This window comes from Rosa chinensis, chromosome 6 (genome assembly GCF_002994745.2).
Source record: "Rosa chinensis cultivar Old Blush chromosome 6, RchiOBHm-V2, whole genome shotgun sequence".
In the NCBI taxonomy this organism is placed as follows: Eukaryota; Viridiplantae; Streptophyta; class Magnoliopsida; order Rosales; family Rosaceae; genus Rosa; species Rosa chinensis.
This window is the reverse complement of record NC_037093.1, coordinates 43,048,878-43,120,966: the sequence shown is the minus strand read 5'-3', so window position 1 is coordinate 43,120,966 and position 72,089 is coordinate 43,048,878. Positions and strand designations below refer to the sequence as shown.

Sequence of the window (72,089 nt, the reverse complement as noted above, 5' to 3'; positions counted from 1 at the left end):
ACAACACCATTATCAGGCGCTACCATGATATCTGTTTATGGAAAGGAGCTGCATCAAGCACATCTTTGTGTCTTACAAAATACGGAGGATGCGATGCCCTATTTCACGTAAGTCATTTCTTGTTTCAGTGTATCTTTTTTTTTTTATTATTATTATGAACATTTCCTTCATTATTTGTTTTCAATCTTGCTTACTATTTTGAATTTCCATCATCTTAGTGAACACTTGGAGTTATTGAAGTTGTTGTTTCCTAAGTTCTCGAAAAACCGAAAGTGGCTGAAGGATAAACAGAACCAAACATTTACTGAGTGGTTAAAGGAGAGGATAAGTTCTAGATTATTGATGTTTTTGGAGGTGTCCAATATATATGGTTTTACATAAGCATAATGTGTAACTGCTTATTTTGTTTTCTAGGTATCAAATGAACTCATGTTCGCCAACAATAAGGTTTCAGAAACAATGAGGTGGCTGGCAGGTGGACCAAAGAATGAAGTGCCGACATTTAGTGGATACCAGGTTAATGGAGTTGATTTCAACACCAAGGAGCGGGATAATGTTCGTTCAGTTCAAAACAGTGGAGTGTTTTTGCAAGCTGATGCAATGCAAGTTTCTAGTGCAAGGGATAAAAACCCCAGAACTGATGATATGGACTTTTACGGTGTGATTAGACAAATCTGGGAGTTGGACTACTATAAGTTTAGGGTTCCGATATTCAAATGTGATTGGGTTGAGAATGTTAGGGGCATCAAAGTAGACGAACTTGGGTTTACTTTGGTAAATCTAAATAGAAAAGGGCACTTGAAGGATGCTTTTGTCTTGAGTACACATGTAAAGCAAATTTTTTACATACAAGACCCTCTTGATGCTCAATGGTCAGTAGTCGTACGGTGCCCAGATAGAGACTACCAAGGGGCTGCTGAAGATGAGGAGCTAGAGGATATTGAAATGGAGCAGCAGCCATTTAATGCCACAATGCCATCCATTGAGACTTTTGATAACATTGTTGGTGATGAACCTAGCAGTTATATGCGACCTGGAGATGAAGGAATATGGATTGAGAAGGAAAACGGTTCACATGGCTAATAGGCTATAAGGAAATAGGCTAAAGCTATTTGGGTTAAGACATGTTTGTTCGTTTGAGTTTTGTGTCTTTGTACTGTTTTGTTTGATGAAAATATATGAATCTTTGACTTGCATAGCACTTTTCTTACATTTATCATTAAATATTTGTCACTATATTCTATACTTGTGTAATTGCTGCTACAATGTGTGGTTTACGTTATAAATATCTTCAATCATCTTGCTAACTGTTTTCTTGTTCTTTTTATTTTATTTTTTTTCCTTTTTTCAGCTGATGGCTCCGTCTAAAACTACAGCGAAAGCTAAAGCTATAGCATTGAGAATGAAGGCAGTGCAAATGAAGAGATGTAGTGGAGTGTCGAAACCAGTTGATGAAGACACTGCACCAAAACAACCTGCCAAGTCCAAGAAGCCAATTTTGGGCAAAACAAAGGTTATGAAGTCACCTAGTAAAGCTGCAAACCCCAAGAAAGGTACAGCAACATCGACAAATACTAAGGATAGATCTAACTCTAACCAATCTGTCTCTAAGAGAAGTATAGGGTCTAAGTCCAAGAAGGTTGTGGTAAACTTTAAGTCAGCCTCCGGTAGCAAGCATGGAAGGAGCAAAAACCCTGATGATGATGACGAGAACGTAACCGGTGGGCTGAAGTTGCTTAAAAGGGGTATGGTGACGATGAATCGCATTACCAAGCGACTTATTCGTGGAAGAAGGATGAAAGTGGAGTGTAACGCTCAAGGGGAACCTATTGGGAAGGTAGCTAAAGAGATGCAATCCTACATTGGGGTGTTAGCAAGGACAAAGATCCCAATATCTATCTCAGATTGGAGAGAGGTGGATGTTGATGAGAAAGACAAGATTTGGGAAAGTATTCAGGTAAAAGATATTTGGAATTTAACCTTCTTTTTGCAGCTATTTTAAATATGTGTATTATTTAGGGAGTATTAAACATGTTAGCATTTATGTAGGATGCATTTGTGGTGCCCAAAGAGTGGAAGAAACTGGTTATTACATCAGCTGCAAATAAATTGAGAGAGTTCAAAAGCAAATTAACGAAGTTGTACATCATACCATATTTGGAAACTCCTGAACTCTTGCAGTTCCCTCCAGATGACTATCGATCCATTGACCAGGAAGATTGGGATATCTTTGTTGCTGATAGGACTTCACATGCATTTCAGGTATATGAAATTCTCGTAGCTAGCTTATTCAAATTAAGTTGATAATGTTAAGAAGCATTACTGGTTCTTTTTCTGAAATACATAAGCTACATATGCTTTGTAGGAACTTCGCCATGCCCAAATATTAAAGAGGAAGGAGAATAAGTACCCTCATCGCATGGCTAGAAAAGGGTATGCTAATCTACAAGAAGAACTGGTTAGTATTTCTATGAATTAATACTATCCCATATATTCAAAAGCATTGGGTTTAGCAAAAAGTAACAATGATTTTCTTTTTCTTTTCATGTTAGTCCGAAAGCACACCTATTGAAGAACTTGATCGTGCTACAATGTGGATAAAGGCACGGCAAGACAAGACCGGCAGTTTCAATGGGCCAGTGATAGAGAAAGCAGCAGAAAAAATTGTAAGTCCTACCACTGGATTTGATTATTTGATTTAAATTTTACTGAATTTTCAAATAACAATCTTGTATCCAATGCTGTATATCTATATCTATATCAGGAAATCTTAGAAAAGAGTATCCGATGGTGAGATTACAACTTCTGGATCAGATGATGTTCTTACTTTGGCTTTAGGGAGCCCCGAGTATCCTGGCAGGGTATGAGGTGTTGGTGGCTTTGTCAAGCCACATTCATACCTCAATCTACCAAAACGCCGAAAGCAAAGTGTAGAAGAATCTGTGAGGATAAGTGTTAAGAAGATATTGGCAGAGGAGAGACAAAGTATCATTGCAGAGGAGAAAGCTAAGTGGGACTTTGAGAGGGAACAACAAATTGAGAGGGAAAGAGCCATGTGGGAGGAGAGGTTGAGGAAGTTAGAATCAAAGGTTGAGGGGAAAGAGGTGCTGGTTGAATCACCGAAACCAGTGACAGTAGTGAATGAACTTGGTTCTGCAACTGGCAGCTGTTCCCGACAAATGGAGCAGGCATTAAAGGTTTCTGAAACTGAGGCCACTAAAATTGTGAAGAAGAAGTTGAATTTGACTGAAGAGGCTGAAAAGCTATCTAAAGACAATGCTATTATTGACAGCAATGCGAGCAAGAAACTGACGTCAATTAATATGGATAAGGTTAGGACTGTACCGCCTTTCATCGACGATTGTCAATTTTGGGAAAAAATTCCGGTAAACAGCTTATTGTACCCTTCTTTACTTGATGATGTCGTTACACTTACCTTTGAGTCATTCATATATATTAATGAAGTCTCAACCTGAAATGTGATTGATTAAAAATGGTTTTTGGTGAATTAGGTACAGTCAACAAATGTCAAGTCAGAGTTTAAACTCGCAGTAGGTTCTGTGGACAACATGGTTGCTTTTGGAACAATTGTTGAAGTTGATGTTGAGGCCACACAGCAGACTATCCATGGTATACCATTGGGAGAGGAAAATATACGTGTTTCAGTTACCAAAGTGGTTGTTGCTAATGCTTTGCTGCCATTTCCTATCAAAGATGAGATTGTGAGAGTTGCCGATGCGATTGGTACATGTGTTGCTTGGCCTAGAAGCTTGGTTATACCCCCTGAAGTTGTTGAGAAGGTAGTATCTTTTGCTTATTATTTACAATAATTTAGACTTTGTGTTTTAAAGTTGATGATCATGATGACCTTCACAACATGCCATGTTATTGTTTACAAAACTAGGAGCAAGAAAATCGTAAAATTGTGAAAAAGAAAAGGAGGGATATGTACGATGATGATTTTGATCATGATGACCTTGACATCCTGCCCCCTAAACTGCCATTACCACTAAAGAAGTTGTGCCAATGGGCCAATACATTCTTGAAGAATGGGGTCACCATCCACACCAATTTGAGCGAGGAAATTTTTGGCCGCCCAAGAAAGGTAGCTATCTTTAGAAGAGATGTGTATGCCATGGCGCACATGAAGGAGATATCTAACAACATCATTGTGATGTATATGAGGTTTGTAAATAAAATGAATATGTTAATTTTATGAGGTTATATACTTTCATATTCAATATTCTTGTAAAGGATTTGAATATTTTTGTCTTATCTTTTTGTAGCTGCCTTTACCAAAAGTTGCAGAAATTTAAGATGCTGCACATGATTTCCTTCATAGACCCTGCTCAGACAGGTGCGCTTGGGTGTGGGAATCCAACAAAAAGGGCTCGTTCTCTATCAGCTTGTTATGCAAAAGGGAAGTCGGGTCAGATTTTTTTGGTGCCCTATAACTCAGGGTATGAAATCTTCATGTTGTACCTTTATGTTTATATGTGTGTGTGTGTGTGTGTGTGTGTGTGTGTGTGTGTGTGTGTGATATATGTTGCATACAGTAGTTTGTTATGGTACTAAGTATATCAGTTTGATGTTAGTTGTCATTGGATGTTAACGGTTGTGAACCCCGCTGAAGAAGTTGTGCATTTCATGGATCCATTGAAGAGACGACTAATCACCGGTGAATGGAAAACTATTGTGGACAAGTAAGTAATATTTACCTTCAGTTTCGTAACAGGTCTAAAATCGTTCTTTTACTAACATTTTCACTGGAAATGTCAAGTGCTTTGATATTTTTTAAGTTCCTCTATTTTCTGAAACTTTATTGTTATCATCATGAATTTGCAGCTCAATCAAAATATACAATGCACAAAAAACTAAGGCAGAAAAATAGTTACATGGAAAAATTGTGCGGTATGTTATGAATTTTACTAAATGCATGTGCAATTCCATTTAACTTAGAAATTGCTTAGTGGTCATTCCACAATTTTTTGGCTGGGTACTTGACATTTTTAAATGTTGTAGGGCATTCCGGAGCAGCAAGGTCATAAAACTTGTGGGTTTTGGATTATGCATTACATGAAGAACATAATGGAGGACAAGAACCAAGAGTGGAGTGCTAAGGTGATATATGTCAATGTATTTCAGTACTTCAAAATGGCTTACATTCTAACTAATATTAACTTTCACATTTTCTATTGTGTAGTGGGACAGAAAAGGAAGCAACATGTACACACAAGATGATATTGATGAGGTTCGGGCCGAGTGGGCACAATATGTTGCCCAATTTCAAGAAAGCTAGTGCCTAACTCTTATATATATATATATATATATATATATATATATATATCTGCTTTTGGACATGCATCTATAACCCAAATTAGAAAGCTATAGGTACTAGTTTTTTGCCTTACATGCTCGATATTGTGATACTTGTTGGGTTGCCTTTATCGATCATGTCTTTTGTTTCATGGATGGGTTGTATTGAACTGATGCATAGCAGGTTGTGTAATATACTGAATGATTTGCCAGTTTGATGAAATTGCATTTTTTGGATTTCTAGATTACCTAATGAACAGTACAGAATGTTTTTTCATATTTGATTTGATTCATTTCAGTACTTTCTAGATTACCAAATGAACAGTAATTGTGTTGTCTCAACTACCATCCAACAACTCATTCAAAGCCAAAATTCTGTTGTTGGATCAAACGGAAAACAATAGAAATGTGCAACTTCTATTGTTGTTCACCAACTTAGACGACAGAAAGTTGTAGTTTCAATATCACCAAGTAGACAGATATATGAGAAATTATGTTGTCCATTCAATTAAACAACAACGAGACTGGCACAATTTCTGTGATCTTAGTAGCCTAATATCAACACAATCATATAGTTCTAATTGATATCACACGACAAATAATTGTTGTTCAAAGGTACATACAACCACAAATAATATGGTACTAATTGATATCAGTGATATCAGACGACAAATACTTGTCGTTCAAAGATACATACAACGACAAATAATATGGTTCTAATTGATATCAGACAACAAATAATTGTCATTCAAATAAACATAGAACCACAAATGACTATATACTTATAATGTTAATACAACAGACAAATGTAATCTTAAATGAACAACGACTTCAAGTATCTGTTATTTTTAATAGACACAGACAACAGAATAGTTGTATTATTTATTGTTTGATACTCATTCAGACAACATAAAAGTGAATCATAAATGTAGTTACAACAACAATTAACTGATGTTTCTTATATTTTCATACCGCAGTTATATGTAATTGAAACGTACTTAATACCACAATTATCTGTAGTTGATAACCATTATAGACAACAAATAAGTTGTCAACTCAGTTCATTCATACCACATAAGTACCATGATTACTATCTTTGAAATGGCTATTAAACAATAGAAGATAAAGATTGTTGATGTCTGTTTATATATAAGGTAACACATTTCTGTCGTCTGAAATCTTCATAACACACACCTATACATGTGAGGAATCAATCAGACAATAGAAGACCAAAAACATGTCTGTCGTCTGAGTGCAATCAGACGACAGAGTTTATCTGTCGTCTGATTGCACAAGAGACGGCAGCGCCTCAGACGATAGAAAATCATGCAATCAGACGACAGAGATTATCTATCGTCTGATTAACTTTTTGGCATAGTGACATGTGTGCGAATTTTTGGGGAAAAAATGACAGAAAATGCGGGTACCAATTAAGAGTGAAAGATTTTTCACACTTCATATTTGAAAATTCCTATGTACCCTTAAGACTGCAGTTTCTTTCTTGACTAAACCTCCTTGACATGTATATGGCAGAAGAGCCAAGGAAGAGGGATGCACCATCGCAGTGATTTCACCATCGCAGTGATTTCACCATCGCATTGTAATTAGTAGTAACTTAAAGTCTTAAAGTAGCTAGATGACAAGCTTCATACGTCAATTAGTCAGATGGATGCACCTTCTGGATGTAAGTAGTAACGTAAAGTAACTAGATTTCAAACTTAATAGGTAGCTTCATCTCTCCATTGATTGCAAAACTAACATATCAATTACACAAGCAATTGCAAGGAAGAATGCTATTGCTGATGCAAGATTCAGAAGAGAACAAAACCTATACAGACACGCATGGGAAAGACACTATAGACCAAAAGGAATATTTATTACCTCTTCCAAGAAACTAATGAGCAAATAAGGTGTCAATCCCACTCGTGCATCGCTTAGTTTATCAAATTAATGAGCATTATCTTAAGGTTAAGAAGGTATACCATTTTCTATGTGAAAATAATAGGTAAGAGTTGATATGTCAATCATGGGAGTCAAACAGAACAAAGACAAAGAGAAAGTTTGGGAATTTCTGATGTATTGATCTTCTCCAAAGATGGAGTACATATACAATTTACAAAGTATACACATTCCTAATAGGAAACTAATTACACCTTGATATTCTCCCCTTAACTATATGATATCCTCCTTAACTATACAATCCTAATTATACTACAATTGCTACAATAATGGAGAGTGACTCACGCCAACACTCCCCCTCAAGTTGGAGCATACAGATCACGAATGCTCAACTTGTCAAGTGAGTCACAAAACGCCTTGCTAGAAACTGCCTTTGTAAGAATGTCCGCCAACTGCTTCTCAGTAGGTACGAAAGGAAAAGAGATGATTTGTTGATCCAGCTTCTCTTTGATGAAGTGTCTATCAACCTCCACATGTTTTGTGCAATCATGTTGGACAGGATTATGAGCAATTTCAACTGCAGCTTTGTTATCACAGAATAAGGGCATGGCTTTCTTCTGCTTGAACCCCAAATCCCTCAACAAGTGCCTTAACCACAACATCTCACAAACTCCACGAGCCATTCCTCTATATTCTGCTTCAGTACTAGAACGAGCCACCACCTTCTGTTTCGTACTCTTCCAAGTAACTAAATTCCTACCTAAAAACGTAAAGTATCCGGAAGTGGACCGTCGATCAGTTATACAACCTGCCCAGTCTGCATCTATATATCCCAAAACATCCAAATGTCTATGCTTAGAAAACACCAACCCCTTTCTAGGAGCAGACTTCAAGTACCTCAAGATCCGAACTACAGCTTCCATATGAGCCTTACTAGGATTATGCATGAATTGACTCACAACACTACCTGCATAAGCTAAGTCTGGTCTAGTGTGTGACAAATAAATTAATCTTCCAACTAACCTCTGATATCTTGCCTTATTCGTGGGTACTTGATCTGGATACTCAGCTAATCGATGGTTTTGTTCAATGGGTGTGTCAGCTGGTTGGCAATCGAGCATACCCGTCTCTGCTAATAAGTCAAGGACATACTTTCTCTGGCTCAACATAATACAATCTTTTCCTCTAGCAACTTCAATTCCCAAGAAATATTTCAAACTCCCTAAGTCTTTCATTTCAAATTCTGCTGACAATGCACTCTGCAACTTCTTAATCTCCTCAAGATCATTCCCTGTCACCACCATGTCATCCACATAAATAATTAAAGCTGTAACTTTACCCTTCTGATGCTTAAGGAATAGTGTATGATCTGAATTGCTCTGCCTGTACCCAATCCTCCTCACGAATGTCGTGAATCGACCAAACCAAGCTCTTGGAGATTGTTTGAGGCCATATAGGGACTTCCTTAAACGACACACCACCTTGACTCCAGTGGAAGTACCATATCCCGAAGGCAAGTCCATGTATACTTCTTCATTCAAATCACCATGCAAGAAGGCATTTTTAACATCAAATTGTTGCAGAGGCCAATCAAGATTAGCAGCTAGAGACAGAAATACCCGGATTGTGTTGATCTTTGCTACTGGTGCAAAAGTTTCATCATAGTCCACACCATACTTTTGGGTATAACCCTTCGCTACTAGCCTTGCCTTATATCTGTCCACCGAACCATCTGAATTATGCTTCACTGTATACACCCATCGACACCCAACTGTTTTCTTTCCAGGAGGTAGTGATACTAACTGCCATGTTTGATTTTTTTTCAAGTGCATCCATCTCCATAGCCATTGCTTTTGCCCACTTCTCGTCCTTCATTGCATCCTTCACTTTACTAGGAAGTGACACAGAAGATAATTGATTCACAAAGGCTACATATGGTTTAGACAACCTATGAGTAGACACAAAATTAGCTACAAGATATTTGGTCTTAGCACACAACCTTGGTTCATATTTCTTGGCAGGCTGGCCATGGTTAGACCGTTCTGGTAAGACTCGTGTTGGAACATGTGTAGAATCAGTTAAAGGAGTAACACTATCAGACAAAGGTGGGTTATGGGACAAAGGTAAACTACTACGTACCTCAGATGAAGATTGAACAGGGGATGACAGGACCCGCCCTGAATTTCACCCTGAAATCCGAAGTAGTCCTGCGGGGCCCACCATAGAAGAAATTCTACCAAAAATTTGGCAGAACTTCCCCTAAAAATGGACAACCTAAAACCTGTAGAAAGCATAATTACACTTCTAAATCATTCATCCTTATTCTTCCGGAGCCACCCTGCTCCCCAAATCACAAGTACCTCCAATTCACTAAACACAAATCTCAACTTAACAACATTAATTCCTCAGGTAATCAGAGCAATTCTAATAGAAAGGTAAATGAGGAAAACCTAATTCAAAGGCAAACGTGGAAGCCATGCTGTTGACTATGCCTCAACTCCATGTACGCTCGACCTCGACTAATTTCACCTGCACACTGGGCATTTGAAACCGAAGGGCCCAGGGGAAAGTACATAAAAACACGTTAATGTGAGTGGACAAAAATAAACAATTTTAAACAAAAGGGATTTTATACTTTCCCACATTTATTTCTTTAGAAAGTTCCCGATTCATGCAATGATTAACGAAAATAAAACAAGCGGAGTTCCGCTCATGAAAACCGACTAGCCCCACTAGTCACATACGATTTAAAAGAAAAAGTTGGAACTCTGATACTCAAGGAAATATAAGACCAGCCCCGCTGGTTAAACGAAAATCGAGCTAGCCCCGCTAGCCTAAGTAGTGAAGTGAGTAGGGGAAGGTGATAGCCATACGAGTGAGCCTCCCAAGCTAAAATACTCCCATTACTCCCCTAATATATCCTTACGCCACTAAGTGTAGCGATAGGATACCGGGCTACAGAATTACTGTCACATAGATAGTAATCTGCGCCACAAAGGCGGAGGGCTACAGTGATCCCATCACCGCGCCACAAAGGCGGAAAATTAATGCTAGCAATGATAAGTCACCCAAAGTATGGCAAAAGAAACCCGAGAACCAAGTAAATCCATAAGTACATAAAGCTTCCCCATATCTCGTAAAAGAATTTCCCATGACGTGTCCCACACGCCAAGATCATCTCAAATTCAAAGTAAATAGGAAGAAATAATATTACTAGTAAACCGGAACAAAATAAATTTCCAAAATCATCAACAAGGCATTCCCAAAGCCAAAACCGAAGTCGATAAATAAATAAGCATTAACTTCATCGAAATCCCATTTCGAAAATCTTTCTAAAAATCTCATTAATAAAATAAATAGGAGGGAAATAAGCATTCCAATGACGTGACCCCGCACGCCATAAAATCTTCAAATAATCATAAATCCAAATCCATTTTCGAAAATAACCATATGCTTGAAAAAGTAAATCGATAAATAAATAGATCATAATCAAGAAATAAATGCATGTATCATTTATTTATAAACAAAAGTCCACTCACAGTACTATTCCGACGGTCACGCATTCGAGTTCCGTCATCGAGCAATAGCTCGGTACGTCGTCCTGTATAAAATTTTATTCCATGAATAATTCTTCAACAATTTAATACGATTCCTAAACTCAATTCCTCATAAATTACATCTCCCATTCTCCTCGGATTCAGCCCAAATTATACCACTAATACTAATTCGTTAATTTAAAGGTTCCAAGGCAGAACCGGGAGATATCCGACTGTCGGATTCTCGTAATTCGATAACCGAAACCCTAAACTTCAAAAATTCATAATTAATTCCAAGCTTCTCCAAAAATTACCAAACTTCACATACAAGCTCCACACAATTTATAGGATTTAATGGGCTAAAAACAGGAATCAGAGCACTGCCCTACACGCCTCCACGCGCCACCCACAGTGGCGGCGCTTGGGGCTCACGCGCCGGTGGCCACCACCTCCAATGGTCACCAAATTTTGACAACAGCACCTACTCAACACACTGATCATTTTTCTCAACTACAACACATCCCAATTTTACCTTGAAGAGCTCCAATTTAGCCGTTGAACACAAGCCCAGAAAACCCAAAAACCCTAGAATCGGGTTCTATTTGATTCTCCTTCTACACTGCAAATCGTGGCTCAAGGCTAGGGGCAAAAAAATCCTTGGCAAAAACCGCGCCTTCGACAATGGTTTGGTGGTCGAAAACCGCTGGAATCGCCGGAAATCGACGAAACCTCCGTTTGGCTACAGTGGACTTCTTGGCTCAAATCCAAGCTCTTCTGGCCGAGCCACCGCAAAACACCACCCCAGGCATGACAAGGAGGAGGAGGCGAGCCTGCCGATGCCCGAATTTCGTCACGGAGTGGCCGGAAACGGAAGAATTCGCTGGTGGAAGAAAATGGCCGAAGGGGAAGGAAAATCGGGGAAGAGGAGAGAGAAAATTCGGTAGATTTCCGAAAATGAAAATCTACCACAGTAACTCAGCTATTTATAGAAAGTTACCGTAAACAGTAACCATAAACAGTAACTTTAATCTTTCGCTTATAACTTTTGCATACGGACTCCGATTTTAGCGTACCATATATGCACACGCTTGATTTAACGTCCTCTACAACTTTCATGAAGGAAGTTTTCTCAAATTTTGGCCCGATCAAAAAGTCAACTTTTAGGGCCACTAAAATACCGAATTAGGGTAAAAAGTGAAAGTAGTTGTCGTTTACCATCCAAATGACTAGTAAACGGGTAAGTGAAGATACGGGATGTTACATTCTCCCCTCCTTATAAAAATTTCACCCTCGAAATTTCATGCCGGTTAGAACAGAAAAGGCATATCATTTAATGCCAAAAATACCACAATCTCGAAACTTATCACTCTTCCCTTAAATTAAGCTTTCCTTTTCGTAACTTCAAATCGGCAATGAACAAAAACTCTGATGATCTCCACTAGCCCTACATAGAATATTTCCACCCAACTGTATGACAAAACCTCACAACCACATCATTACAGATACAACATTGTTGAAAGTTCCCAACTCTGTATATACCAAATTCTTTAATGGACTACAATGTTTCCAACACTAGTTAATACTCCAAATCTGGTTCAAGAATTAATCAACTAGAAAAGAATTTCAATACTTGAAATGAACAATTCGCAAACTGAAACCTTGTCGGTCGCAATAATTCAATCGATTCCAAAGCAACAACGCTGAACTTAACCATCCCACAAGAAAGGTTTACCTCTATTCGGGATTGAAAAACCTTATGTTCAAAGAAACTTGTAAATGGTTCGAATATGTGTGCAGAAACACATGGTAGAATTTTGAGAATCAAGACTCAAGGTTAGATCGATGTCGGTGACTGGAATGAATCATACTTTGAGTACCACATAACGGAAAATTGATTAGCGTGTCAAGGGGAACGAGATATTGATGCAACAACTTAAAACACATGTAAGAACAATTTCTTTCATAATCCCCAAAAGACTTATCGAAGGAAGACCCCATTCGATGCTGCCGGAATCTCAAAACTTGTCGACTCTTCCTTTGGTTAAGTTTTCTTTTACCACCTCAGATCAACTACTTTAACAACCAATAGACTCTCCGACAAACCCAACAACACAAATAAAAATAAAACATGCTTATAATCCCGAATTAACAACACTCAAGTCGAAGCACTTGTCTTGCCTAATAATGTAGCAACATAATCTCACAAGTACCTGAATTTCGGCGTCAAGAAATTCGTGTCCGCTAATAGCCCAAATGACGCAAGGTATCGGCATCACAAACCATTTGGTTGGAACAGTAGCATTCATAGAATTCTCATATAACTCGTATGGGGAAGATCTAACCCATTCACTAACAACGTCGTGAAAATATATTGACCCACATTTAATATGTTCTCAATTCGTATAGGGGTTTGTGGGAAAGTCCAACCGCTAATAAAACACCATAAGATATTCGTAGAAACCCCACAAGTCTAAAACAACCAATTTCCTTAGCAACCACAAAACCACACTTTCTTTTTGTCTGTTTGTGCCTAGATTTCTGGTCAAATGTCGTTTACGTAAATATCCCACGGTTGCCAAAAGTAACATAGGATAACCTCTATTAAACTGATAAGTTCCTATTCAAATAGCTTCTTTGGCTGCCAAAAGGCGTTACTCTTTGGGTACCACACACCCAATCATGTTTAAATTTCCGTACAAGACTACCAACACAATAGTCAATTCTTTCTCCTTTGCATTTTCCTATCATAATATTTCGAGAATCAACGTGGAACTTGCAAGTACTTGAGTATAGCCAACTCTCCTAGCATGGCTCAAAGTTGATATTCCCAAGCGTCATTGTCTTCACTGATTGAGGATAAAGTAGCTAGAGATCCGCTCTCTAAACAATACTTATTCAATAAAACTTTAGCTTCAACAACATTCTGAATGACCATACTACGCGAACAATTATAACATCAAAATATCTCAAGCCTCATCTTAGTTCCTTTAAAAGAATCTCATAAGAAACAATAAGATTGAAAATTTTCCACATAGATTACTCCTTTTTCAAATTAAATGAAGACAGCAGCTTATCAAATTCAATCAATTGTTATGCAACTACTGCGGACCTATAATTTCTCAAATTGCCAATTTTTCAAATCCAAGAGATCAGAAAGGATAAAACCTTATGGAACAGAAACGAACCACTTTTTCCCCCTTTTTGCATAAACTTTTTATATTCCATTACATTTGAATAGAAAGCTAGAGGTCTGCAAATTCACCTTTCTAAATTCTCGATTAAGGGTCACCACAGGACATAAATGTTAATCAAGATAAGAATCACAATTCAACAGACTTACCTATTTCCACCTATACTAACACCAGTGTAGTAAGAACTCATTCAATTTTTCCCAAATCAAAACATTTAATACTAGTACCCAACACAAACAACAAACAGTTTTTCCAACACAACTAACCATCATTCACCAAGTCTTTCTCGAACAAGTTGCTGGAGAGAAACGAAGGATGCTCGTCCAACCTTTGTATCAATTAAGACAACACTCGAATCTAAAAGTGATCTTACAGCATGACAATCCAATTTCTCAAATTAATCGTCCAATATGCTGAATTATTTCATTAAAAAGGCAAACCTCAATATGCTTCATTCAATATAATTAAACATACTAGCCAATTCTTTAACTTCATATATTTCCCGACTTCAAAGATTCCCGGAACCAACTAGAAAACTTATTTCCATAAAAGTTACTCCACTAACAATGTTTATAAAGTCACTACCAAACTGTCGATCAAAAGTTCCACCAAAACCTATCACAATTAATCTCCAAGACTTCACTAATCAAAACTCGAATCATATTCCGTATCACAAAGTAATCCCACTCGAAATACTACAAATATCTGGTGATGTCACCTTTAAAAAAATCTCTGATGTTACATTCCACCATCTCAATAAACATATAATTAAAAGACACCTGTTGTCACGATATTACATACTAAAGGTTGATTCTAATTCTACTAGTTAGAAATATGGACCGAAGTCATAACTTTATAGTAAAACTTTAATCATTCCCTCGATTCCTCAAACTTCCACCACATATTAACTTCAAAAACCCGCTCTTTATCCATTTTCTGATACAATTGCCCAATTATAAATCAAAGTATCTAGAATTCACCTTCTTTTATTCCAAACAAAGCTATCAATTGTTTCAGTCAGGTCAACAACCCAAAATGACTCATTCCACTTATAATCTCCTATCTACTGTTATCACCTCCACTCCTTATTTACCATCATCAGTGACCACAGTCACTAGAAAACATGGCATCTAGATATACAACTCAGAATATTTATTCAATTTTCCTCCATTGTCTACCAAAAGGTAATATGTTTATAATTCCCACATAAATGGTCTAATTGAAGAAATTCCAGTCCAGATTTCCCTACAATCTGTTCCTTGCACTAAGATTCTCAAGGGGCCTCCCATCAACTTCCCATAATATTTTATATACTGCTCTACGATCAATCACCTCACAACACACGTTTGCTTAAACTTGGTTCCAAACAGAACCACCATTATTACCAATTCTATTTCCACCAACAATCATGATTTCGAACCAATTACAGTCTCTAAAGATAGATCAAAACCGTAGTTGCTCATTTCCAGAAATGAAACACACAATCACACTCCGTTCTCGTACCCTAAACCATGTTCCAATAACCTGTTGGCACCGAGGAAAAGTTACTCGCAACATTTCCTCGAATCACACTTCATAGCACAACACAACCAGGTAGAGTGCTCTTACCCTACCACAACCAGACAAGTATAAGACATATAGACAATCTGATACACAGTGAAGTTCCTATGAGGTCGGCGTACACGAGGCATAGTACTTGAAGGAAATACCCACTAGACATGTACCTTACACACTTGATGAATACCACAGCACCGAAGAGTACAGGATGGGGAATCGCTGCAGTCGGACCATCACTCGGGAGGTACTGGGAAACACCTAGCATATAAGGTAACAGAATAGAAATGAGTCTACAGAATTAGACAACCTAATGCTCTGATACCAACTGACAGGACCCGCCCCGAATTTCACCCCGAAATCCGAAGTAGTCCTGCGGGGCCCACCTTAGAAGAAATTCTACCAAAAATTTGGCAGAACTTCCCCTAAAAATGGACAACCCAAAACCTGTAGAAAGCATAATTACACTTCTAAATCATTCATCCTTATTCTTCCGGAGCCACCCTGCTCCCCAAATCACAAGTACCTCCAATTCACTAAAAACACAAATCTCAACTTAACAACATTAATTCCTCAGGTAATCAGAGCAATTCTAATAGAAAGGTAAATGAGGAAAACCTAATTCAAAGGCAAACGCGGAAGCCATGCTGTTGACTATGCCTCAACTCCATGTACGCTCGACCTCGACTAATTTCACCTGCACACTGGGCATTTGAAACCGAAGGGTCCAGGGGAAAGTACATAAAAACACGTTAATGTGAGTGGACAAAAATAAACAATTTTAAACTAAAGAGATTTTATAGTTTCCCACATTTATTTCTTTAGAAAGTTCCCGATTCATGCAATGATTAACGAAAATAAAACAAGCGGAGTTCCGCTCATGAAAACCGACTAGCCCCACTAGTCACATACGATTTAAAAGAAAAAGTTGGAACTGTGATACTCAAGGAAAAATAAGACCAGCCCCGCTGGTTAAACGAAAATCGAGCTAGCCCCGCTAGCCTCAGTAGTGAAGTGAGTAGGGGAAGGTGATAGCCATACGAGTGAGCCTCCCAGGCTAGGGTGATAGCCTCCCAGGCTAAAATACTCCCATTACTCCCGTGATATACCCTTACGCCACTAAGTGTAGCGATAGGATACCGGGCTACAGAATTACTGTCACATAGACAGTAATCTGCGCCACAAAGGCGGAGGGCTACAGTGATCCCATCACCGCGCCACAAAGGCGGAAAATTAATGCTAGCAATGATAAGTCACCCAAAGTATGGCAAAAGAAACCCGAGAACCAAGTAAATCCATAAGTACATAAAGCTTCCCCATATCTCGTAAAAGAATTTCCCATGACGTGTCCCACACGCCAAGATCATCTCAAATTCAAAGTAAATAGGAAGAAATAATATTACTAGTAAACCGGAACAAAATAAATTTCCAAAATCATCAACAAGGCATTCCCAAAGCCAAAACCGAAGTCGATAAATAAATAAGCATTAACTTCATCGAAATCCCATTTCGAAAATCTTTCTAAAAATCTCATTAATAAAATAAATAGGAGGGAAATAAGCATTCCAATGACGTGACCCCGCACGCCATAAAATCTTCAAATAATCATAAATCCAAATCCATTTTCGAAAATAACCATATGCTTGAAAAAGTAAATCGATAAATAAATAGATCACAATCAAGAAATAAATGCATGCATCATTTATTTATAAACAAAAGTCCACTCACAGTACTATTCCGACGGTCACGCATTCGAGTTCCGTCATCGAGCAATAGCTCGGTACGTCGTCCTGTACACAATTATATTCCGTGAATAATTCTTCAACAATTTAATATGATTCCTAAACTCAATTCCTCATAAATTACATCTCCCATTCTACTCGGATTCAGCCCAAATTATACCACTAATAATAATTCGTTAATTTAAAGTTTCCAAGGCAGAACCGGGAGATATCCGACGGTCGGATTCTCGTAATTCGATAACCGAAACCCTAAACTTCAAAAATTCATAATTAATTCCAAGCTTCTCCAAAAATTACCAAACTTCACATACAAGCTCCACACAATTTATAGGATTTAATGGGCTAAAAACCGGAATCAAAGCACTGCCCTACACGCCTCCACGCGCCACCCACAGTGGCAGCGCGTGGGGCTCACGCGCCGGTGGCCACCACCTCCAATGGTCACCAAATTTTGACAACAGCACCTACTCAACACACTGATCATTTTTCTCAACTACAACACATTCCAATTTTACCTCGAAGAGCTCCAATTTAGCCGTTGAACACAAGCCCAGAAAATCCAAGAACCCTAGAATCGGGTTCTCCTTGATTCTCCTTCTACACTGCAAATCGTGGCTCAAGGCTAGGGGCAAAACAATCCTTGGCAAAAACCGCGCCTTCGACAATGGTTTGGTGGCCGGAAACGGCTGGAATCGCCGGAAATCGACGAAACCTCTGTTTGGCTACAGTGGACTTCTTGGCTCAAATCCAAGCTCCTCTGGCCGAGCCACCGCAAAACACCACCCCAGGCATGACAAGGAGGAGGAGGCGAGCTTTCCGATGCCCGGATTCCGTCATGGGGTGTCCGGAAACGGAAGAATTCGCCGGTGGAAGAAAACGGCAGAAGGGGAAGGAAAATCGGGGAAGAGGAGAGAGAAAATTCGGTAGATTTCCGAAAATGGAAATCTACCACAGTAACTCAGCTATTTATAGAAAGTTACCGTAAACAGTAACCATAAACAGTAACTTTAATCTTTCGTTTATAACTTTCGCATACGGACTCCGATTTTAGTGTACCACATATGCACACGCTCGATTTAACGTCCTCTACAACTTTCATGAAGGAAGTTTTCTCAAATTTTGGCCCAATCAAAAAGTCAACTTTTAGGGCCACTAAAATACCGAATTAGGGTAAAAAGTGAAAGTAGTTGTCGTTTACCGTCCAAATGACTAGTAAACGGGTTCGTGAAGATACGAGATGCTACAAGGGACACCACTGATAGAGAGGGTGAGGCTGACTGATTAGGAGCTTCTTGTTGAAGGGTAGATGATTCGGCAATTGTCTTTTCTGTTTCAAAATTCACAATGCTCTATTCGGCAGTTGTATGGCAAAGAGTAGACGATTCAGTAATTGCCTTTTCTATTTCGGAACTTGGAATGCTCTGTTCGGCAGTTGCATGGCGAAAGTTAGATGATTCAGCATTTTCCTTTTCCATTTCGGAACTCGCAACACTCTGTTCAGCAATTACCTTTTCTATTTCTGCAGGTGTGCCATTGGTTTCTGGGGCATTGGACACTTCCTCTTCACTAACCGATCGATCATTTGAGATAATGCGATCGATCATTGGCCCTGTTTGGCACTGTCCTTCACAAAAAACACCCTGCTCCCCTTGCCAATGAGTCGTAGAAAGTGGAAAATAACATGTATCCTCACTGAATGTCACATCCATGGTGACATAAAATCGTTGAGAGGGAGGATGATAACACTTGTATCCTTTCTGCTGAGTCCCATACCCGACAAAGACACACTTAAGAGCCCTTGCATCTAACTTAGAACGTTGGTTCTTATAGAGATGGACATAGGCTACACAACCAAAGACACGAGCAGGAAGAGTATTAAGAGATGGGATAGAGACATAACTAGACAATACCTCGAATGGAATACGACCTTGAAGAGAGGAAGATGGGAGACGATTAATAAGATGGGAGGAACACAACACTGCCTCTCCCCAAAGGTTTTTTTGGCATATTGGCACTAAGGAGAAGGGCGCGACCCTTGTCTAAAAAATGACGATTCTTCCGCTCAGAGACCCCATTCTGTTTTGGTGTTTGTGGGCAAGTGGTTTGGTGAACAATTTAAATGAAAAGTCTTCTCTGCTCTGGATAGAAAAAAAGACTACTATCTATAGAATACTGTACTAGCTCAAACTAATTAGTGACAATCAGATGGCAGGCTCAGATCTAACCATATTGAATCTAAATATAGTCTGTTGTAGGAGAATGGAATTGTGTGTTTATTATTGATAATAGGAGCCCTTATATAGGGAGTTACAAGGTATACAAAAGGTAAGAAAATCCGAATACAATTGAATACCTATAACACTTTCCTATTACAATCCTAAACCCTAGTTTGTAGAGACACACATTATGTCGATATCCTTCAACACTCCCCCTTGTGCCGCTCAAACTTGGTGATGACGCTTTGATTGTTGCCTCGCTAAAAACCTTGCCAGGTAACAAAAACCCTGTGGGACAAAAATAACCCTGGTCGAAGGACAAAAATAGCACAACACGTCCTTCACTCTTTGAGATCGAACATGTAGACATCATTCCTCCCCCTGATGTCAATATCTCCCCCGGATTGCTACAATCATTGGAGTTCGGATAACTTTCTTAATCCGATGCTCTTCACATGTTTCTCGAAGGTGGATTTTGGTAATGACTTAGTAAATAAGTCCGCTACATTATCCTCTGATCGGATTTGGTTCACTTCAATATTTAGAAATGCTTGTTGTCATTTTGATGGAGGGGAGGAGGAGCACGGAAGGTGGCATTTTGCCTTGTGGGGTCCGATCCCACACTTCCGTCATCTCTTTTCTCTATAGGGATAGAACAAGCCTATATCAATCGTACCTCTCAAATATCGAAAGATTGTCTTTATACCAATCTAATGGCGTTGCGTTGGCGCGGGGCTATGTCTAGCCAACAAGTTCATAATAATTGAGGTGTCCGGTCTTGTATTGTGTTAAGTATAATAATGCGCCTATTGTACATAAGTAAGCACTTCTGCTATTAACACGTCTTCGTCATCATCCCTGGGACGAAACGGATCCCTTTTAGGGCCAAGACTACAAACGACCATGGTGCATCTTTAACTTAATCAAAAATGTCTATTGACACGGTATATAAGTTCTGAATCTAGACAAAACCGTGTTCTCCCAAGGTCCTTCCTCTCAAACTCGGATTTCAGGTGTTCAGCGGTTTCCCTTAACTCTCAAGGGTTCTAATTATGTTTATCAATATAAACCGCGACAATTGCAAATCCGAAACTTGCCATGGAAACACGTGGGCATAGTTCATCATATCCCTTCCCAATCAAGTAGTCACTTTAGCGAGCGTTTCACTCTCATTGCAAACGCGCTCCGTGGTCAAGAGCCACTTGATTTGGGTAAATGAAGTACACAAGAACCTTCATTATATTCCATATCTAGATCCCCATAAAGATACATAGTGACCACATTCATAAGCTGCATGTTCAGTTATTTGGAAACTACCAAACTGACAAGGTAGTGGAGTGCAATGATATCCATTATGAGAGAATATGTCTTGTCGTAGTCGATTCCAGGGCGTTGTGAGAAACCTTACGCCATAAGGCGAGATTACCATCTCTTTTTCTCATCACGCTATCTAACGAAGACCTATTAATGTCAACAGGTATTATGTTAGGAGGTGTTGGCATCTCAAGCCCGAAATCCTTCCTCTTCGTTAGTGAATCCAATTCAACCTGGATCGCATCTTTCCATTTAGGCCAATTTTCTCTACGTTGGCATTCTTCAATGAAGTAAGGTTCGATGTCATTGGTCTCAACAATTCCACGTCCTCATGTACACAAGTGTAGTTCGTAGAGATCTCTATATTCTCAGGAATTGGTTCTAACATTGAGGCGTCCCCCAACGATGTCTCTTAGACATAACCACAATCCAAAATATTCTCATGAGACGGATTTTGAGTATCAACGATCAATGGATCAAGTTGTGCCAAACTCGCTCTCTTCTTAGGGCGAGAATCCATCAAACCTATGGGTCTCCTACTCTCTCTAGCGGAACCCATGGCCTATGACGCCATTATGCCACCTTTGTGGCGTCACCATACCACCATCCATGGTAGTGGTGCAGTACCCATCTTCTCTGGGTGGCACCATGTCCTCTTGTGGGGACATCAATCCTTGCAGGCATGTTTGCAGCAGGTATATGTGATCTCGTCACTTTTAAGGGATCAAGATGAGACATAGTGGGGACAGACCACGACAATTCCTGTCGTTCCTGTTGAACATTGACGTTCTAATCTCCCCCTAACGTCGGGAAGACTGTCTCATCAAAGTGACATGCAATTCGCAAATCTAGCGAAATAGAGATCGTCTGTCAAGGGTTCTACATAGCGGACTTATAGTTGGAGACTCATGTCCAACAAATATATATATATATATATATATATATATGCATTCGTTGCAATGACTCATGTTGATGCGCTGTGGCGGCACAATTGGCACATGAACCGCACACTCAAATATGCATAAATACGAGATATTAGACTCGAACCCAGTCACTAGTTGTAATGCAAATAAAAGTTGAGTGGCTGCTATGAGTCGTAGATGAATTAGCATAGCTGCATGCGATATTGCATAACCCAAGCGGAAATATTGGTGCGCATTACCAATGTTCGGGCTACCATCGTAGTCGTTTAATATGGCTTTTTCGCGAGACCAGTTAGTTGTGTACATGAGAATATGATACTAGATATCAATACCCAATGATATGCAATAGTCATCGAAAATTTTCGATGTAAACTCTCTAGCATTATCAAGTCAAATTGACTGAATGAGATGATCTGGGTAGTGAGCCCGTAGCCATATGTTATGTGCTAGGAGTGTAGTATAAGCAGCATTATGAGTGGATAATGGCACAACACGGGACCAGCGTGTTTGCGTATCAACCAACACCATAAAACATCTATACGGTCCACAAGTTGGTTGATCAAATCCACAGAATTCCCTTTGATTCTTTGTGAGAATGGAATTATTTCCTCAATCTCCTTTGCATAGGATGGTCTCAATCCTAAATAACAGGCTTTACAGAATGAAACATGGGCCTTATAATCAACCAATGAAGGTTTTGGTTAAGCCACAATGTCACAATAGACTTGAGAAGTAGAGAGAGGAGTTTATGGCGTCAATGCCATGTATTTGCTGCAGGGGGTAGGCGGCGCCGGCCATGTATGGCCGGTCTTTGCACAATCATGGCGCCATGAGGCACATGTGCAACTCCTCGAACCAATTCTTGGTTCTTACTTTTCTTCGTTTTGAAAATGGATGTCCGTGTAAAGTCTTTAATACACGGATCATCATGTCAAAGCCTATATGTGTCAGAATCCCATAAGTCGTCTCTCATGACATGGTTGGATTCAATAACTCGAATAGTGGTTGCATACAACCCACTAGAGCGACACATAAGTTTCTCTAATACTCGTTTATGTCCGTAGTCATTAGAAGTGATGCAAAGGAACTCTTGTCCATTCTCACAGTGTGTTTCCACATGAAAACCATTGGCTCTTATATCCTTCAAATAAAGTTCGAATTAAGGTATGTCCAAGACATTAAAGAATTGACACTTTATTAATAGCCAATGATTGCATCAAAGTTTCTTGATCAAATCTAATCCAAATAAAATGAAATGTAGACAAATTGTAGTCACTCAATCCTTTTGGTAATTCCAATCAAATATGACCAGGGACGTAGAGAGAGAGGTCGGTGGAGCGAGGCTCTCTTAAGTACCACTAATCTCAATTACTTTCCTAGACATCATATTCTAGTGAGAAAGAGTTAAAACCAAATGTCATTTATTCATTAAGGCACAATTGCCATTACATAATTCTTGGAAAATGAAAGACTATTTAATCAAAATCTGCGGCATCAACATTGTTGTTTTCCTCGCCAGATTTGAAGTCCGTAATGATGAGATTGACGTCATTGTCATCTCCATCATCTCCTTCGGTTGCGAGATGAGCCTCATGCTCTCTCATATCTTTTATACACCTTGTATTATGCAGCTTTTGTTTTTCCACTCGCATTTTAGTGCTTAAACCAATGCTCTGAAGATCCACATCTATAGCATTACCTCACCCATTAATTGAGATGCACCTTGTGCATTTGGACATCCTCCATGGATCCCACGTTGGCCAATGTTGCCATGTGTCTACGTATCTCGAGATTTTCCTTCCTTTGTAGGGCGGTTTGTATGGACCCACAAGTCCATTTTGTTATCCTCTAACTTTTAGGGTTCCGCTCCTTGCACCCTTCTTTCGGTGCGCTATTATAATTCGCCTCGTGAACGCTCTTAGTTCCAACGGGCCTTTGAATTATGGTTTGTCACGAGTATGTTGTCAACTTACTCAGTAAATGACATAAGTTGATGAAACCTCGTAATCCATCTAGCATTGCACACAAGCCTATATTGCTTGGCAATCATTAACGCTGAGACGGGGAAGGTTGAGAGTATTTTTCTCAATTAATCTTTAGTCTGTGAGCTCTTCTCCACAGAATCTCATTAATAGTGAGGTGATTCTTGATGTTATTCACCCATCGGTGATAACAAATGTCATTTGAATCTGGTTTAGTGAAGTCTGGTTTTTGCACGTTTGCATTCGACATTCAAAGGTGAAGGAGAATAGATTAGTTTCGGAGTAAAAACTTCCACGACAACTAATGTAAGATTTCCGCACCTTAATGCTACCAAGAAATAGATTTCCAAGAATATTTTGGATTAGACCAAACAATGATGTTTTAATATGGTCACAATTTGGTGCTTATGGACGCTCTTAGTCCAAGCATTATGAACACTCTTAGTTCATACGAACACTCTTAGTTCATACGAACGCTCTTAGTTCGTTTATTATGAACACTCTTAGTTCATTGATTACAAACGCTCTTAGTTTGTTAAGCGTGAATCCCCACAATTCCGCTTATCAATTAATCGAACCTATGTTCGTATATTTCAAAACCTGCAGCAAATAATGGAATTTAAAAGACAAAAAATGCAGGAACTTTAATCACAAAACTTACTTGGCAATTTGAAGGTTTGCTTCACGATTCTTTATACACGCGCGTGTTGATGTAGGCGTGTAGCTAAATTAGGATTTCCGGAATCTAGTTGGAAATTTGCAGTTGGTGGGCTGCCCTTCTCCCTTCCCCTTTTTTTTTAATTTTTTTTTTTATAGTTGTAGGAGTTGCTGTTGCGGGGATTTGCGACAGAAGGTAGAAGCAGCAGAGGCTGCGGCAGTGGGCTTGCGTGGAGGCTGAGCGGTGCGGGCTGGTGTGCAGCGCGGATTGTGCAGGGACACAGGTAGGTGTGCAGCGCGGGCTGTGCAGGACGCAGGGCGCGGGTGCGCAGGTGGTGTGCAGGCGATGTGCAGGGGCTGCGGGGACAGCAGCAGTGCGTGGGCTGGAGGCTGCGGCAGCAGGTCGGCAGGAGGCTGGCTTGTTGCAGGCTTGCGGCTAGGGCTGCAGTGGGGCTGGTAGGGGCAGCAAGGCTGGGCGTAGGAGGCTGCAAAGCTTGCAGCAGTTTAGGTTTTTTTTCGGCTAGGGTTAGAACTCGTGCTGATAACGTGTTGTAGGAGAATGGAATTGTGTGTTTATTATTGATAATAGGAGCCCTTATATAGGGAGTTACAAGGTATACAAAAGGTAAGAGAATCCGAATACAATTGAATACCTATAACACTTTCCTATTACAATCCTAAACCCTAGTTTGTAAAGGCACACATTATGTCGATATCCTTCAACATAGTCGAGATTGTTCTGGTTCTCTTTCTGTTGGGGAAACAAGCCAATTCATCTAACTGCTGACCATTTTTGGAATACACAATGCAAGCACACAAATTAATGCAGACTGATGATCTTGCCTCCTTGTGCAACAATTGCGTCAAGGACCCGAAACGCACAAGATGAATAAAAAATGTATTAATCAGCCTAATCAAGTATTATAAGACTTAAACATGTAGCAAGGGTGGTCAAGTTGCATGGTATTTGCCGCTCCAAGCATTAGTAGACACAGGGTTAATGTCACTCGTGCAATCGTTGTCCAACCGCTCTCCACGTATGTTCGTTCATACTCTCACATTTTAAATGCAAAATGAATCAATTCATGAGATGGTATGCCGGTTAGCAAGAGACATTGGGTGAACATTGCCTGCAGAACATAAAGATCCAAATCGAAATCATGTTACCTCTTAATATTGATTGAAGTGGATGAGATTCCTTGTCCCCCTCCTAAACCTGCAATAGAGGAAAGAACTCATCGATCAGTTTCAATTGTACATCAACTAAAAAGTCTTCTATCATCTCACAAATCACAAAAAAGAAATGGCTTACCACACTCGCTCTAACAGCTTCCCCTCCAGGTCACACCCTCTCATTCAAGAAGTTGATGAACAATTGTGCAGATTGACGTCTTTCGAAGCCACCTCCACATCATCATCATCAATAAGCCACCAACTAAATTGTCCGCAAGACTTGCATGATTGTGTTGATATATTGCTTCAATTGCCACTCACCCAACAAGCCTTAGCCCAAGAGAAGCATGAAAAATGGGCTAATGAACTATTAGATGGCTCTCTCAGGCTCTTGGATATTTGCAGCACTGCCAAAGATGCCTTGTTGCCAACCAAGGAATGCATTCAGAACCTTCAGTCAATCGTCCGAAGAAGAGGAGGAGGAGAATCTGATGTACTCGCAAGTGAAGTTAGGAAATACTTAACCTCCAGGAAGATGGTGAAAGAGCCACTCCACAAGGCTATGGGGAATTTGAAGGAAATGGAAAACAAATCCAATTTCTCTTCCCTCAACAAGGACCAAGAGACAATCGCCAATATTAGCAAGCTGAGAGAAGTTGAAGCAGTCACTCGAACAGTGTTTGAACCAATATGGTCCTTCATCTCTGGGCCAAAGGTATCAAGCAGCTGGTCATTTATATCCAAGATGATGCAGTCAAAAAGAGTAGCTTGTGAGGAAGAAGCAGAAGTAAACCAATTTGCAGAGGTGGATGCTGCATTGAAGTCACACAAGAGTTTAGACAATGCACAAAACCAGCTTAACAATCTGGAGTACGTCATGCATCGATCCAAGACCAAAAAGGACTCGAGTGCCTATTTAGGCAATTGATAAAAACAAGAGTCTCCCTACTCAACATCCTCAACCACTAGACACTAGCTTTTTGATCGATTTTGTACATGAAAAACATATATACATGTGTAGATCTTCATATATCAAATTGATATACACCAAATGACATACTATTTCGCTTCAATTTCCACAACTCTTTTTGATTAGTTACGAGGAATTCAGTTTGGTGCCCGGCCACCAGATGGTTAATTTGTAGTTTCATACTGAGTTACTGATCAGAATTCATGCTAGTCTTGAACTCAGTATAAAAATAAATGAAGTAAATAATCTCTTTATGGTCCAATTATAAGATGAAAATGAATGGAACTGTTATTGTCACAAGGAACGGTCAAAAAGCAGCCTCTCAATGAAGGACCTCTAAAACGTAAATTTTACAATGTCAATGGAGATTCTGAAAGGTAAATTATAGGAGATTTTAAGGCTCTAAATGGAATTTTGCTAACAACTTATATCAATTGGCAAGACTGCTAAGATTCCAAATGTCTCATGGAAGATAATAATCAATAATCAACAACTAATGGTATTCAAAGAAAACGAGGATTAACACATACATTAAGCTGTAAATGATTATATAGCGGCCGTTTTCTGTTCGAGGGACAATTTCTGAAAGAATCAAAATGAGATATTGGATTGAATTCATCATAAGCATTTTTTATTCTGGTTTTATGGGACTAGAGAGGTGGCTTCATTTTTGCCTTGTAGGATTTCGAAGCCAAATAGCACAGAAAAAAAAATTATTAAATGCACATGAGAAAGAAATTAACAGATATTGCCTTTTTCTTCGAAATGAGCAAAGTATGTCAATCCACTCGTGACTCGTGCCTTCTCTGTTCAAATACTACTATACTAATGCCACAGATGGAGGAACAGTTCATAAACATCTCAGATAACATTTGGCCAAATGTGAACCATCTTACCATCTTCTTCTATTGAAAAAGGATGGGATATTTTCTCTTTTCCCCCTGTAGTACTAGACTGGACTTACATTCAACTGAAAAAGTCTTCTCTTCTCTGAAAGAAAGAAAAGAAAATAAAAAAGGGTTGTCAGAAACTCAAATCGGTTATTGTCCTCAAGCCAATTACCATTTATATCCAGGATATAAATTTAAACACAGATAAACTGATAATATCACATGGCAGGCTCAGATCAGAAACCCCATTACGCGTGACAAGTACATAAGACTATTTCATTTAATTACAATGATAACTGTTCTGGTTTTCTATTAGGGACAACAGGCTAAATAAGACTAATTAACTAATTGTATATACATAAGATGCATGGTTTTCGCATCACCATATGCAAGTAAACACAGGCATTCAATGTCACTCGTGCAATCGCTGTCCAATAAATTGATTATCAGTGAATCAATTTGAGATTTTATATCCAAAATGTATCAGGTGATGAGTTGGCATGCTGGTGTAGGAAGAGACACTGCAAAAACATTTCTTAGTGAACAGTTAGATCCAAATCGAAATCATGTTACCTCTCACTAGTGATTGGGGTGGGATGAGATTCCATGTTCCCCTTCCCAATCCTATATATTACGCAGCTACAAATAGAAAGCAACTCATCAATCTAAGTTGTAAACAAAACAACATCTACAAGCTCTTCCATCCTTTTTCACAAATCACAAAGAAGAAATGGCTTCCCACACTCGCTCTAACAGCTTCCCCTCCAGGCCACACCCTATCATTGAAGAAGCTAGTGAACAATTGTGTAGATTGAGGTCTTCTGCAGTCACCTCAATATCTTCATCATCAATAAGCCACAAACTAAGTGGTCTAGAAAACTTGCATGATTGTGTTGAAAGGCTGCTTCAGTTGCCCCTCAATCAACAAGCTTTAGCACAAGAGAAATATCAGAAATGCACTAATGAGCTATTGGATGGTTCTCTCAGACTCTTGGATGTTTGTAGCATTGCCAAGGAAGCCCTGCAGCAAACGAAGGAATGCTTACAGGATCTTCAATCGATCATAAGAAGACGAGGATGCGAATCTGGAGTACTTACAAGTGAGGTTAGGAGATACTTGGCCTCCAGGAAGATGGTGAAAAAGACAATCCAAAAGGCTGTGGTCAATACCAGATCCTCTTTCTCTTCACTCAACAAGGAGACGGAATCTATTTCCATTGTTAACATGTTAAGAAATGTAGAAGCAATTACTCTTACAGTGTTTGAATCACTGTTGTCCTTCATCTTGGGGCCAAAGGCATCAAGCAGCTGGTCATTGGTATCAAAGATGATGCAGTCAAAAAGAGTAGCTTGTAAGGAAGAAGCAGAAATAAATGAATTCGCAGAGGTGGATGCTGCATTGAAGTCACTCAAGAGTGCAGACAGTGTACAGAACCAGCTTAACAATCTGGAGTCATGCATCCAAGATCAAGAAGAAGGACTCGAGAGCCTATTTAGGCAATTGATCAAAACTAGAGTCTCCCTTCTCAACATCCTCAACCACTAGATAAAAGGATTTAGATTGATTTTGTACATGAAGAACACACATATATAAATCTTCCAAAATCAAATTGATATACTCTTTTCTACTTGAATAGCCACTACTTGTTCATCTTAGTTCAAAAGCATTAATTTCTGAATCCCCTTGCATACTGATCATCAGATCAAAAAATCCTGCAAGTACTGAAACTACGTAACTAAAGTTCAATGATTCAATCCTGCAAGTACTGAATCTACAATATTAATGAAGAAAAATAATGTCCTTTCTGTACATTAAAAGATGAATAAAAAATGAACTGTAACTTCCTTTATGAACAATGCTAAGGGGTAAATTCAGAGCAATTGTTGAAATCATGATTGAGGTCACATGGGATTTGTTCAAATTATATCAAATCTCAAGGTTGTCAAGATTCCAATTGTCTCAAGGAGATAATCAAAAATCATCAATTATTGGCATTCCAAGGACTTAATTGATTCTCACACGCTTTAGGCAGTAATCATAAAGAGGTTATAGGCTCAAAACACTGCATTGGAGTGATTAGATGCCGAATACATGTTAGGTCGATAGGTAGCAGCAACTTCATAATAAAGCACTTTGATGCTAATATCTTAATGTCAATTATTAGCAAATGCTTGATACGTGGCTTTATCTCTGTCCTGTTTGTAGATCTAATATCTAGGATTAGGAAAGCAATTAGCATACAAAATATAGGTTTTTACACGTGTAAATTTGTCATATTCCGTTGACAATACATTTCTTTATTGCTGTTTGCAGGAAAACTACAGAAGAAAAAGAAAAAAAAAAAAAAATATATATATATATATATAGACACGCACACTCACACACTTAAGAACAGATCTTGCCTTTTTCTTGGAAATGAACGAAAATGTATCAACCCACTCGTGCCTTGCGTAATTTATCACCTTGTTCAAAAAACAATGCAGCATTATCCTAGGTTAAGAACTTAAAATACTCAGCAATACTGAGGATTGTGTAGAAAATAATAGGTATGGCAGGGATCAAGAGGCACATTACATTGTGATATCAGTGATATGATTTTACACTTACCATATTCTGAGAGGGTTGAGAGATTCTCTATTTACATTCAACTGAATACCTTCTCTTCTATGGGTAGAAAATAAATGACTGCTGTAAAATCCAAGCGCCACGCTCACTCTAACAGCATACCCTCAATAACACACCTCATTTCCGAGTTTACATTCATGTTAAACCTGTCAGTTTTCCAATTATCTCCAGGGAAATTGTAGAAAGCAGATCGAATATGAATTTGATTAATGACAATCACATGGCAGACTCAGATCTCTCTATATAATTAGTAGTGATGATATTTTTGCTGGTTTTCTTCCTGTTTGGGGAACAGGCTAACTCATCTTGTGCCATGACCATTTTTTTGCACGATAAAAACACAATGCATGGTCAGAAAATTGCGGATCTTGCCCACTCCTTGCATACCAATCACTCCTGCAACCGTTCTCCAATACGAAAATTATGATTGAATGCTTGTTAAATTAAAATAGCACAATAAAATATTTTCAATGCAAAATGAATCAGTTCATGAGTTGGTATGCTGGTGCATAAGGAGACATTACATAAACATTGCCTAGGGAACATTAAAATTGAAATCAGAATCATGTTACTTCTCCCTGATTGAGGTGGATGAGATTCCTTGTCCCCGTTCTCAACCAACACTATATATTAAGCAGATGCATAAGGAAATAACTCATCAGTTTCAATTAACATCAACTACAAGGTCTTCTGTCATCTCCTAAATCACAAAGAAGAAATGGCTTTCCACACTCGATCTAACAGCTTCCCCTCTGGGCCACACCCAGTCAATCAAGAAGTAGATGAATATTTGTCCAGATTGAGGTCTTCTGAAACAACTTCCACATCATCTATAAGCCACAGACTAAGTGGTCTTCAAGACTTACATGATTGTGTTGATAGGTTGCTTCAATTGCCACTCACCCAACAATCCTTGGCACAAGAGAAGCATCAGAAATGGGCTGATGAGATATTAGATGGCTCTCTCAGGATGTTGGATGTGTGTAGCACTGCCAAGGATGCCATGTTGCAAACCAAGGAGTGCATACAAGAACTTCAATCAATCATTCGAAGAAGGCGTAAAGACCAATCTGGAGTGGTCACAAGTGAGGTTAGAAAATACTTAACCTTGAGGAAGACAGTGAAAAAGGCAATCCACAAGGCTTTGGGGAATCTGAAGGCAAACAGATCCACTTTCTCTTTGCTCAACAACGACCAAGAGACTATCTCCATTTTTAGCAAGCTGAGAGATGTTGAAGTAGTCACTCTCACAGTGTTGGAATCAGTGTTGTCCTTCATCTCTGGGCCAAAGTCAAAGCCTAGCAGCTGGTCTTTGGTTTCCAAGATGGTGCAGTCAAAAAGAATAGCTTGCGAGGAAGAAATGAAAGTAAACGAATTTGCACAAGTGGATGCTGCATTGAAGTCACACACGAGTTTAGACGATGCACACAACCAATTTAACAATCTGAACTCATGCATTCAAGACCAAGAAGAAGGACTCGACTGCCTATTTAGGCTATTGATCAAAACAAGAGTCTCCCTTCTCAACATCTCAAGCCACTAGATATTAGCATTTTGACCGATTTTGTACATAGAAAAACATACATACATGTATACCTCCTCTGATATCAGATTAATATACATAGTGAAACCCTTTTGGTTAAATCGCCAGAACTCGTGATTCTTAGTTCAAAAGCCTTCATTTTTATGATCCCGAATGGTTAATGAATACTGTACTAAGATTCAACCATTAGCCGTATAAATATTGCAATAGTCATCCTATCAATCCAGGAAATTAACTGAGAAAACAAAATAAGAATTCTGTACTATCCAATCACAAGATGAAAAGGTTTAACTGCAACTTCCAAATGTTTAATGCTGAGAGGTAAATTCAGCAATTTTGAGATCATAATTGAGGTTACATGGGATTAGTTCAAATTATATAACATCTCAAGGCTGGAAGATTCCAATTGTTTCAAGGGATATAAGCAATAATCAACATAAATTAGTGATGTTCAGAGGAGGGTTGATTCTCGAATGCTTTAAGCAGTAAACCTATGCCGGCTGCCTTACTGTTATAGGGAGGCAAACATATGTTATCTAGCTTGATCTGTTGAGAACGTTATTTATGCTGATTAATATGTTCATAATTACTTTTGGTCAAGATAATGTTCGACAAACTGGTTTTATCCAATCGGGACATAAACACTACATGTTAGGTTCTAAGTGTTGAAGGATGTCGACATAGTGTGCCTCTACAAACTAGGGTTTAGGATTGTAATAGGAAAGTGTTATAGGTATTCAATTGTATTATTCGGATTCTCTTACATTTTGTATATCTTGTAACTCCCTATATAAGGGCTCCTATTATCAATAATAAACACACAATTCTATTCTCCTACAACACGTTATCAGCACGAGTTCTAACCCTAGCTTCAGAAAAAGAAAAAAACCCTAGAAGAAAAAAACATTTTTCTTCTCTGCCGTCAATCCAAAAACAAAAACAAAAACAAAAATCCTCCATCCTCAGCCTCAGCCTCAGGGCCGGACCTGACACGAGGCCCAAGAGTCAGCTGACTCAGGCCTAGAAATCTAGGAGGCCCAAAAAAAATTTTTATAGCTTTTGCCGTATGTGTTGGTGCTCCAAAGACAAAAGTGTGTGAACATTAATTAGCAATCACTTCTCCGATTAAAGGGAAAGAAACATAATTTTAAGGGGCCCACAAAGAATTGGACAGATTTATATATACATGATGCTTGGCTGCTTGCCATATATAATATATAATATAATGTTAAAGTGTGTACACCCATTCAGACGTAAAAGAAAGAAAATGGGGTACACCCATTAATTAATGCTTGAAAGTGTACCCAAAAAAAAAAGTTTTAATTAAAAAAAAAAAAACGGGTAGAAGCCTAACCGTCTAAGAGATTTATTGTATAAATAGGATTCATAATGTAAATAGGATTACTAGAATATTTATTAGAAATAGGATAACTAAAACATCAAGGTTTGGTAATCCTATTTCTATAATAATTAATAAGCCTTTTGGTGAACTTATATATAGAGATAATTACATAAGAGGAATTCACTACTCTCAATAATCAATTTCTAGTCTTGTGTCTTGGGTTGCATTCAACTTTGTTATCATGCCTCCTAAATATATGTCTGGAGCTCAAAAAAGAAAGAAGAAACAGAGGGAAGAAGCATTAATTCAAAGTCAAGCTGGAGATATTAGTAAGTACTTTACTAGCAATAAAAAAGCGAAGAGGGAAGCGAATCAGAATGACCATGCCAATGAACAACATGATCAATCTATGAATGAGAATGAGAATGAAGAAGCGATTCAACTTGCCAATGTGAATGAATTAAATGATACCGAGGTTGAAGACCCGAAGCAGCTTGAGAATGAGGAAGTTGATGTCAATATGATTGAAGATGTTCAACATGAAGATTTAAATCAAGAGAGCTGCTTTCCTTTGAATATTGATGATCCAGGAAATTGGGATAAAATTGATCAAAATATTAGGGACTTCTTAGTTGAAAGGGGTCCAAAAAGAGATGATGGTGTCGAGTTGTTTCCCAAAGATAGTTCTGGTAGACATTTTGATTCATCACATTATAAGCGGTTGTTGCCAAATGGGGAGAAAAGTGATAGAAGATGGGTAGTATATTCTATTTCTTTAGACAAGATTTTTTGCTTTTGTTGCAAATTGTTCAAGACACAAAGAAATATGACTTTAATTGGCCAATTGGCTAATGAAGGATACAAAGATTGGCATAATTTGTCTCGGAGTCTTAGAAATCATGAAGCTAGTAAGGAGCATATTAGTTGTATGACAAGTTGGATTGAATTGGAAAGAAGGCTGCAAAAAAATAAGACAATTGATGAAAGCTTGCAAGTAGAAATCAACAAAGAAAGAGAACATTGGAGACAAGTGTTAAAGAGGATAATCGCTGTGGTGCAAAGACTAGCCAAAAATAACTTGGCATTTCGAGGAGATTGTGAGAAGCTTTATGTTGAAAACAATGGCCACTTTTTGCAAATGATTGAAATGATTGCTGAGTTTGATCCAATAATGGAAGAGCACATTCGGCGTAGTCAAGCACGTCAGATCCATTATACATATCTTGGTCCCAAAATTCAAAATGAATTGATACAGATGTTGGCAAATGACGTGAGAAGTTCAATTGTTACAAAAGTTAAACAAGCAAAATATTTTTCAGTCATACTGGATTGTACTCCAGATGCGAGTCACGAGGAGCAAATGTCTCTTGTGATAAGATGCGTGGATGATTCAGCAAACTCAGCAGTGGTAGAAGAATATTGGATACAATTTTTGAAGGTAGATGACACATCAGGGCATGGACTTTTTACCGAGCTTAAAAATGTGTTAAGCAATCTTGAACTTGATATTGATGATATAAGAGGTCAAGGGTATGACAACGGATCTAATATGAGAGGGAGACACAAAGGTGTACAGAGCAGGTTACTTGAAATAAATCCTAGAGCTTTTTATACTCCATGTGGTTGTCATAGTCTTAATCTGGCATTATGTGATATGGCGAATTGTTGTCCTAAAGCTATGTCATTTTTTGGAGTGATACAACGCATCTACACATTGTTCTCTTCTTCTACCAAGCGTTGGAAGATTTTCAAAGATCATGTGGAAGGTTTGACAGTTAAGCCATTGTCACAAACACGTTGGGAAAGTCATGTCGAAAGTGTCAAACCTATAAAAGAGTAGACTTCGCAAATAAGAGATGCTTTAGTTGACTTGGCAAATACTAGTGAAGATCCGAAAACAAAGAGTGAAGCTGAGTCTTTAGTAACACATGAACTTGAGAACTTTGAGTTTTTGCTTGGCATGGTAATTTGGTATCAGTTGTTATATGCGATCAACACTGTGAGTAAATGTCTTCAAGCTGAAAATATGGATATTGATGCTGCTCTTAAAGAATTAAATGGACTTATTTTGTTTCTTGAAGAGTATAGAGAATCCGGGCTTGATATGGTCATGGATGAAGCTAAACAAATGGCAAGTGAATTGGGAATTGAAGCTGTATTCCGCGAAAAACGCATCATTCGAAGAAAGAAGCAGTTTGATGACAGTGGCAGTGATGAGGTAATGCAATCATCTGAAGAATCTTTTAGAGTTAATTATGTCACACCCCGAATTTTGAAATAAGGATTCAAATCCGGAACATGACTAATAACAATACAAATAACGTTCTGAATTTTTCTCTCAGAAACAACCACACCTTACACCTCTTAATATTACATAAACCAAATCCTCAAGCTACTTATTACAGCACACTCTCATCAAATCAAATTGTAAGCTCAAATGAGTATAATTCTCCTCACAAAACAAATGCTGTAAATCTAACACTAATACTCTAAACCGCACGATCACCGCCCTGATTCTCCTGACCTACAGGATTTCCCGCTACACAATGTAAAACGTGTACCGGGATTGCAACAACACCAAACCCGGTAAGCCATGACAGCCCGTATGAGTAAACAAGAAAGAACTGTTGATTTATTTAATTACAATTATTATAACTCAAGTAAACAATCAACACACTCACAAGATAACTCCAAAAATCATATAAACATAAAAGTAGGTATTTTTCGATACTCTCTTTTAAAACTCAATCAGCAAATATTGCATCATTAATATGTGAAATAACATTAAAGCAATGCATGCTTGATTTTCTTTTTACCAACACCCTCACATATTCAAAATATATCATGGATAGATATTTGATCAATTTCACATATTTCAAATATATCATGGATAGATATTTGATCAATTTCACATAACACCTTCACATATTTCAAATATATCATGGATAGATATTTGATCAACATAACATAAGTCTTTTTAGTGAATTTTCAGATTAACTGGTATCAGATCATAAATCCACGTGTTAGGGTCCATAATACCAAAACACGGGAAAACCAGGTTGACTGGTATCAAATCATAAATCCACGTGCTAGGGCCATAATCCCAAAGCACGGGTAAGCCGCAGCATACCAAGGCCACCACCAAGGCATGTATACTCAAAGTAAGCACCCTTCCTAAGAGTATAATAGTGCACTATCTGAAGGGACAGAGCCCACAGCTTAACAACCACGCAGCACCCCCACGAAGCATAACCACGCAGCACCCCCACGAAGCACAACCACGAAGCATAACCACGAAGCACATTTACCAGTAATTCACTTAAGCACGGGGTTGTTGTAATCACCCGGCTTCATAATTATATTTTTTAGACATAATCAAATTCACATCATACAATCTTTATAAATTTTAGATTGTAATTATGCATATGTACACCCACATAAGAGACATATTATTTCAAGACAAATCTTTACTTCTTAAAATAATTTCCACATATTCACAATTGGCCATATAAAATAGCTTTCACATCACATGATCAACATTTCATTATTCAACAATTAAATGGGAGATTAATAGCTTGAATAATATCCAATCAATTCTCAATCATTTCATCATGCCAATCACACATCAACCAAAATATATATTCCACGTAAATATATATATACGTAATCATCCGCTCAGGAATGACTACTAATACCAACTATAGTTCAAGTATAAAAACCGTGAAATTCATTTGTATAATAAAATCATTTTACTTACCTATGGACCGTAGTTGATCAAGTCCATATGATTTAAAACAAATATTTATTCCATAAATATTTTCACATAATTGCGATATTTTCACACAATTGCGACAAAAATAAAGTAATTAAATTTATTCGGTTCGTAATATGAACCATGTGAGGTTTACTCACCTCTAATCCAGCTGCGTCTTCTAAAAAGTCGAATATATCAATATTCCGAACGCTCGTCAACTCAAACCGTCAAGTACCTAATCAAGTATGGTCTTTGCTTAGTAAACGAAACACGAAATAACCTTAAACGACGATCCAACGGTCGGATTCTAAAATAAAGACGATCCAACGGTCGGATTCAAAAATAAAGGTGATCCAACGGTCGGATTCGAAAATAAAGACGATCCAACGGTCGGATCGAAATTATATGATGATCCAACGGTCGGATCCTCACGGATCGCCCTTAGGATCATCCTCCAAAATTATCACGAAGATCCAACGGTCGGATCTTCCTGAATCGTCCTTATAAACATCTCCACAAAATTTCATGAAAATCCGACGGTCGGATTCTCAAGAATCGCCTTCCGAATCACTATTTCACAATTATACGAAGATCCAACGGTCGGATCTTCGCCCGTGACCTCACAAAGTCACCGGGACAGTCATACGATCATCATATTAAAATTTGAAGTAAAACCGATGGTCTGATCTTCACAGATCGTAAACCGAAGATAAAACGTAAAAACGTTAAATAGTAACGTCAAAACGTAAATCCACTATTTATCAACTTTTTCTAAAATAATCATATAATATATCAAAACGCTCGTATGGATGCATAGATGAATAAACTGAAAACAGAACACAAAAATACGGCCGGACGCGCTCCCACGCGCCGCCACAAGCGGCGGTCAAACCGGCGGTCAACGGCGGCGGTCAACGCCGGGCCAACCACCTCCGATGCAAAAGTCGTCAACTACAAACTTCTTCAAAATAAAAGGGTGATCAACTTTCATACCTGGAGCTAAGCGAGATTCGGTCTAGATCGCCCTAGATCAAGCTTTGAAGTTTGGATTAATCTGGAGCGTCTGTTCCAAACCCAGATTCAATCAGAACCGTCGAAAAAGTCAAACCATGATCTAGCGTTCTATACACAAAATCGTGATGAAAGACTTACAAAATCGTGATGAAAGACTTACATGGGGAGGAGATCACGAAAATGGGAAGGATCGGCCGAGGGGACGCCGGAAAACTGGAGATCCTGCCGGGTCACCGATCGGAGGCTGGGATGCCTTCGATCCAAGGCTGGAGGCAGCGGCGGGGCAAAGCGATGGCACAGGGCGGCTGGACGGATCATGGCGAGTCCGTTGAGGGCCGGGTCGTGGCCGGAGGACGCCGGAGGAGCCGTTTTCGGCCGGGTCGGGTCGGCGGGTTTCCGCCGGGTCTAAGGGTTTCGAGCGAGAGAGAGAGAGAACGGGGGAGGGACTATTCCGCAAAAACTAAATATTTTCGTCCTTAATGAAAAATCAGAATTTTTCCCCTATTTATAGAAAATTTCCAAATTTCAAATATTCATAACTTATTCATACGAACTCCGAATATTGCGTTCCACATATGCACGCGATCGTATCGACGAGCTCTACAACTTTCATGAAGGAAATTTTCTCAAATTCGGTACGCATAAAAAGTCACTTTTTGAGACCCCCCTAAATAACGTTCGATTTCGAAATAAAACCGTTCGAATTACTTCCACAACTTCTCCAAACTTCGTACTCGCTCCTAATACCGCGAAATCAAATATAAAAATCCACGGAATTTAATTTGAATTTTTCGGGGTATTACAAATTACTTCCTCTTTATAATTGATCAAGCCCGTTCTTCACTTCAAACTCGGTTCGAACAATTTCAAAAATATGAAGAAATTTTTGGGTTTTTGTTTAGTTTGGAGAGGTTAAAGTCTGCTGATGATCATAGTTTAACGATGTCATGTGACAATCTTGAGAATTCTTTAACACATAATGGCCATTCAGATATTGATGGATATGATTTATTTTTGGAGTTAAAAATCTTGAAGTGCTCTTTACCAAGAGAAACAAAAAGAGCAATTGATGTGCTGAATTATTTGAAGAAGATGGATGGTTGTTTTCCGAATGCTTATGTTGCTTACAGAATCTTGCTGACTATACCAGTTACAGTTGCATCTGCAGAGAGAAGCTTCTCCAAGTTGAAGTTAATCAAGACTTATCTTCGATCAACTATGTCACAAGAAAGATTGAATGGATTAGCTATGTTATCAATTGAGAAAAAAGTGGTTGAAAAAATTGATTATGCAAACTTAATTACTACGTTTGCCTCCAAAACTGCGAGGCGAGTGGTATTTAAGTAAACATTTGATGCTTCAAGGGAGCGTGTGATGTATGATGATATCCAAATATAGCTTCCTGTCAACATTTCTAGCTTTAGTTTTGTTTTGTCTAGTTCATCTTTAGTTTTTTTCTTATATTTTTAATTTGACTATATTTTTAACTTAATCTTTTAAATATTGTTTTAAGACATCTTAGGATATATTATTGACTTATAATCTAAATATTTTTGGATATTACATGTTGTTTGTTGTTTTACTATCAGATTTTGAGTTTATAGCTTTAGTTCCAGATTTTTTTTTTAATGCACACTACGATTTGAGGGCCCAACTCCTAGAGTTTGCCTCAGGTCTGAAAATCTCAGGTCCGGGCCTGCTCAGCCTCACCTCTCCAACAGTACCTGCAAACCCAGCAGCCCAGCCCAGCCGGCTTCCTCCCCAGCGCCCCCGCGCCCAGACGCCCAACAACCCAGGCCGAGATCTGCGATCACACCAGGCCTCCACAGCACCAACCCGATCACGACCTGCCTGCAGCAGCCTACACCTTCGCCCCCCGTCTGCTAGGACTGTGCAAAACACGGTACAAACCGGCCAAACCAATCGAAACCGATCGGTAAATATGGTTTGGTTAAGGTTTTTTAGCGTTAAAATATGAAAACCGGTTCAATATCGAACCAAACCGTATATGAATTGGCTTGGTTTGGTTTTTCTTTTACTTAAACCGCGAAATCCGAACCGGCCGGTATGTATTAAATATAATAGGAAAAAAATTTAAAATTATATACATAATATATATATATATATATATATATTTGTGGGTAGTCTTTTATAAGTAAGTTCTAAATCTATAATTATAATTTGATTATCAAAATGATATACTACCATATTGAATCCTATACCAAAAGGCTTAAAACCCAAAAAAGTGAATCATTTTGAAACTATTTTTTTCGACAAAATTTTGAAACTATTTTAGATTTTGTTTTTTGAATATTAGTTTTGGATTTTGATTATTACATTTTTATTATTGAGATTGAGTTTTAGTATTTTACTATGAGTTTTTCTTAGACAAAACGTTAATGCTATATAGGTTAAAACCGCCTTACCGACCAAACCAAACCATCTTTAAATGGATTGGATTGGATCAGATTAAGTTTATTTTTTTCGATGACCGGTTGTCTAAAATGTCTAAACCTCTTACTTTGGCATAGAGACGGTTTGGAGTCAAAACCGATCCAATCCAATCCACGTGCAGCCCTACCGTCTGCCAGTGCCCCGCGACCGCATCTGCAGACCTCCCATTGTTGCAGACCAGAAGAAGAAGACGCAGAAGAAGAACAGAGGAAAGAAATAAGCAAGAAGAAGAAACCGAAAGAAAAGGAGAGGGACCCAGCCAAAGAAAAAAAAGAAAGGAAAGGGGGGAGGAGCGGGCTTGGGCCCGGAAAGAAAAAAAAGGGAAAAAGGAAAGGAAAAAAAGGGAAAAAAGAAAGAAAAAAAAAAAAGGAAGAGAGAAGGGCAGCCCACCAACTGCCAATTTCCGACCAGATTCCAGCAATCCTAATTTAGCTACACGCCTGCATCAACACGCGCGTGTCTTCAAGCCAAGAACAATCACGTAAGTTTTTATAATTAAGGTTGCTGCTTTCTTGTATTTAAATTCCTTTTATTTCCTGCAAATATTGGAATATATGATTGCCAAATGAGTTTGATATTTAACAAAGCGGAATTGTGGGGATTCACGCTTAACGAACTAAGAATGTTCGTATGAACTAAGAGTGTTCATAATTAAACGAACTAAGAGTGTTCGTGTGAACTAAGAGCGTTCACAATGCTTGGACTAAGAGCGTCTGTAAGCATCAAATTATGACCATATTAAAACATCATTGTTTGGTCTAATCCAAAAGAGATTCTTGGAAATTGATTTCTTGGTAGCATAGCTCGGAAATCTTATTGTTTTAGTTTTCGTGGAAGTTTAACTCCGAAACTAATATATCTTCTCTTCTTATTTTCAAGATGTCGAATGAACCTAGACTCGACTTTCCCATGCTTGACTCAACAGGCTCGGATTACCACAGTTGGGTAACCGATGTTGAGAATCATCTCACTTCCAAGGGAATATTACCCATAATCCAGGCACCTAACCCGGATCTTGTGTTCAACCGAACATCTACAAAGCATGCTCAAGCAGTTATCTTGATGCGACGCCATATGGACAAGGCACTCAGATTGGAGTATACGTCGATCAAGGATGCAAGAGAGCTATGGGTAGCGCTAGAAGAGCGCTTTGGCAATATCCAAGATTCCCTCCTCCCTGACTTGAAGGTTCAATGGAACAATCTGCGCTTTGCTAACTTCAAGTCTGTTGCTGAATATAATTCAGAGGCTCTTCGCTTACAATCCATGTTGAGATTCTGTGGGCAACCTGTCACAGAGCAAGAGCTAATTGAGAATACTCTCTCCACCTTCCCCGTTTCAGCCATTGTGGTATCAAAGCAATACCGTACTGAAGTCAATGCTGGACGGATCACGAGATTTCATCAGCTTATCAATATCATATCTGTAGCTGAGAAACATGATAACATACTCATGAGGAATTATAATTCAAGGCCCATTGGAACTAAGAGCGTTCATGAGGCGAATTATAATGCACCCAAAGGAGGGCGCAAGGAGCGGTACCCTAAGAATGGGGGACATGAGGGACGTTTGGGCCCATATAACCTCCCTAACCAGGAAGGAAACCGCAAGTTTGGTGATGATACACGTGGTGGTAATGCCACACGTGGGAGAGGGGGTCGTGGCATCCCTAGCCGTAATGGTGGCTCAATGGGTCGTGGTGGTGGCACCAACCCTCCTAGGGAACACCCGCAACGTGCACAACGTGCACCTCAATTAAAGGGAGGCAACCACAATGATGAGTGTCATCGATGTGGATCAATTGAGCATTGGTTCAAGCAATGCAAGGCAAGCGAGGAACTAGCTGCAAGATACAGGGCATATAGGGACCTGAGAGAGCAAGAAGTGTACCTTGCAGAAAAAGAAGAAGATGGTGGAGATGTCAATCTCACCATAGAGGACTTCAAAGCTGAAGATGAAGTGCACATGGATGCATCAGACTTTGATTAGATTAGTCCTTTTATTTTCCAAGAACTTTTGTAATGGCAATTTGCCTTAGTCAATAAATGACAATTGTATTAACTCTTTCTTATGTGGCGGACCCAATAAAATGTGATGTCTAGGAAAGTCATTGAGATTATTGGTACTTAAGAGAGCCTCGCTCCACCAACATCTCTCTCTACTTTCCTGGTCATATTTGATTGGAGTTACCAAATGGATAGAGTGACTACAATGTGTCTTACTTTGATTTTATTTTGGATTAGATTTTGGAAACTTTGATGTAATCATTGGCTATTAATAAAGTGTCAATTCTTTTACTTAATGTATTGGACATACCTTAATTCGAACTTTATTATATAAGAGCCAATGGTTTTCATGTGGAAACACATTATGAGAATGGACAGAGTTCCTTTGCATCACCTCTAATGACTACGGACGTGAACGAGTATTAGAGAAACTTATGTGTCACTCTAGTGGGTTGTAGGCAACCACTATCTGACTTATGGGATTTTGACACATATAGGCTTTGACATGATGATCAGTGTATTAAAGACTTTACACGGACATCCATTTTCAGAACGAAGAAAAGTAAGAACCACGAATTGGTTAGAGGAGATGCACATGCGCCTCATGGCGCCATGATTGTGCAAAGACAGGCCATACATGGCCGGCGCCGCCTACCCCCTGCGGCAAATACATGGCATTGACGCCATAAACTCCTCTCTCTACTTCTCAAGTCTATTGTGACATTATGGCTTCACCAAAACCTTCATTGGTTGATTATAAAGCTCATGTTTCGTTCTGTAAAGCCTGTTATTTAGGATTGAGACCATCCTATACAAAGGAGATTGAGGAAATAATTCCATTCTTACAAAGAATCTAAGGGAATTCTATGGATTTGATCAACCAACTTGCGGACCGTATAGATATTTTATGGTGTTGGTTGATACGCAAACACGCTGGTCAAGTGTTGTGCCATTATCCACTCGTAATGCTACTTATACTACACTCCTAGCACATAACATATGGCTACGGGCTCACTACCCAGATCATCTCATCCAGTCAATTTGACTTGATAATGCTAGAGAGTTTACATCGACAATTTTCGATGACTATTGCATATCATTGGGTATTGATATCAAGTATCATATTCCCATGTACACACCCAATTGGTCTCGCGGAAAAGCCACCATTAAATGACTACGATGGTAGCCCGGACATTGGTAATGCGCACCAATATTTCCGCTTGGGTTATGCAATATCGCATGCAGCTATGCTAATTCGTCTACGACTCATAGCAGCCACTCAACTTTTATTTGCATTACAGCTAGTGACTGGATTCGAGTCTAATATCTCGTATTTATGCATATTTGAGTGTGCGGTTCATGTGCCAATTGCGCCGCCACAGCGCATCAACACGAGTCATTGCAATGAATGCATATATATATTTGTTGGACATGAGTCTCCAACTATAAGTCCGCTATGTAGAAACCTTGACAGGCGATCTCTATTTGTCACTTTGATGAGACAGTCTTCCCGTCGTTAGGGGAAGATTAGAACGTCAATGTTCAACAGGAACGACATGAATTGTCGTGGTCTGTCCCCACTATGTCTCATCTTGATCCCCTAAAAGTGACGAGATCACATATACCTGTTGCAAACATGCCTGCAATGATTGATGTCCCCACAAGAGGACATGCTGTCACCCAGAGAAGATGGGTACTGCACCACTACCATGGATGGTAGTATGGTGACGCCACAAAGGTGGCATAATGGCGTCATAGGCCATGGGTTCCGCTAGAAAGAGTAGGAGACCCATAAGTTCGATGGATTCTCGCCTTAAGAAGAAAGCGAGTTTGGCACAACTTGATCCATTGATCATTGATACTCAAAATCCATCTCATTAGAATATTTTGAACTGTGGTTATGTCCAAGAGACATCGTTGGGGGACGCCTCAATGTTAGAACCAATTCCTGAGAATATAAAGATCTCTACGAACTACACTAGTGTATATGAGGACGTGGAATTATTGAGACCAATGACATCGAACCTTACTCTGTTGAAGAATGCCAACGTAGAGAAAATTGGCCTAAATGGAAAGATGCGATCCAGGTTGAATTGGATTCACTAACGAAGAGGAAGGATTTCGGGCCTGAGATGCCAACACCTCCTAACATAAAACCTATTGACATTAATAGGTCTTCGTTAGATAGCGTGATGAGAAAAAGAGATGGTAATAAGGTTCCTCACAACGCCCTGGAATCGACTACGAGAAGACATGTTCTCTCGTAATGGATGTCATTGCACTCCACTACCTTCTCAGTTTGGTAGTTTCCAAATAATTGAACATGCAGCTTACGAATGTGGTCACTATGTATCTCTATGGGGATCTAGATACGGAATATAATGAAGGTTCTTGTGGACTTCATTTACCCAAGTCAAGTAGCTCTAGACCACGGAGTGTATTTGCAACGAGGTTGAAATGCTCACTAAAATGACTACTTGATTGGGAAGGGATATGATGAACTATGCCCACGCGTTTCCATGACAAGTTCCGGATTTGCAGTTGTCGCGGTTTATGTTGATAAACATAATTGGAACCCTTGAGAGTTAAGGGAAACCGCTGAACACTTGAAATCCGAGTTTAAGAGGAAGGATCTTGGGAGAACACGGTTTTGTCTAGATTCAGAGCTTGTATATCGTGGCAAGAGGCATTTTTGATAAAGTCAAAGATGCACCATGGTCGTCCGTAGTCTTGGCCCTAAAAGGGATCCGTTTCGTCCCAGGGATGATGACGAAGACGTGTTAATAGCAGAAGTGCTTACTTATGTACAATAGGCGCATTATTGTACTTAGCACAATACAAGACCAGACACCTCAATTATTATGAACTTGTTGGCTAGATATAGCCCCGCGCCAACGCAACTCTATTAGATTGATATAAAGACAATCTTTCGATATATGAGAGGTATGATTGATATGAGCTTGTTCTATCCCTATAGAGAAAAGAGATGACGGAAGTGTGGGATCGGACCCCATAAGGCAAAATGCCACCTTCCGTGCTCCTCCTCCTCTCCATCAAAATGATAACAAGCACTTCTAAATACTGAAGTGAACCAAATCCGATAAGAGGATAATGTAGCGGACTTATTTACTAAGTCGTTACCAAAATCCACCTTCGAGAAACATGTGAAGAGCGTCGGATTGAGAAAGTTATCCGAACTCCCATGATTGTAGCAATCAGGGGGAGATATTGACATCAAGGGGAGGCATGATGTCTACATGTTCGATCTCGAAGAGTGAAGGACGTGTTGTGCTCTTTTTGTCCTTCGACCAGGGTTATTTTTGTCCCACAGGGTTTTTGTTACCTGGCAAGGTTTTTAACGAGGCAACGATCAAAGCGTCATCACCAAGTTTGAGCGGCACAAGGGGGAGTGTTGAAGGATGTCGACATAGTGTGCCTCTACAAACTAGGGTTTAGGATTGTAATAGGAAAGTGTTATAGGTATTCAATTGTATTCGGATTCTCTTACTTTTTGTATACCTTGTAACTCCCTATATAAGGGCTCCTATTATCAATAATAAACACACAATTCTATTCTCCTACAACACTGAGCATATTAATGCCGGAAGGATCACTGACTTAAACCTCTATCTTTTCTCGTAAAACTTAATGAGTAACATCAGACAATGAAGAATTGTATGTAAAACCGTTTTATCATTTTCCATATTAAGTACGTTAATCATTCACAGAAGTTAAGTATGAAAACTCTCTAGCATCTACAGAAGTCTTCACTACAATTAAATGGAAGTGAAATTTGTCAGTATATTGACAGTTTTCCCTAAATACAGACTAAAATTAAGAAACATATGGGACTAAGTAATTATACTCACATAGTGGACTCAGATCTCATACCCATCTGATTATAGCCAGAATAGTTCTGGTTTTCATCGGTTCATGGAACAGTCCAATTCATCCCGTTTGCTAACTCACAGGCCACAAAATTTTATTCATTGCAGATCTTGCCTCCTCCTTCCTAAACAATCAATTGAAGGACCTGCAAAATATGAATTAATTAATGAACATTGCCTCTAAACCTTCTCGTAAAATCGCTACATAAAGAAAGATGATTTTTGCTTCCCCATGTATTAGTGGACAAAGGGTCAATTCCACTCGTGCTATCGCATATTTAATTTAAGCATTCCTGTGAAACAAACTATAATTGAAAGTTGTTATAATAACATACCTTTTATATGCACAATGACTCAGTTCATGAGTTGGTATGCTGGTTGGGAGCAGACATTGCATAACATTGCCTAGGGAAAATAAAGATTCAAATCAAAACCATGAAACCTCTCACAGTCTAGCTGGTGATATAAGTAAATGAGATTCCATGCGCCCCCCAACGAACACTATATATTAAGCAGCTACATTTGGAAAGGAGCAGGTCATTGTGATTAACAGCAAGGTCTTCACAAGACACAAAGAACACATGGCTTTCCACACTCGCTCCAACAGCTTTCCCTCAAGGCCACACCCACTGTTTCAAGAAATTGATGAGCATTTGTACAGATTGAAGTCTTCTGAGGCCACCTCCACATCTTCATCATCAATAAGCCACAAACTAAGCGGTCTCCAAGACTTGCATGATTGTGTCGATAGGTTGCTTCAATTGCCTCTCACCCAAAAGGCCTTGGCACAAGAGCAGCATCATAAATGGGCTAATGAGCTATTAGATGGATCTCTCAGGATCTTGGACGTTTGTACCACTTCCAAAGATACCCTGATGAAAACCAAGGAAAACGTACAAGATCTTCAATCAATCATTCGAAGAAAGCGTGGAGATGAAGCTGCAGTACTCAAGAGTGAAGCAAGGAATACTTGATATCCAGGAAGACAGTGAAAAAGGCTCTCCACAAAGCTTTGGGGAACATGAAGGGAATGGCAAACAGATCTTCGTCTTCCTGCAGGATCAAGAGACTATAACCATCGTGAGCAAACTGAGAGATGTGGAATCAGTCACTCTCGCCATGTTTGAATCAGTTCTATCCTTCATCTCAGGGCCAAAGTCAAAGCCTTACAGCTGGTCTTTGGTTTCCAAGATGTTGCAGTCAAATAGAATAGCTTGCGAGGAAGAAACAAAAGTAAATGAATTTACAGAGGTGGATGCTGCATTGAAGTCACTTAAGAGTGGTGACAACACACAACCAGCTTAACATTCTGGAATCATGCATTCAAAACCAAGAAGAAGCACTTGATTGTCTATATAGGCAATTGATCAAAACAAGAGTCTCCCTTCTCAACATCCTCAACCACTAGATATTAGCTTTTCAATCAATTTTGTACATGAAAATATTGCGTACCTGTATACATCTTCTGATATCCAATTGATACACATAGTGATAAACTCTTTTGCCTACATTATTACCACTCTATTTTCTCTTCAGAAGCTTTTTTTTTTTTTTTTCTGGGAACATATACATGTAAGTAGCAAAATTTTACCATTTCTGTTCTGTAAATTCCAATTACCGTCCGATGTATGGTTTCAAACTAGAAAACCAAGGAAGTTTATTGTTGTCCAATTAGCTATAACTTCTGAACGTAAATACATACAAGCATTTGAGATTGAGGTCACATGTGAATCAAAGATCGAATATGAGGCCACAATAAATATCGAAACAAGATAGATGAACACCACATGCAGCAATTTGAGTTGAGTTGTCAAGATTCCCATTATAGCACAAAATAAAAAATATCATAACTCAACTAGAAGGTAATTTGATGACTTCAACATATATATATATATATATATATATATATATATATATATATTCACAGATCACAATCTCACACATATTAAGCAATAATCATAGAGCTGACCAGTTTTCTGTTACAGGGATGAATTACTAATCTCAAGCTGTATCGCTATATCATGGAAACACATTACAGTCAGCTTTTCAGTTTCTGTCATTCTCTTGCACAACAAATACAACAACTTTCAAGATTCAAAATTAAACAAGCATTCCTTAGAATTGGTGAATTTCCATGAAAAGGGAAAATGGAAGTTCCATATGTGCCGAAACATAGTTGACTGACCAGAGTTTGCCAGCTGCAGGCCAGTAGAAATCTCATAAACAAGAATATGTTGACACAAAATCCATTTAGTGGTCAAACTGTTCAGCTTGAAGGAAACCATAATCTCTAAAAAACCAGATCAAATTTTTGAGGGTCAGTCCCAAGTTTATAATATTAGCCAGGATGATAAAAGTACAGGTAGGGACTTTTCCTATCTTAAAGTTTATTTGATTATGATTCATTGTTATAGTCGGCTAAGTATATGGTTTTGAGCAGACTGATACTTGAACAATCTGCAACTCAAGAAGTTCATCTATATATATATATATATATATTATTTTTTTTGGGGTGAAACTTTATAACATCCCTGGTGAACTCAAGCAGACCTTTTACTTTATCACTGACTCAGTAATAGAAAAATCTATGAGCCCTGCATTGGTTCAGAACCATTTCAATGGATATCAAATAACTCATATATGTTGATATCCATTGGGACTAACTAATGGTACTCACACGGCAGATTCAGATCTCAAATACTTCTAAGAACAACAATGTTGTTGTTTGTATCACTGTGATGTAGGACGAGAATGGACCCAGTTTAGCCGAAAAACCATAAAAGTAAAGAAGCAGTGTAGAATCAAGAAGAGTGATTGGAAAATAGGTAACTCACGCGTAATCAGGTTACTAGCTGCTGGAATATTAAAGAAGATTTGGTTTGGGACTTTTCGGGTTTCTCGTGTGAAAAGTCAGGTTTTGATTTTGAATCAGATTTGACTAACTTTTGGCCAGAATGTCGGTTTGAGACGCATGATAGCTTTCCAGAATGGGAACGACGAGATCTTCAAGACTCACTTTAGTGAGCCCTATCAGATTTAGGCCAAAATGTATCGTCTTAATTATCCGATTCGCGATTTCATATTTTTAGGCTAGTTTTATATTCTTTTTATTTTAGGTTTTCTAGTTTATTTTGGATTTGTTTTGTTTTAATCCGTGGGCTTTAGGGTTTCATTGTTAGTCGCCCTAGGGTTTATTTTCTTATAAATAAGCCGCCTTAAGGCTGCAGAACGTATCTTTTATCTTTTATCAATAAAATTGAGATTATTCTCTTTTATCTCTGGTGGACTCCAGAATCCTTTGCTTAGGTTTATTGCTGGTAAACCTAGATATCAATCCGACTGCGTCACACTGCCAAGGATGCCCTGTTGCAAACCAAGGAGTGCACTCAGGAACTTCAATCATTATCGAAGAAAGTGTGGAGGAGAAACTGGACTGACGAGGTTAGGAAATACTTAACCTCTAGATAGAGAGTGAAAAAGATGATCCACAAAGCTATGGTGAATCTCAAAGGAATGGAAACGAAATCCACTTTGTCTTCCGTCAGCAAGGACCATAAGACTATTGCCAGTGTTTGCATGTTGAGAGATATTGAACCAGTCACACTCTCAGTGTTTGAATCACTACTGTCCTTCATCTCTGGGCCAAAGTCAAAACCAAGTGGCTGGTCATTGGTTACCAAGATAATGCAGACAAAGAGTACTGCTTGTGAAGATGAAAAAGAAAAAGAAAAAAAGAATTTGCAGAAGTGGATGAAGCATTGAATCCATTCATTGGAACAAGACAAGCAAATGTCAGCCCAAGTGTACAGATATTGCACATAACCAGCTTGAGAAGCTGGAATCATGCATTCAAGATCAGGAAGAAGGACTTGAGTAGTGCCTACTTAGGCAATTGGTCAAAACAAGAGTCTCACTTCTCAACATCTTAAATCACTAGTAATAGTCTTTATTCGATCACGTACGTGAAAACATACATGAATACAACCTTTGACATAAAATTGATACATTCTCGTTAGTAAATATTTACTGTCTCCCTCATATAAAAATTTATTGCTGTACAGTATAAGAAACTAAGAATAGTTCAATCTATTGCGGTTTCAAGACTAAGTCAACTAAAAGTCAAAAACCAATTGAATTTTCTAATATAACAGTAATTAACTTGTTCTGCTTTCCACTATGCAAACTAGCACTTTGAGAGATTATACTGAGGCCACATTGACATTATTCATCCAAATAATTATAACACACGTACACAGACACATATCATCTCTTTTCGTCTCTAGTATGAGCTTATAAACTCTCCAAAAATGAATAAAACTTCAGAAGTAGTGTTGAGCAATAAAGTTGGAGCTGACTAGTTTTCTGTTACAGTGAGACGATGGTATCTGAAGGGTGTTGCTCTACCTCAATCCCCATCATCATCATCCAGACTCCATGGAAACGCATATGGAATCATCTTGGCAGTTCTTGCTCAACAATCATCTTTGGACTTTCAACATTCCAACAAGAAAATTCAAAAATTTTGGTGATGACCTTCCATGAAAATTGTAAAGGACGATCCAAGTTCTACATGCGCTGGAATACAAGTCTAATATTGAAAGCAGCAACCCAAGCCTCAACGGTCCAATTGGCCCGTCCAACTTTTCAGCCCAGTACCCAATAGAAAACAAGTCGGGTTTTATAAGAGCGGCGTGTTGACCAAGGGTTTGACGCAGTGGCGGAAGCACATGGTGGGCTATATGGGCTCAAGCCTAGACAACATTTAGCCCAAAAAACCCTTAAGTATATAGATATCTCTACCTCCAACCCATACCAGCCCAAAGAAAAAAAAATTACATGTAGAAATCCCGTATTCCCAGCTCCCAGAGTCCCAGTCCCGTACTCCCACAGTAGCTCCCAGTCCCGTACTCCCACAGTCCCACAGCAGCTCCCAGCTCCCAGCTCCCAGTCCCGTACTCTAGACCTCTAGTGTTTCGAACTTTCGATGGAGGTTATGGACTTATGGATTGAAACAAGATATGAAGCTTTATCAATCTCCTCTGTTCTTCACTTCTTGCTGCTCTGTTTTTCCCAATGGGGTTTCTTGACTTTCCTCAAAGAAATCCCAGATCTCTTTCCTATGATTGTCGATTTCTGTTTGCTAGTTGCTACCACTGGTTGTGAGTTGGGGCTGTTGGGCTTTTGTGTATGAGTTGGGGCTGTTGGGCTTTTGTGTATGAGTTGAGATTTGGGGAAGAGAGAGATAGAGAGAGAGACTGAGAGAGAGAGATTCCATGTTAGCTGAGGTCTGGCCGTCTGGTTGTGAGTTGGGGCTGTTGGGCTTTTGTGTATGAGTTGAGATTTGGGGGAGAGAGAGAGACTGAGAGAGAGAGAGAGAGAGAGAGAGAGAGAGAGAGAGAGAGAGATTCCATGTTAGTTGAGGAATTGAGGATCTTGAATTCTTGATTCTTGATCATGGATTCATGGTCGGTGACGGTGTGTCGGTCACTGGGTGAAGGTCAGTCACTCAGAAAATATTATTATTGTGCCATTCTAATTAGCCTAGACAGGAATTTCATCCTGGTTCCGCCACTAGTTTGACGGTAGACAGAACACACACACACACAGGGGCTTCCAAGTTCCAACCTTCCATCATCTTTTTCTGCACGAACTCTTTCTTTCGCCCTCCGTGATCGAGCATTCGAGTGAGAATATATAAGAGGCTTGTGGGCGTGATTGATGGATAGAGAAATTGGGTGAACGGCGAGACTAAAGTATCGGACTTCTCTAATGAGCGTTTGCACTGTCTTTCAGCATACAGATTCCAAATTTTTTTACCAAACTAGGTGGCAAACAGCATTTCTTTACACCCTCCCTAATTTGTATCATAGATGTAAAATGAATTAATTAATATTTAAGATATTGTCCAAAAAAAAAAAAAGAGCCAATGACCATTATCTACAATTGAGAATAATTTTTTCCCATGCGAAAAACTGGAAGCGGTCCTTTGCGAACACATTATGAGGAAATATATGTTAGTTCAAATTGCAGAAAAGACAAAATTTTGATAAATTTCTTTATATTTACAAAATTTACAAAATATGCTACCGCTCCTTTGAGAGTTCATTTCTCAATATTCTTTTCTTTACTCTTTTCCAATTTACACTGATCCACAGTAACAAAGCAATAATAAATTTTGAATTGCTGAAAATATCTTATTCAAGTCAAAACCCTTTTGTTTATATGTTTCAAATAATAGCAAATGAACACAGACCAAGCTTCGGATATCTTTGAAAATTCATAGTAATCCAGCTTGTCATAATTGAAGCAGCAAAAACTTGTTTCCCATCAAGCCAAAACACAAGGTTGTTAAATTTTGAAAAGTGAAGTTAAAATAATGAATATTAATAAACTTACAGGTTTTACTATTTTCTACTAAGCAAATTGACAATTTTTTTAAATAAAACGCATATGTACTTTACCTACCTATATTCTATAGTACTTTTGATTTGTGGAATCAACTGAACATGAGATATTGACGTGTGCAAATAATTTGCATGTCAATAATTGTAGATATAGTTATTGACCAAGTTGAATCATGAAAAAACTTGAACTTCACAACTAATAGCAAACCAAATGGCAAAGTAGAATCCATACCTAAGATTATTACTAATTCTCAATTAAATCTCAATACCAATTATGCAATCCTACTGATCTTTAATAGATTTGCGTAACTCTATTAAGTATTAACAACAGCCTAGTATTGTGACAAAAAGAGCTAACAACTAATACATTCTTATCTTTCCTAGTTGTGTAAGTAGAACATTACGAAACTCTATTGATTATATTCTATTGACCTCTAGTAGACCATGACAATATATGATTGACGAAGTAGTGTTAGCTCAGTGGTTAGAGCACTCACTACCTAAGATCCAGGTCATGGGTTCGAGTCACCATAGGGGTAGGAATGAAATCTTTTGATCATCTTTAAAATAAAGAAGAAAAAAAAGGTGATTCAAAACGGTAATTATACCCGTAAATTTTTGACATCAACTATATAATTAGCTAATTTATATTACTCTCCGAAAAACTAGAGGAGTACGTTAAAACGAAGTTTTTGAGATTAATTTTACTATCCCACCAACTATTAAGGATCCCTAAGATAGAATTTTCTTAAATTTTCGTAAAGGGTAATGTGCAATTTGAGGACTAGATATTAAAGTTTGTATTGAAATGAGTCTGTGGAAATTTTCTTGAAAATTTTCAGACACTCAAATGATTTATTATGAATTTCTAAAGTATGGAAATAAAATAAATTATGAATATAGTAATCTCTACCTTTGTATTTAATGCCGATTAATCTCCACCATCGGATTGGGGTATGTATATGCTCTCAAATCAGTCCGGAACGGAGTAGAAGCTTCCCTTCGCTTTGGGAATCGAAGACACGCCAACTTCACTCAGTCTCATCTCTCTCCTCTCACTGAAGCACCGACCAAAGCAATACTCCTAACTCTCTCTCTCTTTTCCTATTGTGAATCCTGGAACCATCATCATCGTCACCTTTGATCATTATTATGAGTTAAAGTTCACACTCGCTCCTCTTCAACTCGAATGTGACATGCAGGAGTAGAAACTCTGTTAGATTCGTCCAATCAAAGGTAAGCTTGGTGAAATTCTGGGTTGTGGTGACTTCAATTTGGGTTCAGGCTGTTACAAATGGTGTCAGAGCAGAGATTAGATCGTTGGGTTACCTATACGGTGGATAGAGGTTGAACTTTTACCAGTAGCGATAGATAGTTTGTTCAATATAAACAAACAAGATCCTTGGGTTACCCATAGGGATGGCAAAAATCCCCGGCAGGTAGGGTACCCATCGAGTATTCTACCTTAATGGGGAGAGATTCGGGGCTAATCAGGTAACGGGGACGGGAATCCCCAATATTCGATTTCTTAAATTGGGGATGGGGCGGGGATGGTGTTGTCATCCCTATACCCATTGCTACCCAATAATAAATATTATTTTGGACCAAGATTATATATTATGTTTATTAATATTACTTAGTATTTAAATGAATTTTTTTTAGAATATTTTTTTTTTTTTTTTTTGATTGGGTTAGTTGTTAGTAACTCACACACCCATGCAGTGGTATCTCAGCGCCAGGACACCTGCACCGACATTGCGGCGAAAGCCAGGCAAAACCAGACTAATTCACTACACCGCAGACGCACGAACCCAAAGGGTCCCTCAAATCTACTGGCCACGGGATGGAGCTGGGATTTGAACGCTAGACCTGAGGGTTCCAGACTAGGCCATTCGACCAACACACCACACCATGTGGTTATTTTTTTAGAATATGTTGATAACTATTAATTATTACTATATTACTATATCTGAAAGTTAAACTTTTTAATACTTTATGATATTTAAATTGTAAATTTATATATTTTAAACTTGATTATTGTATAATAATAATTGCTAAAGTGAACTAGAAATATATGCTAACGGGGATTCAGGGTGGGTATGGTGACTTGGGTATGGGTACGGGGAATATCTAATATATTCTAACGGGGATTGGGGTGGGGACGGGGCTAGAGAATGACTTCAGGGATGAGGATTATATTTAGATCCTCAGCCCCTACCCTCCCCATTGCCATCCCTAGTTACCCATCGACTTTGTTTCTATATTATATAACTTATGGTAATTTGTTAAACAAAGAAAGCTTATATTCAAGATAAAATTATAAAACAAAATATAACTAACCCTAATCAAGAACCCTAAAACTCATGAGAAAAGGGGCGAAGCCAAATCATTCACCCCAGGTTTGATTTTTATTTTGTCAGCTGAGAAACCAACTTTGAGATGATTTCAGAATGAGACTGCATATTATGGTGAGAGGAGGAGGCTGCACTGTAATAGAGCCGGCACGAAAACCATAGAAGTGATGGCTGATTCCATGAATATTCAATAGAAATAAGTTGGAAGAACGTCTAATATCAGTGCGAATCCAAACTATAGGATGTAAAGCATATACATCGAATTCATTATGCAAGTGAGTTAAAGATTCGGTTGCAATGGTGATGTTGATATTATGATAAAGTCAAAACTCATAATGGGTTGAGAAGGTGTTTTCATATCAATATGATCATGTCATGGACCTGAGATTTTCATCTAAACTATGGCATATGTGCTATACATTGGAGAATTTAGATGTGGAGCCAAGGATGCACGTCTTTTAGTTTTAGCGTTTTTTTTTTTTTTCAATTATTTTTATGACACATTTAATTTAGAGTTAATTCGATTCAAGTCCTTTTTGTTATATAAAAATTAGATTTAGTCTGCACATATTTTCTTATTAATTGCGGTCTATTTGCTTTTTTTTAATAGTCCAATTTGCCCTTAGAACCAAATAAGGTATATAATTTCAAATTCACTAATTAGATCACAATTTTAGCTCAATTTTAAATTTTAAATTCAAATTCCAAAATTTACAATTCATCAATAAATAATTTTCAGACAAAGAAGACTAAATACATTCATATAAACTCAATATACCTAAGATGTAGGTCTAATACTTATATACCTACATTATAAGATGAAAAACATTAGAACAAAAATTCAAACATTATTGCTTCATTTTTATCTATATAGTAGGTATTTAAAGTTGTATCGTAGAGATTTAATCTATCTAGACATACGAAGCAGGGAAAAAAAAACATAGAATATAAATCAAAAGGTACAAATATGTATATATAGAACTTATACCTAATTAAAAGATAAAATGTATGAAAGAGAAAATGTGAGACAATGATGGAACCTTAGATATAGAGATATATAGAAACTTGATTTTTTTAAAAACTTGTGAAATCTTACCTATAAATAAGGCATGTAAATGTGAAATAAAAATGTCTAATCAAATTCTAGGACAAATCGTACCTATAACACCATAATCGATTCTATATTAAAGGTAAGCAAAAACTTCTTACCAAATCTATAATAAAAGTAGCTGCGAATTCTCTCTTATCTTGGATCAACAATATTGTAAATGTCTCCTTGCGCAAGCATGGAAGCAACCCATTGACTAATGTGAATTCTCTCTACAGTTCCTGATATAACAGGTCGGTTTGTGATAATTTCTAACAGCACAATCCCAAAGCTATAAACATCACTTTTCTCATTTAACCTGCTTGTTAGGTAGTACCTGCAACAAAGCCAAACCATGCAACTCGAATCACAATGATTTCGCAAAATTACAACGTTGGATTGAAGTTTGAAAAATCAGATACTTTGGCTTGGAAGTTTTCAGTCAGCAAGATGTTTGCTGATTTCACATCCTTGTGAATTATAGGTGGCTTACCACCATAATGCAGATACTCCAATCCTGCATTTCAAAATTCATCACAAAAACTTTCAACAAAAAGAGGTAAAAACATGGACCAAAATCATTAAGTTGCTGACCTTGTGCAGCGTCTATTGCTATTCGAAGTCTGTCTTCCCAACCCAAAGTAGTGGAACTGTCATCTAAATCCATGGTAAGGTATGATAATTTTATATAGGGTGCAGAAAAATGATGGTAAGGTATGTAAAATGATCATAAGTTATAATTTTTTTTAATGACGATGCATCAATTAAGGGTATTGTTGTGCTGATGACATATTATAATTGATATGGTTTTTATGAATACCAAATTGATTGAAAAACAACATTAACTCTCAATTTATTGATACATAAATTATTGATTGTTTTGAGTAATATTGTGCTGGGTAAATTTGGTATGTGAAAAAGTAGAAGTTGACTCATCATGCTAATATAGGAAAGTAAGCTGATGAGGATGCTTAGTCACTGGACCGCAATTAACAAAACTTTTTGTCCGGATTACAATCAAAACAGGTAATGGTTTTTGGATTTATAACTAATTAACTCTTTAATTTATTTCTTTTTTTTTTTTTTTTTTTTTAAAAAAAACCCCACCCCATTCTCACCCTTGATGGGGCTCGAATTCCTGACTTCTTATATATGAGACCAAAGCCTTACTAACCCACCAAACACACACACCCTTATTTCTCATTTTCTAAATTAATTTAAAATTATTCATTTTGAGAAACATTTAAATGGACAATGCCATGTCATTTGAGACTCATTAAATTAAGATTCTTTATTCATTACGATTTGATATTAATTAAGATTTAGAATCTCAAGCATTTTCCCACAAAATATATATATATATATATATATATATATATATATATATAGGGCCAATGATAAAATAGATCAATTTGAATTGTTTTATTATAATTCATGATACATAAATGTCCTTATGATAATTAAGGTCATATCTTCGCAACCTACCACTAGAGTTACATTTAATTACAAAAACTGCCACCACAGCCCTCTCTCCCTCTCTCCCTCTTCCTCAAGCGTGTACCTTGTCAACTGCGCCTCTGAGGCCGTCGCCTTCTGCTGCTCCGCTGACAACTTGGTCCTCTGCCAATCGAGGGCCTCTGAGGCCGTCGCCTTCTGCTGCTCCGCTGACAACTCGATCACACCCCAATCGAGGGCTTCTCCGGCTGCCCCTTCTCATACAATTCATCCAGATCTCGGAGATTCATTCCGGTTTCCGATGGCTCAGCCTCACGTAAACAAAGACGACAATCGTGACGATGAAGGTAATTTCCGTTTCTAATAGGCAATCAATTTCACCACTCTCAAATTCGATCTGGTTTTCTTCTCTCAATTTTCCATAGTGTTTCGATGCTCATTAGTAAATTGACAATTCGTTCATCCGGATCTCTTTGTTTATAGCCAATCTGTTTGACCTGATTGCATATTGTGAGGCGTATAAATCAGATTTTAGTGAATTATGGTGTAATTCTTGTTGATCTGGTTCGGTTTTGGTTGATCTAGTGTAATTCTGAGTTATGCGACTCTCATGTGTCAATCTAATAGCGGACTCATTGCAAATCTGCTTCATTTGCTTTGATTTACTTAAATTGTTGTCGTGGTAGATGCCATCAAGAACAGTGATTTAAAGTAGAACTAGAAAAAAAGCTTCGTGGTAAGATGCTTTCCTTATTATTATGTTTCTTGTCCATGAGATAATTGGGAAGCTGATAAGATGTAAGTATTGGATTACTCGGGTTTCTATATTCAATGTTAAGTCTGCATGTGATTTATTAATTTGTTGTTGTGTGTTGTTCTTTTCCTTTTTGTGCTCTGGATTGATTATCAGTTTTTTGATATTTACCCTACTTTGACTTGTTTTTTTGCTACAGGCTTGATGTTTATATTCTTGATTGTTTGTTGAAAAGGAAATTGACTACTTCTGCAAATGCATTTATGACTAAAAGAAAGGATGCTACGTACAGATCCAGTAGGTAACGTTTAGCTTTTGATACTCTTTTAATTTATTAGTAATAATAGTGTAACTGATGTATCACTTTTGAGTTGTTCCCTTTTGTTGTCATATTGACAAAATTCCACTTTGTATGTGTTTGCATAACGTTATTTTAGATGATTTCATGGTATATATTGAGTGATTTTCTCAAGAGTAAACACATTTTAGATTTGGTTATGCAGCAATTGATGCACCAGGAGAATTCCACTTTGAATGGTGGTACGTTTCTAGGACATATTCATTGCATGACTATGGAGTGACATATTGCATGTCACTGACCATTTCAATGTTATACACATGTTCCAGATCAAGTCACTAGCCAGCCTAGATTCCTAGTTAGTGAGGTCACTGGCCATGTCACAGTCATGACCATGTCACTGTTCATGTAATTGTTAAAGTCAGTATCAATCACATGTTACTTGCTAAGTTACTGGTGAAGTCACTGTTATATCCATGTCATTGGTCATGTCACATTACATGTCACTGTTATACGCATGTCACTAACCAAGTTGCTAGCTAAGTCACATTGGATGTCACTAACCAAGTTATGTCACTAGCCAGTGAAGCCCGGAGGAATGTGACATGGGTATGTCACTAGTCATGTCTCACTATGTTCTACTGAAAGAAGTTGGCCAGCAGGAAAAGGCATTATAGTCTGGAGACCATTTGCTGTTTGCTTTGTAAACTAACAAGTTCCTTCCTCAAGATTTTGCTTGCAGCTGATCTTGGAATGGCAGATATAAACCCTACTTTTCTGACTTTTTTTGTAGGCGGCCACCTGAAGTATCCAAGTAGAAAAGTTAAAAGGGTTATGTCTTAGATTAATGTTACTTCAAAACAAAGGCAACTAGGGGAAGACAGACCTGGCCGGCAACAAATTGAATGACTTGGTCTTCAGTGCTCAGTTCAGTACTAGCTGCTCTCACTACATATGCCATTGGATTTGTCCTGCTTCTTCGTCTTCAACCCTGCATTTAAACACGGAGCAATGGAAAGACCGGAGGCTCTCACCCGTTTTGAAATTATCATTTAAACACGGAAACAACTTTGGCTGCACAGACTTGTGTTCTACTCATCGGCTTGGGAGTTATATCTCAATCACTTGTAGTTTTGTACTGCTACCTAGCTTGTTGTTCAATAGTTCAGTTCGTAACGGGAAAGCAACAAAACAATATATTTACCCTTCTTTCTTGCTACCTTTAATTCAACATATAGCTTGACATGTATGAATCTTGTGCCATGATAATTTGATTCATTTCTCTCCAAGGTATTTATTTGAAACTTTGCCCTCATACGAAAGAACAAGAGAAAATGAAGAGAAGGCATTAAAGTAAGTGAATACTTGTGTAAAAGAAGAAATGCCACAACATCAGTGAGACCAAACTTAATCTTGAATAAATACACAAACAAGAAACAACAACAATGTCAAGACGTTCCAATTTACAAGACTTGTCTAAGCTTCTGATTACAGTTAAAACCAATGTACAACGATCCCACAAATAATAAAAGCAAATATCATCGATTAATCATCATTAATTGAATTCATGTTAAACCTATCATCATCATCATCATTATCAATAACCAGAATCAAATTCATGTTCAGTTTACAATGATATTCAATTGCTGAAGTGACTTGGTTAGTGACATGGTCAGTTACTTAGTTAGTGACATGTGATTAACAGTGACTTGGCTATTAACTTGTGACTTGCCTACTGACAGTTACTTGATCAGTGACATGGTCAGTTACTTAGTTAGTGACATGTGATTAACAGTGACTTGGCTATTAACTTGTGACTTGGCTACTGACAGTTTACTTGGTCAGTGACATGGTCAGTTACTTAATTAGTGACATGTGATTAACAGTGACTTGACTATTAACTTGTGACTTGGATACTGACAGTTACTTGGTGAGTGACATGGTCAGTTACTTAGTGACATGTGATTAACAGTGACTTGGCTATTAACTTATGACTTGGCTACTGACAGTTACTTGGTTAGTGACATTGTCAGTGACATGGTCAGTTACTTGGTTAGTGACATGGTCAGTTACTTAGTTAGTGACATGGTCAGTTACTTAGTGACATGTAATTAACAGTGACTTGGCTACTGACAGTTACTTGGTTAGTGACATGGTCAGTTACTTAGTTAGTGACATGTGATTAACAGTGACTTGGCTATTAACTTGTGACTTGGCTACTAACAGTTACTTGGTTAGTGACATGGTCAGTTACTTAATTAGTGACATGTGATTAACAGTGACTTGGCTATTAACTTGTGACTTGGCTACTGACAGTTACTTGGTTAGTGACATGGTCAGTTACTTAGTTAGTGACATGTAATTAACAATGTATTGCTTTCATTATATGTCAAACAAAAAAGTATACAACCACCAACAAAATTCTGGTAATTTCTCTCTTTATTCCAGCTATAAAAGTGCACTTCAGATACAAAAGTATGAGTAATACAACATCAACATTATTCCACAGCCTAAAGCATTTTGGAGCAAATACAAAATTCCCTTCCAATCCAATCGAGCTGAGACAATCCTCATTATTTCTTCAGCCCTTCTATGGTATTGTTGGACTGGTTTCCAATATACTTTTCAGATTTCAGTACATTTTGATAATTACAGTGAGTTAACCTAGCACATCACGTACTCATTTCTTCCTTTGGGAGAAACAAAGACTCGGAAAAAGTAGGGCTGCTGTCCAAAAGACTGGGTGCTTACTGATAACCCGAGTGAAACTGCAAATGTGACTAGATGAGTCGCAGACCTTTTCGCAGGAAATGCCCAATGTCATCATATGCAAAAAGGTAAAATCCTAAGTTCATATCATCATAAATTCCCTGCAAACAGAGACAATTGACCGAGATTTAATTGAGTCACACTTGATATCTCTTTTGAATCCACCATCGGGTAATAAGAAATCAAGAGAAGCAAGCGAGAATAAAGCAAAATCAATCAATTTCTATCTCAAAGTTGGCTGATTATATTCCTAAAAAAGATTGATCCAACAGTGCCCATTAGTTTGAGAATTATACTAAACCAATTCAAAGAATGATAAACATCAACTATAATACCTCCAAGCACTAAAAAATTACTTCATGTAAATAGACTTCACTCATAACAAAAAAACAAAATTTTCAATTGAGCCACACTTCAAAACGCTTTTAGGCCTAAAATGTATGTTCTAGTACCTAGTTTTAACAGCGGCTAATATGTTAAAGATGTGAATTACAATCCATAATTTTGACAAGCCTATAAAGCAAAGAGATACTGCAACGTACTAACCAAACCCCCTTGCATATAATTATCAAGAAAAAAAGTTGAACAATATACCAGCATCTCACACCAGATTTGAACCACCACAAACACATCATGTCAGGTTTGAAAATGAGTTAAATAAATGATATACCTGGCAGCATCAAATACGGGCTTTCCATTCCATCTATGGTTTACACAGTTTCAAAGCCACAATCTCAGACAGTAACCAAGAGGCAGAGCATGCCAATACAAAGAAACTTGTTGATAAATTATAACAAAAATCTCATCCATAAGGGAAGCAAGACCATACAATTTTCATGCGTTACAGCTAAGATTCAATCATCTTAACACATATAACAAGGAAATCAATCATCCTAAGATTCAATTAAACAACAATTAAATGAATGATTAATCTAATGACTCAAATAAGCAGCTAAAGAATTCAAACTTCTTATCCGAAACACAACAATTCAGGATCGCGAAACCAGATCAAAAAAGCTGAATCAAATTGAAGAGAGAAGCGAGCTTACGTTGATGTCATCACCGGAGGAGATCTCCTAGGTGGCCTTCTGGCTGAATCAGTAGGACCCCACCTTGTTCAGAATATGATCCCTGCAATTTCAATCTTTCCATTGTTGCCGACGACGACGTGTTTCGGCTTGATCGCAGCGGAAGACGAAGAAGAAGAAGAAGAAGAAGAAGAAGAAGAAGTGACGTGATTAAGGTGAAGAGCGATGAAGCCAGAGATCGAGAAAAAGATAACAAAGCTGTGGATTGAAGCTCCAAAACCGAGATTATATATCGTCGTAGACCGACAAAGCACAATCGGAAGTTGGCGGCGGAGAGAGAATCTTCGATCAAATCGAATCAAGCTTTCTGATCAAAAGAGAGAAAATTTGAGCTTTGAAATTTTGATTGAACAGTTATAAACATTTGTTACCTTTAGGGGCAGAATTGGAATCAAAAAAATTAAAACTGACATTTTTTAACATCATCTCATTATTCATAAGGACTAAATTAATATTATTGACAATTCATTATGAACCTTTTTATCAAGTGGGAAACTAGGTGACTAGACATTTTCCCTCATTTCCCTTACAAAATAACTCCTTCATCATTCTAAAATATATATATATATATATATATAATTACTAGAAATCTTGTGTATGCAAGGAAAGCCCTAAGTACCGCCGACAACCTGCTTGTGTGACACCACCAACACCACCCCTAGAGGCGATCAACATCCTTGTATGGAACTGTAGGGGTATTGTAAACTTTGAAACGCAACCGAGCCCTTATTGATCTCGTCCATGCCAAGAAACCAAGCCTCATCCTCTCCGCAACCCTATCTCGAAAGAGTATGATTAACTCTCTCACACACCGACTAGGCTTTCAAGACATTTGTTTTGAGTGTTAAGAGGATCGAGTTGCAAGGAGTAACCCTGATCTGGAACAATGAAACACATGCTGACCTAGGATCATATTCTGCACATCACATTGATGTCATGATTGGGAAACCAGGAGAAGAACTATGGAGATTCACTGGCATATATGGTTTTGCAGATCGAGGGCAAAGAGAACATACCTGGCAATTAATCCAATAGCTTGCAGGGGAGGATCGTCAACTAGCCTGCTTATAACTAGGGATTTTAATGAAGTTATGTCTTCAGCAGATAAGTCAGGAGGCTCACCGAGATTAGCAGCAATAATACCACAGTTTCGCCATACCATGGCTCAATCTGGACTCATAGACAAGGGGTTCACAAGGTGTAGATTTACTTGGAGCAATAAATTTACAAAGGAGAGACTAGATCGGAGCTCCGATTCACCACAATGGAGAGCTTGATTCCCATTCAGCAGGGTCATCACAATGAGTCCCAGTGAATCTGATCACTGTCCCCTTCTCATAGAGGTCAATGGTGAGAGGAATTTGCGTAGAAGAGCTGCACGTCGATTCATGGTATGGAAATGAGGATTACAATGCTATTATCCAACAAGAATGGGTTACACCAACTACGGTCAATGCGCTCAGACAACTTGGTTATAAAATCAAACAAGCAAGCAAAAAGTTGTCACGGTGGCATCAAACAGAAGATTGAACCGAGGGAAATTCAGGAGAAATTCTTCGACCTAATGAAGCAGCCTTACTCTCCTGAGCAATATGAGGAACAACGAAATCTCCATGTGAAGCAGAGCAGTTTACTTGCATTACAAGAAAAATATTGGCATCAGAGGTCTAGGGCAATCTGGCTCAAGGATGGAGTCAGGAACTCTACTTATTTTCACAGAAGAGCTAACAGTAGATGGAGTCGTAATACCATTCAAGGATTGGAGGATGAACAAGGTATTTGGCAATCTGAACCTTTTGAAATACAACGTCTTCTCATGAAGTATTTTACACAAGTCTTCTCCACCGAAGGCACTGATCAAAGAGCCCTTCGAGAGGTTATAAATGCCACACCGGTCAAGGTAACTAACCATATGAATGATGAGCTCACAAAACTCTACACTGATGAGGAGATAAAAAAAAAAGCAGTCTTTCAAATACACCATTCTAAAAGTCCAAGGCCGGATGGCATGACACCCTTCTTCTATCAAAAATACTAGAGTACGGTAAGCTTTGATGTGTATACTGCTATTAAAAATTTGCTTGCTGATGGAGAAATGTGGGATGAGTCGAATTATACACACCTATGTCTGATTCCAAAGATAAAGGTTCCAAAAGTGGCTATGCACTTTCGAGCAATTGCTCTATGCAATGTTATTTGCATAATATGTTCTAAGGTTATTGCTAACAAATTAAAATGTTGGTTACCTGATATCATCTCTCTTATTCAAAGTGGCTACGTACTTGGACGTTTAATTTCTGACAATACTCTTGTAGCCATAGAAGCTGCACATTTCATGCACAAGTTCCGGAATCAAGAAGCATGTTTTTTCTCTCTCAAACTTGATATTAGTAAAGCCTATGATAGGCTAGAGTGGAACTTCCAAGAGGCCATTTTAACAAAATTGGGTTCTCAGCCTTAGTGGATACAAATGATCATGAAGTGTGTTGTTTTAGTTCATTACTCTATCTTGATTCAGGGTGAGCCTACACCAGTTATCTCTCCCATAAGGGGAATAAGACAAGGAGACCCTCTGTCACCGTATCTCTTTATATTGTGTGCAGAAGGCTTGTCAGCACTTATATCCAAGGCAACTGATTCCAATATAATTTCTGGCCTAAAAATGTGTCCAGAAGCTCCCACCTTACATCATTTGCTATTTGCTAATGACTCTTTTCTCTTTGGCTCCGCTAATGCAGAGGAATGCACTCACTTTCAAAGAATACTGGACGTCTATTTGAAAGCATCAGGATATAAAGTCAATTTTCAGAAGAGCATTGTGGTGTTCAGTAAAAATGTCCATGCTAGCAAACAACAAGATTGGCTTCTATTCTTGATGTGAAATGTGTACTCCTCCGGTACCTTGGACTTCCTCTAAGGGTTGGTAGATCCAAGACTGCAAACTTTGAATACATCAAAGAGAAATTGTCAAAGAAGCTCATCAGTTGGAAAACCAAAATTCTCAGCAGTGCGGGTAAGGAAATTCTAATCAAAGCTGTTACACAAACTATGACACTATAAGCAATGAATTGCCACTTGCTACCTAAAGGGCTCTGTGATGATATACACCAATTGTGTGCCTCATTTTTTAGGGGTGACACTGAGGGAAAAAAAAAATTCATTGGAGGATTTGGGAAAGATTATGCCTTACAAAAAATGAAGGTGGAATGGGATTCAAGAATGTATATGCATACAATTTAGCAATGCTGGCTAAGCAAGGGTGGAGGTTACTCTCTAATCCTACATCTCTTATTCCTAGGCTATACAAAGCTAGATATTATCCCAATTCTTCTTTTTGGGAGGCTGTGTTGGGACTTGGGAGAGGCCCCTTCTTTCTCTTAGAGAATCATCCTGCAAAGTAGATCAATCCTAAATGCAGGTGTACATTAGCGCATTGGGGATGGTAGTTTGGTACACAATTGAACTGACAAATGGATAGCTGATTGTCCTTAATATCGAGTTCATAAGCCTCCCAACTCTACGGCATAAATGGTCTGGGAATTAATTGATGCAAACACCAAAACATGAAAGCATGATGTTGTACATTCACTCTTCCCTGGTGACATTGCTGAAAAGGTACTTTGCATTCCACTAAGTCCAAAAACAAGTGAAGAATGAGTTTACTGGAAACCAGAAAAAAAAAGGGTACTACTCTATCAAGTCCGCTTATTGGATCGCAAGAGAAAAAGTCCTAAGTACAGCCATGGCCTCCACATCACAAGGTGATCCATTCAGACCTTTGTGGCAGAGAATCTGGAAGTCAAAAATTCTAGGTAAAGTTCAAATAAATGCTTGGCGTGCTTGCAACAATTTGCTACTCATAAAAGCTGCTTCTCTTCTTAGAAAAGGCTTTACAGGTGACACTAGCTGCCTCCTCTGCCCTGCCAAGTTTGAGGACATAACTCATATTTTCTTCAAGTGTCCTGCACCTCAAAATATTCTCTCAGCACCACCATTTAATTTCCAACAACACATTGCACCAAATATGGACTTCAAGGTTTGGATTTAGACGAGGCAACAACCATGTAGCAGGATGTATTTGATAAACTGCTCATGAGCCTTTGGGCAATCTGGAAAAACTGAAACAACATGTTCTGGTACGGTACTTCTCAACGACACATGGACATGATTGTTGCACTGTCATGGCTAGAAGAATTCAGGAAAGCAAGACAACCAACTCAAACAGCTACAGTGTCAAAACTGAAAATTAAACAAGTAGAAACCGGACACTGAAGGCAACCAGAAACTCAATATCGAGTGCCAAATCAAACCAGAGGTGGACTTGGTGGAGTCTTAAGGGACTCACAAGGAAACTTTAAGGCTGCTTTTACATTACCGGTTCCAATGAATTAAAAAGCGCGCCTTGAGGCGCGCCTGAGGCTCAAAAAGCGAATTTCCGGCCTGAAACTGAGTGTGTTTCAATGGTTAGGCGACGAGGCTGCTGAGGCGTCCTTCAAGGCGCGAAAGGCGTCAAAAACAGAGCACAAGGCGTTAAAGGCGTACGCTCAGGAAAAAAAGAAAAATGACGTCGTTTTGGTCTTTTGGAACAGATTGGGTTTAAAAGCTACAGAGGTCGCGACTGAAGGTGTTGGACAGCCGATTTCAGCCCTCTCTCTTCCAAAACGTAGCAAATTCGAGTTAGGGCTCGATTTTTCGATTCACAGCAGTCAATTTGAAGGTATCGGAGCTCGATTCGCAGCAGGCCATTTGAAGGTATTGGAGTTCGATTTGCGGCAGGCCATTTGAAGGTATTGGAGCTCGATTCGCAACAGGTCATTTGAAGGTATGATTCCAATTGATTCCATTATAAATCTTCATAATAGTGTTTGAACCTAGGCTATACTGATCTGGGTTTGAGTTGTTCCGGTCTAAACAATCATATATGATTATATGTATATGGGTCTGAGTAAATGTCTTACTTTTGGGCATCACTTGTTGATGGGTGGACATCGAGATGATGTGGGTTCTAATCTTTCATAGGAAATCTGCAAAATTTGACTGGTTATGTTTGGAGAAGTTGGAGACAGATACATTTTGACTGGTTATGTTTGCAACTCGTTTTGGTTCAGAAGTTGAAAGCCAGTAGCCCAGTATACTAATTTTGCCAGTAGCCCAGTACACTAGTTTTGGCTCCAGGTTACTGATGTTTTTATTCTTCTCAATTTCTAGGTACAGTTCATGAATGGACAAGAATTCCCTAATCTTACATATCTTGATCTGTCTGTTAAACAGTTGTTTGGGCAAATCCCACCAGAAATTGGTCTTCTAACAAATCTCTTGAGGTCTTGCACCTAAATGACAACCAGTTAAATGGTTTAATTCCTCACGAGATAAGTCAACTTTAGTTTCTTTCTGAGCTTGCTCTGAGTGACAACAGTCTAGAAGGTATGATTCTGGTTTCTCTGGGTAATTTGATATGTATTGAGTTTGAATTCTGAATGTGATACATATCTAAACATATCTGTGGATTTTTATGTATTAATGTTTTCTGTTTATGTATGTGTGTGTGTAACAAAAATTTATATCGTAAGGATTACGCCTTATGCGCCTTAGGCCTCAAGGCTGCAAGGCTCTCCCGAAAACGCCTCGGGTACGCCTTTAGCGTTTTAAAACATTGACCGGTTCAACATTTAGAGAGTGCGAAACAGGTAGAGCTGCTGGCCATCAATGAGGGACTGAAACTTTTGTGTTCCTTTCCAAGGCAACCTGTCATGATTGAAACAGACTGTCTTGAAGCTACTTTGGACCTCAAAAATCCTAGATGTATGATCTGTTACCATATGCAGCAATAATGGCTAACATTCAAGTTCTATTGCGGTCCAAAACGGAACTGTAATAGGGTGGCTCACAGGTTGGTTGGTTTAACTTTTGATGACATGTACTAGCCTTGGATTGTAACTCAGGCTAATCCCTTATCAATAAAGATCATTCATTTACTATAAATTAAAAAAAAAACCTTAATCAAATTATCAATTTTCAAAACCACAGCAAGTGATTCACTAGATGCATTGGATCATCCTACGTGAACATTCAAGATGCGGAACCCTCATGTCATACGTTCAAATACTTCACTTAATTATAAACGTGACCAGTAGAGAAACTACAATGCTTTGTTAACTATACGGGCCCTATTAATCTCTGGGCAAGAAGGGATATTGACTCAAAAATAATTCTTTTTAGGAGGAAAATTGTATATACACATTATTTGTTAATACACACTCATGTTAGCAGTGGAGTTGTTGGTCGACCGATAGGGACATAGGGTCAATAGTATGAAGTTAGGGACGAACAATATGTGGGGTCAAAAGTCGATCGGCTTTGGGGTCACTTGACTCCTTCCAATTTTCTCTCTTCATAATTCAGTGTCGACATCATTTCAATTCCAAAATAGTTACGTATCCGCAAGGATGAATGACTCAATATTCCCAAATCAAAAGTATATGCCAAACTATGATTGCTTACTGTTAATCGTCTCTTTATCCTATGAAACATAGAGAATCCTGTAGGCCAAAAGAGTACGTAATGCAAATTGCTTTCTATTATCAGATTAATTAAATGATAGATTACTTTGTATCTGGAGAATAGCCAAACATTAGAACCAACTTTGACACGGATCCTAATCTGAAAATTGACCATGAAAAGAAGAGACCAAACTTTGCATTAATGAGAAACAAACATATAATTCATTGCAAAACAAACAAAGACAAGGTCAATTTCAGTCCTTCATGGTGTCCAGGATAAGGATATATACAATCATGTTTATCTTAGCAGCCACTTCAAATAAAGTATAACCCTTTTGGATTTTACATTTGTTATTGCAAGGGACTTAGAGCTGTCACGAATCATGCATATTCACGGGTCACATTGTATTAACTAAGTTCATGTATGTTGTATTAATTAAGTTCAAGGATATACAGTACTATAATTATGTTCATCTTAGCAGCCACTTCAGCTAAACTAAAGTATATCTCTTGGATTTTACCCTTGTTCACGATTCATATTCACGTGTCATGCTGTGTTAATTAAGTTCATATATTGTATCATGTCAATCTCTTTTATCAACCGAGTAAGCAGATTAAAGCTAAACATACCGTTAAGTACATGACTAGTATGACACGATCTGTTTTAACATGTTTGATAGCAATATTAGTGGCAAACCAAGTAAGCTTGTCAATTTCAAGTAAATTAGGTCATTCAAGCACGCTGAGCAATTTCATATAGGCACGAAACATATTCCAACCATTAGGTAATTAACTATTATTATAGCTCATCAATGAACAAGTACGTTAAAAAGGGCTAAAGCCGCCCTTATTTCTTTATATTTCTACACAAGTTAAATAGATGAGATTGACAGAATTCCACCCCACCATTTTTGACTTATTAGCGAAACAAAAGCCATCTCATAATTTCACAGTTTCATATCATCCTATATATACGGCCATACTCGGCTTTCTCCAAAATCAAACCAAATCAATATCATAATGTTGTACTTGGCCGTGTCATTAGTTTCTCTTCTATTGTTCTTTAATATCCGAGGAGGCTCAGCAGAGCAATGTGGAAGGCAAGCAGGGGGGGCTTCGTGCCCGGGAGGGCAGTGCTGCAGCAAGTTTGGCTGGTGTGGCACTACACCTGATTACTGCGGGACCGGTTGCCAAAGCCAATGTGGCGGTGGTGGTGGCGGGGGCGGTGGTGACATTGGGGGTCTAGTATCAAAGGTCACCTTTAATCAGATACTTAAGCATCGGAACGATGGTGGTTGCCCTGCCAAAGGGTTTTATACTTATGATGCTTTCATTGCAGCTGCCAAGGCTTTCCCCGCCTTTGCTACAACTGGTGACACTGCCACCCGTAAAAGAGAGATTGCTGCTTTCTTAGCTCAAACTTCTCATGAAACTACTGGTAATTAGTAATTACTATCTTAAGATTTTGCATAATTACATGTGCATGTCAATGTGATCGAAAAGTATTGTTTTACCCCATATATATAGCAGACAAATTAATCAGCTTATATATCTATTGAAAAAAGTACATGCATGTTAATTGTTTTGTTCGACTATCACTCTCACATCACACGTTAGTGTATAAAGAGCATATGTCCCCACTCAATAGTTTAGATTGATTGCTAATTGCATAATATTAAACAATACATCATATTATCCTAGTCTAACAAGAGTACATTTCCGTATTACGAATGAAACGCGCGCAACTCATTATAAATTTTCAGGGGGATGGGGGACTGCACCTGATGGACCCTATGCATGGGGCTATTGTTTTAACAAGGAGAAAAATCCAGGATCTTACTGTGCCTCGGATCCAAATTATCCATGTGCTGCTGGTAAGCAGTATTATGGCCGTGGTCCTATTCAACTTTCTTGGTAAGCAACTAATTTTTTCGATCAGAACTTGTTCTAAACCATTGAAATAATTGTTTTTGCACAAAAATTAATGGTATCTGCATATTATGTTACAATACTACTCATAGGAACTACAACTACGGGCAGTGTGGAAAGGCCATAGGAGCGAACCTGTTGAACGACCCGGACCTTGTTGCCACAGACCCTGTCATCTCCTTCAAGACAGCAATCTGGTTCTGGATGACCCCTCAGTCACCCAAGCCCTCATGCCATGATGTCATCACCTGGAGATGGAACCCTTCCGGAGCTGATCAGTCAGCGGGTAGGTATTCCGGGTATGGTACGATCACAAATATCATCAACGGTGGACTTGAATGTGGTAAAGGATGGGATGGGAGAGTGGCGGACCGCATTGGGTTTTTCAAGAGGTACTGTGATTTGCTTGGGATTGGTTATGGTGACAACCTTGACTGTTATAATCAGAAGCCTTTTGGGTCTGGACTCGGTACCTATTATTCATCCTCAAGAGAGTCGATCGATGTAGTATAAGCTAGTTTGCTAGCTTTCTTCTTTGCGGGTGGCTGTGGTTGTTGTCACTGCACTTGTGACATTGTTTCATGTACGAATAATTGTTGGTAGTTCACAGAAATATGTCAGTTTAATCCATCTGAGAGCTACTTTCACTTGTGCACTTTGTCAGCTAATTAATAATAAGTTTAATCCCTTGAATGTCTTCATATATGTGCATGTTCATTTGTTCACTATTTATAAATTTATGTAAGAGAGAATAATCTGTGAAATTTTGCTATCAAATTGACAGATAATCAGTCTACCGTCAATTATATCTAGTTATTTTCTTATTAAAATTTTGTGACACAACAAGCATCCATTTAACTAGACTTTTTAATATATCGGATCTTGATACAAAATCATGTGATGTAGTTAACTATGTAGTCAACTTGTATCATTTTACACTTTTAACTGACTATTGTAATTTGAAATCCTCACTAAATTTAACATATCTATGTGAGTTCATTTGAAGAGGTCATTCATATGATAGTAAACATAATAATATTTCTTACTAACCAAAAAGTGTGTGTGTGTATATATATATGCGGCAAAATCTGCTTATGTTGCTACCCTATGAACGTCATCATTCATGGGTGAGTGCCGGAGTAGCTCAATTCAGGCTGGTTTTAATGTGTCTTCCGATCTGATACATATATACCCCCAAAAGTCCGAAACTATCCGTCTCTGTTTAATTAAGGATTTGAACTCGATGCATAAAGACATATGCATGAATGTCAATGCCACAATAATCAATCTATGGGATCTACCTGAAGTAGCATTCATCAACAAGAAGTTAATTAAAAGTTGATGAGTCAAGCTACTAGTACTAGATAAGATGTTGTAAGGTGGCCGCCAATTGTTGACTAACTGAAGACTACTTTTTTTTTTTTCTTCCCCTAGTTTTTACACACACACATCGACTACTAAG

General features: G+C 38.3%; 6 protein-coding genes, 2 long non-coding RNA genes and 1 pseudogene across 8 annotated transcripts; 7 read left to right on the top strand and 2 right to left on the bottom strand.

Moving 5' to 3' along the window:
- Nucleotides 1–25,586: 25,586 nt before the first annotated feature.
- On the top strand, nucleotides 25,587–26,431 carry LOC112171380. The gene has a single exon (XM_040508554.1). The coding sequence runs from the start codon at nucleotides 25,634–25,636 to the stop codon at nucleotides 26,429–26,431; it is 798 nt and encodes a 265-aa protein (XP_040364488.1). The 5' UTR covers nucleotides 25,587–25,633.
- Nucleotides 26,432–28,054: 1,623 nt separating this feature from the next.
- LOC112169265 lies at nucleotides 28,055–29,060 on the top strand. Its single transcript, XM_024306279.2, has one exon. The coding sequence runs from the start codon at nucleotides 28,094–28,096 to the stop codon at nucleotides 28,907–28,909; it is 816 nt and encodes a 271-aa protein (XP_024162047.1). The 5' UTR covers nucleotides 28,055–28,093; the 3' UTR covers nucleotides 28,910–29,060.
- A 1,647-nt stretch (nucleotides 29,061–30,707) lies between these two features.
- On the top strand, nucleotides 30,708–31,532 carry LOC112171379. The gene has a single exon (XM_024308573.1). The coding sequence runs from the start codon at nucleotides 30,708–30,710 to the stop codon at nucleotides 31,530–31,532; it is 825 nt and encodes a 274-aa protein (XP_024164341.1).
- A 1,598-nt stretch (nucleotides 31,533–33,130) lies between these two features.
- LOC112171378 (zinc finger MYM-type protein 1-like) lies at nucleotides 33,131–34,714 on the top strand. Its single transcript, XM_024308572.1, has one exon. The coding sequence runs from the start codon at nucleotides 33,131–33,133 to the stop codon at nucleotides 34,712–34,714; it is 1,584 nt and encodes a 527-aa protein (XP_024164340.1).
- An 11,856-nt stretch (nucleotides 34,715–46,570) lies between these two features.
- Nucleotides 46,571–49,926, top strand: LOC112171377 (annotated as a pseudogene).
- Nucleotides 49,927–55,990: 6,064 nt separating this feature from the next.
- On the bottom strand, nucleotides 55,991–56,501 carry LOC112171375 (probable LRR receptor-like serine/threonine-protein kinase At2g28960). Its single transcript, XM_024308571.1, has 3 exons — nucleotides 56,429–56,501; nucleotides 56,225–56,351; nucleotides 55,991–56,171 (listed from the first exon to the last, which is right to left on the bottom strand). The coding sequence occupies exons 1-3, from the start codon at nucleotides 56,499–56,501 to the stop codon at nucleotides 55,991–55,993; spliced, it is 381 nt and encodes a 126-aa protein (XP_024164339.1).
- Nucleotides 56,502–57,328: 827 nt separating this feature from the next.
- LOC112174048 lies at nucleotides 57,329–59,630 on the top strand. The gene is made up of 3 exons (XR_002925817.2): nucleotides 57,329–57,636; nucleotides 58,243–58,344; nucleotides 59,135–59,630. It is a non-coding gene; the product is annotated as an uncharacterized LOC112174048 (long non-coding RNA).
- A 1,132-nt stretch (nucleotides 59,631–60,762) lies between these two features.
- Nucleotides 60,763–62,554, bottom strand: LOC121050161. The gene is made up of 2 exons (XR_005802182.1): nucleotides 62,160–62,554; nucleotides 60,763–61,211 (listed from the first exon to the last, which is right to left on the bottom strand). It is a non-coding gene; the product is annotated as an uncharacterized LOC121050161 (long non-coding RNA).
- A 7,121-nt stretch (nucleotides 62,555–69,675) lies between these two features.
- On the top strand, nucleotides 69,676–71,332 carry LOC112172885 (probable inactive chitinase-like protein LaCIC). Its single transcript, XM_024310382.2, has 3 exons — nucleotides 69,676–70,136; nucleotides 70,462–70,612; nucleotides 70,720–71,332. Exons 1-3 carry the CDS (start codon nucleotides 69,719–69,721, stop codon nucleotides 71,138–71,140), a joined length of 990 nt encoding a protein of 329 aa, XP_024166150.1. The 5' UTR covers nucleotides 69,676–69,718; the 3' UTR covers nucleotides 71,141–71,332.
- Nucleotides 71,333–72,089: the final 757 nt, after the last annotated feature.

What these genes read in the sequence shown, in the direction of transcription:
- LOC112171380 (XM_040508554.1), top strand. Translation starts at nt 25,634, where the DNA reads ATGGCTTACCACACTCGCTCTAACAGCTTCCCCTCCAGGTCACACCCT.
- LOC112169265 (XM_024306279.2), top strand. Translation starts at nt 28,094, where the DNA reads ATGGCTTCCCACACTCGCTCTAACAGCTTCCCCTCCAGGCCACACCCT.
- LOC112171379 (XM_024308573.1), top strand. Translation starts at nt 30,708, where the DNA reads ATGGCTTTCCACACTCGATCTAACAGCTTCCCCTCTGGGCCACACCCA.
- LOC112171378 (XM_024308572.1), top strand. Translation starts at nt 33,131, where the DNA reads ATGTCTGGAGCTCAAAAAAGAAAGAAGAAACAGAGGGAAGAAGCATTA.
- LOC112171375 (XM_024308571.1), bottom strand. Translation starts at nt 56,501, where the DNA reads ATGGATTTAGATGACAGTTCCACTACTTTGGGTTGGGAAGACAGACTT. An exon ending in AGCAATAGACGCTGCACAAG is followed by an intron (nt 56,352 to 56,428) that starts GTCAGCAACTTA and finishes TTTGAAATGCAG; the next exon opens with GATTGGAGTATCTGCATTAT. An exon ending in TCAAACTTCAATCCAACGTT is followed by an intron (nt 56,172 to 56,224) that starts GTAATTTTGCGA and finishes GCTTTGTTGCAG; the next exon opens with GTACTACCTAACAAGCAGGT.
- LOC112172885 (XM_024310382.2), top strand. Translation starts at nt 69,719, where the DNA reads ATGTTGTACTTGGCCGTGTCATTAGTTTCTCTTCTATTGTTCTTTAAT. An exon ending in AACTTCTCATGAAACTACTG is followed by an intron (nt 70,137 to 70,461) that starts GTAATTAGTAAT and finishes ATAAATTTTCAG; the next exon opens with GGGGATGGGGGACTGCACCT. An exon ending in GGTCCTATTCAACTTTCTTG is followed by an intron (nt 70,613 to 70,719) that starts GTAAGCAACTAA and finishes TACTACTCATAG; the next exon opens with GAACTACAACTACGGGCAGT.